The following is a 64,698-nucleotide window of genomic DNA, read 5'->3' as shown; positions in this document are numbered from 1 at the left end:
GGGGGCGGAGGCGGACTCCCATTGGCCAATGTGACGCGGCGAGGGCGCCCGCCCTGACCCGACGACCTGTCGGCGCACAGGGAGGGGTGCCGGTCCGCCCCGCATGGCTCTCAGCCAGAAAGTGACCACCAAGCAATCACCCACGTTCTGGAATGCCCGGGGCGGAGACGGCTGGCGCAGGAGTTGCTGGCGCAACCAACTCCAATGCGACTTTGTCCCTAAGAAGGGTGAGCCCGCCCCTTCCAGGTCCTGGAATGGACCCTGCCCATTCCCCAGCCCGCCCACTCATTCCCCAGCCCCGCCCACTCCCCCCCCATTCTCCCCAGGTTCCGCCCACTTCCCCCCCGTCATCCTTCCAGGCCTCGCCCCCTCCCCAAGTCCCGCCTACTACCCCGTTATCTCCCTAGGCTCCGCCCACCTCCCCAGCCATTACCCCTTCCAGGTCTTGCCCCTTCTCCCAGTCCCGCCTACTTCCCAGACATCCCCCTTTTGGGCCTTGCCCATTCCCCAAGTCCCACCCACTACCCTGTCATCTCCCTAGGCTCCGCCTACTTCTCCAGTCATCAGCCTCCCAATCCCACCCATTTCTCTGTAATCCTCTAGATTGGGCCCGGTTCCCAGCCATCAGCCTTCCAATCAGCCTTCCAATCCCGCCCACTTCGCCGTCATCCTCAGACCCCGCCCACTTGCCGGCTCTCAGACTCCCAGGTCCTGCCCGCCCTCAGTCCCGCCCACTTCCCTGTCATTCTCTTTAGCTTCGGCGCATTCCCCTCCCCCCTCAGCCTCCCAGGCAGGCCCTGCCCACTCTGCTGCTCCGCCTACTTTTTTACCTCTCCGTCCAGCACCACCTTCTTCCCAGGCTCCGCCCTTTTATTTCCTATCTAAAAATCCTCTCGCATTTCCTGGGTTCCACTTTCAAGAACCCTGCGCCTCCTTCCCAGGCTAAGCCTTTGAACCATCCCCATCCCTAGTCTAACTGCCCTGCCCACAGGGGTCTTCACTGCCCAGGCCCCATCCAGCTCACGAACTCTAACCCCAGGCCGGGTGGGTGCGCCTACCCTGTCGCCCCCACAGTCGATAAATTCACCCCATGCAATCCTGGCCTTGCCCCAGCTGGTGATCTGGGGGCCAGGGCCTGTGGCCTAGGGACCTGCTCAGGACACTCCTGCTCCACCTGGGCCGCACACCTGGACGGCCATGTTGTTGGTGGCTTTGGAATGTTGTGTCTGCTGCTGGGGGAGCCCCTCCCCACCAGCCTTGAGGGCCCCCAGTGCCAACACCCAAAAGTCTGTAGAGGGTGTTCTCTCTGCCTGTCTTTATCCAAGGGTCTCTAGATTGGGGGCTGGCTGCCCGTGTGTGTGTGTGTGTGTGTGTACACAATCATACACACACACACACACACACACACACACACACACGGGTCACGTAACTTCACATCCCTGGGCTCATCTGTGTATTTCCGGGATATCTGGGTCAGTGTGAGTGTGAATCGGGAAGAAAGGGTCTCTCTCCCAAGACTTTGGGAGTTTTCCTGTCTTCCTGGGTCTGTGTTCCCAGAAGATCATCTGGCTGTGTGTCTTTTTCCTTTTTGTCTGTCTTGCATGTGATTTTATTTTCTCCCTTCAACCATTTTTTTTTCAGTCTTTCATATGATTTTGTTTGCTGTATGTCTTTTTTGAGTGGTATCTCTGAGTCTGTCTGTGTGTCTGGAGGGGGGCTGTCTGTATTGTGTACCTCTGTGTGTGTTTGTGTGTCCATTGTATGTGAGGCTCTGGGTCTCTCTGTGTGTCTAAGGTTGGCCTGTGTTGTGTTTATATGCACGTGAGTGTAGGATTCCATGTACGCGTGCTCGGGCGTGCATGTCACACGCACGTGTGCCTCGGGTCTCTTTCCACATCAGGCTCTGTCTGTACTGAGGTCTGAGTGCAAGAGCTTATCTGTGTGTATCAGACATGGTGGTGTGTAGTATGTCTCTGGGCCTCTGTGTTGTGGGTTATGTTATTGTGTTCATGCCATGTGTTGTATTGGCTTGGAGAGGTGTGTTCAGTGTGGGTGACCCCTATAATTGCACTTGGCTTATAGGCGCAGGCGCCTGACTGTGTAACTGGGTTGGGGTAGATCTGATGGCATTCATGTAGCCTGGTGCATGTCTGGGTCTCTATGGGCCTACGGGTGTTGTGGGTATATTGTTGCATTGTGTGCCTGTGTGTGTATGCCTGAATCTGTGAGGAGGTCAGACTGGGTGGTTGTATTGTGCCACTGCGGACGTCAGACTCTGTGCATGGCTGTCTCTCTACAGCGGGAGCTTGCCTGGGGTCTAGACGTGTGGCTGGCATCTCCCCAGTGGCCAGCGCTGGTGACCAGAGCCCCCTCACTGGGAAGGGGAGGGCAGGCTGGGACACGAGATTTGCCAGGAAGGGAGTTGAGGGGCGCTGTGGGAAGCTGGATTCCAACTCCCTAGTCCCACCAGACTCAGTGGGCAGGAGGATGACAGGGTAGCAGGCCTGGGGGCGGGTCTTCTGACAGCCTCGGACAGCACCCCCTGCCCTCCCTGGCGCGCGTCAGACCCTGCGCACACAGCGTTCACACCGGCATCTCCCAGCTCAGCTACAGAGCCGCAGATACAGGCACGAACACACACACGCACTTCCGCGAACACACAGGACAGACTGGCCAGAAGGCCTAAGGGGAGTCGGCCTCGGGTCTACCCGCTTAACCTCCCTCTCCACGGTAAGGGGCTGGCCGCCTTCGCCCCGTGCAGGGGTGGCGGGTCCTGGGCAAACGGTACCCCTTCTTCTGGCAAAGTGTGGGCCAGAGCCGGGAGGAGGCACCCACTCTTCCTAATACAATGGAAAGCCTCGCTGCTCCATGGCGTAGCACTTTCCTCGAGGAAAGGGACAGGCCCGCCCTTTGTTGACCCAGAAGAGCGGGAAGGCCTGCCTCTGGGGGCACACAGGAAGCTCAGCCCCTCCCCCGCCCCCAGGCAGGGAAGCCCACCCCTCACATTAGCAAAGCAGGATGTCGTTCTGCTCCCTTTCCTGGGGAGTCGGGGGTGAAGGGGGAAGCCCCGCCATTTTCAGGCCTGTGGGAGGAAGTCAGCCGTTTCCGGTGTAGCCGGAAGTCCCGCCCCTTTACATACGGGACTCCTGCCCGTGTCCGACGTAAAACAGGGGGATGTCCCACCCTTTTCCTTGGTGAAGTGGGAAGCCATGCCCTCCCGCCTGGTGTAGTGGGAAACCAGCCCCTCCTTTCCACATGAAGTGGGACATCCAGTCCGTCTGCGACAACGGGTTGGGGCTTCTTCCCACGCTGGTGGCACCCGTGCCCCATGGTGCTGAGCCGTCCCCACTCCGGTGTGGCTCACAGGTCCTCCTGGGAGAGATGCTCTGGGTCCAGGACCTGCATCTGAGCTCACCATCCGTGGTCCCCAGGCACCTGGGCAACTTCATATCTGGTGGCCCATGGGTCACTTAAGGCTCCACTTCCCGCCCGACCCCGCTTCCTTCGACCAGAAAAGGAGCTACCTTACCAGTGACGCCTGCACCTGCACCCGAAGGCAAGTGGGTGGGCAATGAGGGGAACCCAGGAGGCCGCCCCACCACACCCCAGCCCCATCTGAGCTCAGCCACTGTCAGCCCTCCCCACCCACCTCCCAGAAAGTCCTTCCATTCTGAGCACGCCTCCGTGGGGATGGTCTCCACCGTGGATCTGGTGGCGAGTGTTAGCGGGAGGCGAGCCGCACACCAGCCAAGGCCAGAGAATGTTCCGTTGTCCTCCTCCCCCTCCCCACACACGCTTGGTGCCGGCAGCGCCAGGCACGGCCTCCACAGAGCTTGTGCGTGCCGCTGGCGTTGGGCGGGCAAGAATGGGGAGGGCCCAGCTCCTCTTAAGGCTCATTCAGCATCCCTGTCCTAGAACAGCAACTTCCAGAACTCCCTGTCTCCCCCTCTCTGCAGCTGGAGAGGGCCTGTGCCAGGCTGGGTTTTCATGCCCAGGGATGGGCTCTGCCAGGGGCAGGGGGAAGGGAAAATCAGACCCGGTGGAGGTGGAGGTCTAAGGTCTGGGCAGTGAAGCGCAGGAGTAGTGAGGGGGGGGAGGTGCTGGGGGAAGGGAGCCTCTGGAAAGGAGTCAAGGACTCACAGAGCCAGAGGACAAAGCAAGCACAGACTCGAGTGGTGCCATCAGACTGCACACATCGGAGTCAGCCCCGAGCATCTGGGCAACGTGGTGGGCAGACACAATGGCACAGACAGAGGCCAGGCCAAGGAGCACGTCACAGTCACAAGGCTCCTACCAGCTACTGGTCACGCCAGCAACATTTTCCTCCTGAAGGATAGCCCATACAACGACAAGCCCTGTTCCCTTTTTCTTTTTTTAAAGACCAAGCAACAAAGTAACTACGCCTGCCGAAGTGATAAATGATCAGGGGCTTTGGAGCTGGAATGTATGGACTTTATTTCCAGCCTCCACTGTGTATGAGATAGTAAACCCCCTAAGGCCTCCATTTCCGCATCTGTAAAATGGGCTTGCAGACAGCACCTGCCTGCCAGGGCTGTGGTTTCATGGGCTCAGACTTGAACGAGCTGACATACTCAAAGCACTTCGAACAGGATCTGGCTTAAACATCACTCTTATCATTACTAATAGACAAAACAGACTGCATCCCTGAGGTGGATCGGGGGTTGAGGTGCATGTCGGCAATGTCTCGAGGCTCACGGATGGGGTGGCAATGTGGCCCCCACATGGTGGACGGGTCACACAGAACTAGAAGGCGGGCCTTCCCTGGTTTTGCAGACCTCAGAAAGGGTGGTCACTTTAGTGCGCAGAATGTTCTAGATCTCTGGGAATTCTCCACGTCGTGAGGATTCCCCAAGTGCTGATGCCGGATTTCTCCCTGAAATGCTCAACAGCCACGTCCCTATTCCTCCTGCTCATTCCAAGGAAGTAAAGTAACCTGGCTTTTTAAAATGGGACTTCTTTTGTTTTCTGTTTTCCATTTCAAAATCGGGAGCCCAATGCCTGCTCTTGAAAGGCTCCCTGATGAGACCGGCTCGTTCAGTTGGAGATGTGACACGGACCAGAGGCGGGAGTACCGGGCCACAGTATGAACCTCCCCGTAGGGTCTCACCTGACTGTGCAGGAAACACTCGGTTCAGCATCCTCCGTTTCTCCCAGCGCTAGCGTGTCATTACTAGCATAGCTCTCCCACAGTGATGGTTTCAGGGGCCAGAGCCAATAGCCTCTTTGGATGCAGAAATCCATTTCCATACAAAACTGGCAAAATAGAACCCCCTACCTCACACCATGGCTGCCCAGGCAGGCAGGTGGGTGCAAAAATGCAGCCGCAGGGTGGAGTCCCTGTCCACAGCCACTCCTGGGGCTTCGAGATGCTGCCCACCTGCCCCCCAGCTCTGTGGGCAGGCTGGCACCTGGAGACAGAAAACCCAGTTTTTAACAACCCGCCATCCAGCCCCTTTTCTTGCCCCTGGCTCTGTTCACTGGCTACATCCAGATCTTGGGACTCCTGGCATCACTTGTATAATCTGGTCTCCGGATTCCCGCAGGGAGTCCTGATGGCTTTCTGGGTGGCAGGTGATACCATGTACCGGGGAGGGTATGTTTGCCTGGAGGCCATGGTACACCTGGCACTTTTTAGCTCCCGGGAAGGGAGCATGGGAGAGGTCAGACCTAGGAGCTGCAGCCATGGGGGACAGACAGATGACATCAGCCCACCCCAACCCCCTTGCCCCCTCCTCCCGGCAGGCTCTCTCCATCTCTGGCATTGGCAGGTCCCAGCAGCTCCTTGCTCTCCTTTCTCTCCCTCCCTTACCCTCCCTCTGCTGTTCCAAAGATCACCAGGGAACCCAAGGGATGCCCTGATGCAGAGAGAGGTCAAGGGCACCGCAGGGCCATACTCTCTGGAAACTGTCCCTTTCCAGGTGGGCTAATCCAGGAAACCCTGCTCTCTGGGGTTCAGTCTATAACCCAGATCAATCCCGCCTTGGTGGGGTGACACAGGAAACCCCATTTTTCTGGGGCTGACCCCCAATTCAGGCCCTCCCAGCCGAGCCATTTCCATTTGTATTTTTTCTTTTTTTAGGACTCTTGGTATGTTAAAAAAAAATTAAAAAATGCCAACATGGAGTTTATGAACTTTGGATCCATATTAACTTGGGCCAGTGAACCTCCATGTCTCCGGGATCAACTGTTAACAACCCAATGGGTCATGACCTCAAAGGTCTAAATCAGGGTTTCTCTACTCTGGCCTTATTGACATTTAGGGTTTCGATACTGCTTTGCATTAGGGTGTTGAGCAGCAAGCGACCCCCTGGGTTACAGAATCCCACCGATCCCTCCCCCCCACCAAGAGACACTGCCTTCATGACCTCCTGACCTCCTGAGGCCCTAGGCTGTGGCAGGCATTTAAGTACACATCTGAGTGGGGCAGTTAGAGGAAGTGACTCACAGACCCAGGGCGGAGGGGTCCCCCCTAGTCTATACCATGTAACAGCTGTCTAACCCACCAGAAATCTATTCTGAGGTCTAGAGTGAGCTAGGGGGTCTCAGTTTTTTCCCACTTGGCAACACAAGGTTCCCCAGAACTCAACACTTCTGCCATTGGGTGCCAGATCATTCTTGGGGCCCCGGAGGGATGGTACAGTCCTGGGCACTGTAGAATGTCTTGGCGACATTCACCCACTAGATGCCAGTAGCGCACATACACACCCCAGCCAGGCGTGACATTGCCAAGTGTCCCCTGGGAGGGCAGAATCACCCCCTGTTGAAAACCAAGGGGGGTGGTGTCAAAACCAAAAGCCACGGGCAAATGTGAGGCCCTAGGCACACTGCCAACCCGGCTGACCTCACCCCCACCCCGCAGTAGCTGAAAACCACAGGGCACGAGGAGGAGGTGAGGAGGAGGCTTCCTGGGAAAGGCAGAGCCAGAGGTCAGGAGAAAGTGGCCCCAAGAGGTCTGGCCTTCCCTTGAGGGTCAGCACAGGAAGTCTCTCCCAGCCCCTGATCATGACTGTAACACTAATAGCTACAATTTCTTGTTTACGCAGAAAAAAATGGAGCCGGCTTGTTGTTAACTGGGACCTCTCATGGGACCCTCCCAGTGGCCCTACAGGCGGGCATTCCTGACTGCCCCATCTTGCAGATAAGGAAATGCAGCCAAAGACAAAGTGGCCCGTGCAAGGTCATACAGCTAACAAGAGATGCGAACGTAGGGCAGGCCTTGTGATGAATAACAATACCGGAGCAGAGAGGGGTCTGGGGGGGGAGCAAGGGAGCCCCCGGGGGGGGGGGGGGGGGCTCATCATCCACCCCGTGTATAGTCCATCTAGAAGTCTCACTCCTAGATGTTCAACCCCAGGCAAGGCTGGGGCTGGCCCCACCTGCCACGGACCCAAAGCCCAACGGGGGCGGGGGGTGGGGGGGGGGACGGGACAGTGTTCCCTACAACCTCCATCACCTTCCAGAAGCATCCCCAGCCAAACGTGGAAGAAAAATCGTGTTACTTACTAAGCAGCTTCAAGACAAGTCCTCTGGGGACTGACCGCCCCCCTCCCAAAACACACCGCAACTCCGGAACCCCCAGCTCGGCCCCACTCGGAGTCCTCTCAGTTGACGCCAGGGTTCTGGCAAATAAGACCTAAATGGAATGAGAAGGCAGGCCACGGATGAGAAACTGAGGCAGGGCCGCCCGGGGGCGGGGGGGGGGGGGGGAAGGCCGGTCATCTCGGGTGCTTGTTTAGCCGGATCTCCGCAGGAGCCGGGTCGCCAGGCCGGGCTTGGGAGCCGGCGGGTGGGAGGAGGAGATGGTCCGGTGGAGTTTGGGGGGCTTCATCCCACGGCCCGCGGTGGGGGAGCATGCGGCCCTGGAGTGGCCCAGCCCGTGCCCCCGGAGGTCTCCAGGCGCTGGGCGTTGGGGCGGGGGGGATCCCTCCACCCTCTCACCCTCCGGCCCGGGGCGGGACCAGGGGGCGGAGCGGGCCGGTGACCCGCCGTGACGCGAGCCCCGCCCGCTCATATAGAGGCGCCCCGGGGGCGCAGGGACCCTGCTTCGCCGCCACCGCCGCCGCAGCGTCTGCCTCGCGTCCCGCCGCCGCAGCTCCCCCGTCAGCGCCGCCGCCGCGTCCACCATCAGCGCCACCGCCATGCGGGAGATCGTGCACCTGCAGGCCGGCCAGTGCGGCAACCAGATCGGGGCCAAGGTGCGCGGGGGATGGGGCGCCGGAGGCCGCCGGGAGGAGCGGAGCGGGTCCGCGAGCTCTGCAGAGCCCCTACCTTGGGCCCTTCGGAGGGATGGGGTCCCCAGGAGGCCAGCACCCCAGGGACGACTGGGGGAGGGGGGGGGGGCAGAGCCAGGCCGGGAACAAAGAGGGCGATGGGGGTGGGGCCGAGCCCTCTGTCCGCTGGCCACAGCTGGCTTCACAGCTGGCCTACTGTCCTCTTCACATGCACAAAGAGACCCTGCCCCTCCCCGCGGCTGCAGCCTAGGCGAGCTGACGCCCGCAGGATAGGCCGAGGTGATGACTCTGCCCCACCCCGCCCCCACCTCTCCCTTCTTGCTGCCTCATCCCTGCCTCCCCACCATGCCTCCAGGTCCCCCATTCACCTTGCTGGGGTACAGGTTGGCAGCTAGGGAGGTCGCTGGAGGTCGTGGACCCAGAGAGGCAGGGACAGGCCTGGCCTCCTGTTTCCCGTCCCTCTGCCCTTAACACCACCATCCCTCTAGTTTTGGGAGGTGATCAGTGATGAGCACGGCATCGACCCCACCGGCACATACCACGGGGACAGTGATCTGCAGCTGGAGAGAATCAACGTGTACTACAATGAGGCCACAGGTAGGGCTCAGGGGCACCTGCCAGAGTGGGGGCCGGGAGGCCGAGAGGGGACAGGATGCTGGTTCCTGCACCCCAGCTGCCCTCCATCTGCTTCCCTGCAGGAGGAAATTACGTTCCCAGAGCCGTGCTGGTGGACCTGGAGCCTGGCACCATGGACTCTGTCCGCTCTGGCCCGTTTGGCCAGATCTTCCGGCCTGACAACTTTGTGTTTGGTGAGTTTTAGGCACGAGAAGCCCCCTCCTTGTTCCTTTTACTTCCAAATGCTCGGTGAAAATTCTCCACATGGCATGGGAGACTCCGTGGTAATCGCAGGGACCCACCGCCCAGTGGGGGAGGTGGCAGGGCGGTCAGGGCTGTGACGCGGGACACACAGGCCACTGTGGGAGTCCAGGACAGGCATGTGATATGGGGGAGGGTGCAGAGAAGACTGCCTGGAGGAGGTGGCATTTGAATTTAACAGTATGGACCTGAGCCAGACTGTGTGGAAATGCCAGCTCTGCCATTTCATGCATTCCACAAATAATTTATCGAGCACCTACCACATACCAGAAGCGGTACCCCCCAGATGGACAAAGCCGATGAAACTCTCTACCCTACGAGACCCAACCTCCTGATGGAGGGAGACAGGCAACAGAGAAGATAAATAAGTACAAGTCAGCCCCGGATTGAGTCAGCTGGGGGACTTCCGCTGGGCTCTTTGATCTCTCTGTGTCCCAGTCTCCACATCTTTAAAACAAGGGTTATAAAAAGACCTACTCATCGAGATCTCAGGATGGCCAGGCTTAAAGCCACTGATATGTGTAAAGCACTTACAACAATGCCCAGCAGAGAGCAAAAGGTAAATAAACAAGTGTTGTTTTCACCGTCATCATCAGTTTCTGCAGTCTAAACCAGGAGCAATGCCAAGAAGCACTGAAGGGAGGAAAGGTGTACAAGACAGAGGGAACAGCACGTGAAAACAACAAGACACATTTGCAGCACTCGGGTTCAAGGAGCAAGCACACTCCGTGAACAACTTTCTCTGAAACCCTTCCCAGCGCCTCCTAGGTCAGGCTGGCTGCATAACGCCCCGCTTGGCCTCAGACCCCAAGCTCCACCCTCTCCCCCAGCACCCCAGGGAACCTCTCTTCTTCAGAGCCGATTTATAGAGTCTGAAGTCTAGGCATTGACAGAACAAGCTGTGTGACTTTGGACAAGCGGCTCCCCCTCTCTGGGTGATGATTCAGCAATCATATCAATAATGATATGTATCAATATCACAATATGATACGATCAATATGATCAGTATCAATAAGGATACTGCGTGGGTATGGCGTGGGTATGGCGCACACGTCCTGAGGATCTAGCTGTGGAAGGACTAAATAATGTTGGCCAGAGGGTGTGAGGGATTCTAGGATGACCATGGTTGGCTCCATCGGGGCTAAGAGATTCTATGGCCTCTGGGAGAGAGGGTAGCAAACAGTGGAGCCAGCCTGCCTGGCAATCCTGTTTTCTCTAAGGCAGTGACATGGCACAGAGACCTGAAGGAAGAGTCAACCATGTGAATACCTGGGGGGGAGGGCATCCCAGACAGCAGAACAGCAGGGGCAAAGGTCCTGGGGCGGCATAAGGCCTGGTGTGCTGGAGAAACAGCAAGGAGGCCTGTGTGGCCAGAGCAGAGTGAGCAAGGGGGAGAGAGGGAGGAGGTGAGAGCAGGGAGGTGACAGGGTAGGGGCAGGTTATTCAGAGCCCTGTGGGCTGCAGGGAGGACTTTGCTTGCATCTTGAGGGGGTGGGAGCCCTGGAGGTTTGTGGGTAGAGGGGGGTAGGACCTGACTCGGGTGATCACAGGCACCCTCTGGCGGCTTGGAGGAGAACAGACTTTATGGGAATAAGAGATGGCGATGAGGGTGGGAACCAGTCCAGGGCAGGGTTGATGAGGTCACACCAGTGTGGAGTCAGAGGAGGGATGAGAAGAAATGTTACCTTTTTGTGAAAATACCAGCACGAATTCTAATACTAATCCTTGTCCTCCTGGAGCTCACAGTTCCCTGTGAGATTACAGACAATAAACATGATTAATAGGACAGCACAGGTTTGTCAGTGTTTGGGGGGAAAATAAGAAGCAGGCAAGAGGGATAAAAAATGGGAAAGGGTCCAGTTGTTTATGGAGTGATCAGGGAGAGCCTCACTGAGGGTGATAAGGTCCTGAAGGAGGTGAGAGAGCCACATGGGTATCTGCTGGAAGAGCATTTCAGGCAGAGGGAATGCATGTGCAAAGGCCCTGGGGCAAGACCGTGCCTGGTGTATTGGAGGAACAGCAAGGAAGACCCTGTGGCTGGAGCAGAGTGATGGGGGGAGGGAAAGAGGTGGGGGGCAGTGAGGAAGTGGCCCGTCCTGCAGGGCCTTGCAGGCTGAGGGGGAAGACCTGGGTTTTTACTAAAAAACAGAGCTGGTTTTTGAGCTGAAGTGGGGTGGCTTTGAGCCAAAGCGGGGCATGAATCGATTCAGGTTTTACCCAAATCCCTCTGGCTGCTGGATGAAGAGAGGCAAGGAGGGAAGCAGAGAGAAGGACTAACAATCATACTAACGAAATAACGACCTCGTTATCCAACTGCTAGCATGGCCGGGGGTGTCAAGGAGGGCGAGCTCTCCCCATAACCCCCGGGGCATGCCCCCTCCCCTCCGCAGGCCAATCGGGAGCCGGCAACAACTGGGCCAAGGGCCACTACACGGAGGGCGCCGAGCTGGTGGACGCCGTCCTGGACGTGGTCCGGAAGGAGGCCGAGAGCTGCGACTGCCTGCAGGGCTTCCAGCTGACGCACTCGCTGGGCGGCGGCACGGGGTCCGGGATGGGCACGCTGCTCATCAGCAAGATCCGCGAGGAGTTCCCGGACCGCATCATGAACACCTTCAGCGTGGTGCCGTCGCCCAAGGTGTCGGACACGGTGGTGGAGCCCTACAACGCCACGCTGTCGGTGCACCAGCTGGTGGAGAACACGGATGAGACCTACTGCATCGACAACGAGGCCCTGTACGACATCTGCTTCCGCACCCTGAAGCTGACCACGCCCACCTACGGCGACCTCAACCACCTGGTGTCGGCCACCATGAGCGGCGTCACCACCTGCCTGCGCTTCCCGGGCCAGCTGAACGCCGACCTGCGCAAGCTGGCCGTGAACATGGTGCCCTTCCCGCGCCTGCACTTCTTCATGCCGGGCTTCGCCCCCCTGACCAGCCGGGGCAGCCAGCAGTACCGCGCGCTCACGGTGCCCGAGCTCACGCAGCAGATGTTCGACGCCAAGAACATGATGGCCGCCTGCGACCCGCGCCACGGCCGCTACCTGACCGTGGCCGCCGTCTTCCGCGGCCGCATGTCCATGAAGGAGGTGGACGAGCAGATGCTGAGCGTGCAGAGCAAGAACAGCAGCTACTTCGTCGAGTGGATCCCCAACAACGTGAAGACGGCCGTGTGCGACATCCCACCGCGGGGGCTCAAGATGGCCGCCACCTTCATCGGCAACAGCACGGCCATCCAGGAGCTCTTCAAGCGCATCTCCGAGCAGTTCACCGCCATGTTCCGGCGCAAGGCCTTCCTGCACTGGTACACGGGCGAGGGCATGGACGAGATGGAGTTCACCGAGGCCGAGAGCAACATGAACGACCTGGTGTCCGAGTACCAGCAGTACCAGGATGCCACGGCCGAGGAGGGCGAGTTCGAGGAGGAGGCCGAGGAGGAGGTGGCCTAGGGTCGCCCGCCCTCCCGGGGAGCCCAGGAACCCGGAACCTCGCGGCTGCTGCTTCCGCTTCCGCTCTGCTTGCTTCCGCTTCCGCTCGGGCCCTAGCTGACCTTTGACCCGTGAGCCTTCCCTCCCCGCCCCCACCCGCGCCCCTTCCCCTTGACCTCCCCCAAGAACCCCAGTGGTGCGCCCAGACCTAGGAGCCCCAGCTGACTGTCGTCGACCCCTCCTGCTGAGCTCCCCCTCACCCCTGATCTCGGGCTCCCCGAGCGCCCCTCCCCTCCCCTCCAGCTCTCGCCAACCTCGGTTTCCCCCGCAGGGGCGGTGGAGGGCGGCCGCTGCTGCAGCCTGCGAGCGTGCGTGCCAACGGCGTGTGCCCTCGACCCTCCCGCCTCCCTTCGCCTCTGCTTAATAAACGTGTCCTGCCCTGTTTCTGTCCTGTGCATTTTTCATCGTCCTGCGCCATCGCCTTTTGGGATGGAAGGGGGTGGGGACGGGGCCTCTGACCTGGGGGTGCTGGGGAGCAGGACGGAGATTTCGGCGTCCCATCCCTGGAGAGCAGGGTAACGGAGTAGAGCAAGCCACTTGCCGTCTCCCAGCTTCGATTTGTTCAGAAGGGGTGGGAGGAGGGCATCACTACCCCTCTGTAGTCTGCTGGGGCTGGGGGGTCCTCACAGCACGGTGACTGGTCCCCGCGCCCAGCAACCATCGCAGGAGAGCAAGGCAGAATACACTGCATTTGCTCGACCTACCTTCCGAAGTCAGAGAGTGTCCTCCGGACTCCTAACCAACGGGCTCACGAAGGCCTACCCAGGTTCCAGAGTTTGGGATGCAGACCGGAGGCAAGATCCCAGATGGGCATGTGGGATGGGAGACGTGGCTATGCCCATCTTTGGAAATCGCAGTGTGCCGCAAGGAGTCTCCTGTCCGAAGTCCCACAGCCATGAAGCGGTGAGCAGGAGTTCAAGCGCTGACCCCGTGAAGCCTCAAACCCTGGTTCCCCTTTATCAGCCAGAGCTCAGTGCAAGGACTGTGGTAAGCATTTGGAGCAGAAAAGGATTTAATGCAAGGATTGGGGCTTGTAACATTGTTGGAGGGACTGAAAGTGGGTTGTAGGCCCGTATTTCTTAAACTTTGATGTGCAAAAGAATCACCAAGAAGGGGACGGCTGGCTGTCTCAGTGGGTCGAACATTCTCGTGCTCTCGGGGTCATCAGTTCAAGCCCCAAGTTGGGTGTAGAGCTTAACATTTTTAAAAAGAAAATGTAAAAAAAAAAAAAATCAACAGGAAAACTTGGCTAGAGCATGGCTTCCTGGGTTCTACATAGAGTTCCTGGTGTAGTAGGTTGGGGGAGTAGGGCCCAAGACTGCATTTTTTTAAAAGATATTATTTTTATGTAATCTCCCTTACCCAACGCAGGGCTCACACCCACATCCCGAGATCAAGACTTGCGCGCTCCGCTGACTGAACCATCCAGGCACCCCCAGACTTTGCATTTTTAACAAGCTCCCAGCCAATAGGGTTGGTGCTGCTCATGAGAGCACACTTTTTTAGTAGCCCTGGAATCAGCTGGAACATCACAGAGCTCGGCCATCAGGGAGCTGCTTCCTCTGCTCAGTGAGAAAGGTAGAGACTCAAGAGGCTGCCCCCAGAATTCCTGAATCCAAGCACATTCTCCCAACACCCACAAAGCTGGAAATAGGTACACACACACACAGAGTTCTGCCTCTCTGCCTTCCAAATTTTATGAGCATTTTTCGTTGGTGGAGACTCATCTGCAACCAGAACTGGAGCTGGGAAGAGGTCTAGGAAGCGTTTTGTTTTGTTTTGTTTTGAATTTTCTCACTTCTGCAATACCAAAGGCAGGCAAACCAGGAGGAAGAGAAGAAAGGAGGAGAGACGCTGAGAACCAGTCAGCTCTTTCCACCACACTCTATGATCGCCCACCACACCCAGACTGGCCTTCCAGCCCCCTGGCTGGGTCCCACCGCAGCCAGGAGGAAGTGTAGGGACAACAGCCTGGATACCCCGCCCCCACCAACCCACAGCTCAGCAGGCACAGCACAGTGAGGGGTCGTGGAGCAGAAAGACAATGGATGAGGCAGTGAACTTGGCTCTCTTTGTCATCTAAAACCTAACGTGGCCCCAAAAGAACTCCCTCTTCTATTCCCAAAACATCCCCTTCTCCAGTGAATGGCACCATCCAGTTGCTCAAACCTCAAAGCTAGCAGTCAGCCTTGATTCCTCGTTTCCTACGCCCCACACGGGCTTCCTGTCTTTTGCTGAGGCTCACTGTCTGTGTGTCCAAAATGTATCGCAAATTTGACCCCTTCTCCCCGCTTGTCTATACCCTGGTCTAAGCCACCGTTTTCCACATTCAGAAACCTCCCTGCAATCGCTTTCCTGGACACCCTTCTGCCAGCCCAGTCACCCTGAAGTGAGTCCTCCTTCCAAAGCAGCCAGAGAAGAGCCTTAATATGTAAATAAAAGACTGTCCCTCCACAGCTCAAACCTTCCCACTACTCTCTTCACACTCAAGCTGAAACCCAAACTCTCACCTTGGTCTCTACCCGCTGCTGACTCCATCCCTATCACCCTCCCCCACACTCATTAAGCTGGAGCTGCAGTGACCTTTTTGTGCTCAATCCAATCAAGCTTGATTCAACCTCAGGGCCTTTGTGCCATTCTGCTACCAGAGGTGCTCACGAGCGGCCACTTCTGGTCTACAGCTTTCCATTCAAATGTCACTTCCTTGGAGCAGCCTGCCCTTGGCAAACAGAAATTAGCACCCAGCCCCTCTCCATCTGCTATCTTGTTTCATCTCACTGATGGCGCCTATTGCTAACTCACAAATTATCTTGTCTATTTACACACTTGTTTCTTTTGTCTGTCCTCTTGCCTCTCCACTGAAATGTAAGCTCCATAAGGATAAGAATCTTGTCTACCTTGGTCACCACGTGCCTAGAACAGCCTGATGTAACACAGGCCCTCGGTAATTCTTTGCTGCATGAATGAGCAAGTGCACTGTAGATGTCCTGATTTCCTCCTTCTGCAGAGAGAAGAATGAAGGACAGAGTACAGAAGGCAGCTTCTCAGACTAACCCCCCAAGAGGCTCATCTCCCCTACTCATGCCCTTGGGTGATCCCCTCCCATTGAGTGTGGGGCTGGACCTGGTGATGGCTTCTGACCAACAGGGTACATCAGAGGTATCAGGATACCACTTCCAAGATCAGGTTACAAAAGACTGGGACTTCCACCTTGATGAGCTTGCAGTAGTGAAGCGAGCAGCATGTTGGGAAGGTCCACATGGCAAAGAACCGAGGGTATCCTCCAGCCAGCAGGCAGTGAGGGCCTGAGACGCTCGGTCCAACAATCCACAATGAACCCAGTCCTGCCAACAACTAAATAGCGAGCTTCAAAGCAGACCCTTCCCCAGCTGGTCCTACGGATGAGACCACAGCCCCTTAGGCTCCTTACTACAGCTAAGAGACCCTGCAATAGAAGATTCTGATAAGCTGTGCCCTGAGTCCTGGCCCCCAAGGAAACCTTCAGATGACAAATGTATGTTCTCTTATGCCACTGACTCTAGGGTGATTTGTTACACAGCAATAGGTAATTAATACAGAGAAGTCAAATGACTTGCCCAAGGTCATTAAAGAAGGGAGACATTAAAGAATGGAGTCAGGTCTTTGAACTCAGGTCTCTCTGACTCCAAAATCATTTTCTTAACCATTCAGCTGACCTTTCTCCCACAATAACAGATAGCACATATCAAAAGCTTGATTCAGGCCTCATAGTAAACATTTTACATGAATTCTCTCACTGAGACATCACAGGATCTGTGAGACAGGCACCATACCCATTTACGTTCCAGATACAGCTCTGAGCTGCCCAGAGAATCCCACTCTGAGTTCACATGTCAGGGGTGTAAACACAGTCACAACAGACACGCACAGAATCACCTGTATCTTTACACAGTCTGATGGAGGAGACACAGACCCCACAGCCACACAGAGGCCCACCTCCAGACTCCCAAGGACATGCCAGGCATGTGGACTCTCGCCTGTGCACACCTATATCCATACAGACTTTCTCAGTGCCTTTCAGGAGGCCAAGGAATCTCTCAGGGTCTGCCTTTGTGCCTGCAAGTATGTCCTTGTGCTTCCCTAGGACAGGGTGGCCGTCTACCCACTTGCATTCTGTCTCTTTCCGGATCTGCAGCTCTGCTTGGGGGTGTCTGGATGGGTCTCTCTCCATGTGGGTGACTATATCTGGCTGTGACTCTGGCTCGGGGCGGGGTCCTGACCATGTCTGTCCCTCTGTTACTGTTCTATCTGTATCTGCGCTCTATGCGCTTCTGCCTCTTGTCCAGATCTGTATTTCCATCGTCCTGTCTGTCCCCCCAGCTGTGGTCTATAGTCTTTGTCTGGAACCAGCTGCTGTTGCACCTGTGTGTCACCTCTGCATCTCTCACATGGCTGGGCAAGGACTTCTCCGGATGTGTGCTGGCCCTCTGCACTCCTGGGTTTGTGTCCCTGAGGACGCTGGGTCTGCCGGACTCCACCTCCCTGGCTCCCCTGTGTCCACTCTCCAGCCTGGCTCCCTCTGGCGGTCCTACAGGGAATGGCCGGTGCTGACGGGCCAAAGGAAGGAAGAGTTGAGGAAAGAGGAAGCATTTCAGGCAAATTGTGAATCTCTGGCTGCCCCAGAGAGAGGAAGGCTTGGGTGTGATGTCAGGGACCAGAGGTGCCTTGGCCTGGCAGAGCGGTGCTGGGGGCCTAGCCTCTGAGCCCGCCACCCATGCGCACCCTACCCTCAGAAGGCTAGGGGGCAGGATGCCTGGATCTCTCAAAGTGGGTGGGGGCGGGGGCCTCCCTCCGGGACGTCACCCCGTCAAACTTCCTCTCCCGGCCACACAGGAAGTTGAGCGGGCTCAGGGCCCAGCCCTGCGCAAGCACAGGCCCCCAGGACCCCTGGGGCAAGGGCCCCCGCTGCTGGAGGTGGCCCTGCAGGGACCATGGGATCCAAGGCAGAGTAAGAGCTGTGCCCTTCCCCTCTCTCTGGACCACGATTCCCAGAGCAGGCCTGGGCTGGGGCCAAGAGGCGCTGAACTGGGGCAGGCCCGGGAGGGGCTGTGAGCCACAGCGGCAGGTGGCTGGGACTGGGGCAGGTCTCTCAGCGGGCCTGCAGTGTGAACTTGACTCTCAGGCACTCTCAGGCCACTCTCAGCCCCTCTTCCCTCCCTCCCTCTCTCTCTTTCGCCTTCCGGCTCTGCGTGACTAAGTCTGTAACTCTGAGCAGGCACCTCTTGGTGTATCAGAGAGATGGGGAACATGGCTTCAGGGGGCCGGCAGGGGACGGAGAGGTGAGACGAGATGGTGTGGGTCCTTGTGCCCAGGTGCTTGTGTGGGATCGCGTGGGCAGGAGGGTGAAGAGCTCGGGGTGTCCGTGGCGGGGTGTCAGAGGCTGTGTGTGTCTGCAGCCAGACCCCATCCATCTGCTGTCTCTCTTCAGGTCTCGCTGTCGCTCCCCGAGAGCCCAAGTCCCAGCATCCTCTGTGGGGTGGGCAGAGCGGGGGGGGGGGACAAGGGAGCATGGCAGAGAGGGCACGGTTCAGCCCAGGGCTTGTGGCCCTCCTTGCTCTGATGAGAAGTCTGGGGTCAGCCCCTGGGGCACCATGAAGTCTCCCACACTGAGAAACATGGGCGACCCCAGGCAGGCACACATACACTGACCCAGCCACACGCACAGCCACGCAAGAAATTGTGCATGTTATTTGTCCTTGCACTGGCTAGATCACACACACTTGCACTCCCACCTGACACCTGCTGGACAGCCGGGCAGACACAGGATAGAATCACACACACACACACACACACACACAGTCACACTCTCATTCTGCTCCACGCTTCTCAGTCACACACACACAATCAACACTACTGTTCACACAGCAGCGCACGACCTGTACACACCGCCACAAATCACTGAGGGCACACACACACACACACACACAGTTGCACCTGTCACGCGTACACCCATGTGGCGTTGCAGGCACATGTACGCACGACCGCACACACAGAAACAAGCCCCTGGACTCACTGAGCCCATGTCCCACGTGTCCTGTCCCACAGAGGGGACCCACCTGCCATGTTCGATTGGTTCTTTGAAGCAGCCTGTCCCGCCTCCCTGCAAGAGGGTGAGTTGGGGGCCTCAGGTGGGAGTGGGGACCTGGGGGATGGGCCTGGGGCCCTGAACTTAGAAGCCTGCTCTCCCACAGACCCCCCCATCCTGCGGCAGTTCCCCCCAGACTTCAGGGACCAGGTATGTGGGCTGGCTCTTTGCTCCCCTTGGGCCCGGGCCAGTCCACCCAAGGCAGGAGACTGTCTTGGCCAGGGGTCGGCTGTCAAGTGGCATGTGCTTCTCTCCTCCCCCAGGAGGCTATGCAGATGGTGCCTAAGTTCTGCTTCCCTTTTGATGTGGAAAGGTACGGATAGAAGCGGACACTCAGGGACCCGAGAACTCAGACCTCTCAGAGACCCCCAGGATTCAAACACCCAGGGACCCAGGAACTCAGACTGGTGGACACAGTACTGGCTGGGGGAGGGGGGACGGATCAGGGAGCTGGGACCCTCAGGGCTCTGAGAGCCTTTCCCACCTGCAGGGAACCCCCGAGTCCGGCTGTGCAGCATTTCACCTTCGCCCTCACCGACCTGAGCGGCACCCGCCGATATGGTTTCTGCCACCTACGGGCTGGTGCCCACAGTTGTCTCTGCATCCTCAGGTGTGGGGTATGGGCTCTGGGGTGGGGGTGGGAAGGGCCCCGGCCTAGGGGTAGTTCATAGAACCTGTCTTCTCCCTATAGTCACCTGCCTTGGTTTGAGGTGTTCTACAAGCTGCTGAACACAGTGGGCGATCTCCTGGCCCAGGACCAAGTGAGACCAGCGCCCCCTTCTTAATCCTGTGCAAGTCCCAGCCCTCCCCTCCCAAGCCCCCAGCCAGGCTCAGAACCCCCAGGCCTGACCTAAGACCCTCGGCTCCTCCCAGACCACTCAAGCCCCAGTCAAGGTCCTCAGAATCCCCAACCCACGTCCTGGCTCAGACACCCCGCTCCCACCCAGGTCTCTGAGGTTGAGGAACTTCTCCTAAACCTGCTGCAGCAGCCCCCGCCTGCGACTCAGGCGTCAGTCGAGCTGGTGAGTAGCCCCTAGCCTCTGGGGGATCCCCTTGGGTGGATGGGGAAGCTGCATCCCAGCCCTGAGGACCACACAGCCACACCTCTCTCCCAGGGTCGCGGGGTGACTGTCTCCAGTGCGCAAAGCATCCCGCCCCCTGCCCCCGGGAACAGAGGGCCGGTGAGCAGAACTGGGGACCCTGTTGGGTTGGGCACCCAGGCGAGGCCGACCCCTGACTGATCGGTGCCCCCCGCCCATCGCCCCCCACCAGCTTTCCTGCTTCGTAGCCCCCGACTCCGGCCGCCTGCCATCCATTCCTGAGAACGTGAGTTCGGTCCTGGGGGCGGGGAGTCCGGGGGGCGAGGAGTCCCGAAACCCACCCAGAGGGGGCGGTCGGATCCCGCGGTCCCCTGCGCCCAACGCTCCTCTCCGATCCTCAGAGGAACCTAACGGAGCTGGTGGTGGCGGTGACCGACGAGAACATCGTGGGGCTGTTCGCCGCGCTCCTGGCGGAGAGAAGGGTCCTACTCATCGCCAGCAAGCTGAGCACGGTGAGGCTGGGCCAGCGGGGCCGCGGGTGGGGCCCAGGCCTGGCTTGGTCCCTGGGGACGGGACGGCGGGGCGGATTCCGGGTTCTAATTCCACAGCGGGAGAGTCGAGGCAAAGTCCTGGCTCTGCCCGTTTGTAAGTCAGGGTTGAGCTGGATCCTGGATCCGCCCTTCTGGGGGGAATCGGAGTGGGCTGCGCTGTAGTGCCCCCTCTTTGGGAGAGCTTAGTCCAGACCCCACCCACTAGGGGCCGAAACAAGGCTGGCTCCGCCCCTCGGGGGGGTGCACCCAGAGAGCGCTAAATTGTAGTTTCGTCCCAAAGAGGAGGACGGAGGTCTCGAATGCAGGACAAGCGCGAGCTCCATCCCCAGGGACCGAGGGAGGCTGAACTCTAGCTCCGCCTCTTAGGGGTGGAGTTACTGGGCTGTTCTACCACTGAGGGGAGAGATCCGGAGGGTTGCATATTAGCTCCGCCCCCTAAAGGGAACGACCGGGACCTGCTGAGTAGTGGCCCCGCCAGCTCCAAACACTGGAATTTGCCGAATTCTTGGGCTCCTAAAGGGATTTGAATTTCCACCTCTTACCCAGTAGTGCGTGGGGAAGGGGCGAGGAGGGGGAGATAGGGATAGAAGCCTGGGGACGTGGGAAATGGAGCCAGGAGAGCCACCATCCCAAAGAGGATCCCTGAAGCTTGGGGAGGGGGCTTTGTCCAGTCCTTTGTCTACGACCCCCTACGTATCCACAGCTGACATCGTGCGTCCACGCGTCCTGCGCCCTCCTGTACCCCATGCGCTGGGAGCACGTGCTGATCCCCACGCTGCCGCCGCACCTGCTAGACTACTGCTGGTGAGGGGCGGAGACTGGGAGCGGCGTGGCTTGGGGAAGAGCCCAGGGGTCCCGGAGACTGTGGGACGGCGCTTGCATGACCTGTCCCCTCGGTTGTCTGCAGTGCGCCCATGCCCTACCTCATCGGAGTGCACTCCAGTCTCGCCGAGGTGAGTGGGGGCGGACCCGGACCGCAGCGGCCGACGGGATTCCCCTCCTCCTGCATTCCCCCAAAGAACCGCCCGGGCCAGAGATCCTCGGGCTCTGAGCGGCCGTCCCCACCCCACCCCCCAACGCAGAGAGTGCGGGAGAAAGCTCTGGAGGAGGTCGTGGTGATGAACGTGGACTCCAATACCTTGGAGACGCCCTTCGACGACGTGCAAGCGTTGCCCCCAGACGTGGTCAGTGTCACCCCTTTCTGTGCTCCTGCCGCGTCGCGAGGCCCCACACCCGCCCGCTCACAGCCTCCCAATGTCCCGCAGGTGTCCCTGCTGAGGCTGCGGCTAAGGAAGGTTGCGCTGGCGCCCGGGGAAGGGGTCTCCCGTCTTTTCCTCAAAGCGCAGGCCCTGCTCTTCGGGGGCTACCGCGACGCGCTCATCTGCAGCCCGGTGAGCGGTGGAGAGGCTAAGGGAGAGGCCTGTTGGGTACTTGAAGGAATAACAATAACAACAACAACAACAATAATAATAATACCTAGCCTTTATGGAATGCTAACTCTGTGCCTCTGTTCATCTGTCAAATGGAATTCCACGAGGACCCGCACAAAAGGGTCATGGGAGTCAGTGAAGGGGCATAATATTTGGATAGTGCCCAGCACATCGCGAGCTCTCGCCGAATGCTAGGTTTCACCGTCACCATATCTCATTTAAAGCTCACAACCGTATGATGAGATAGATACCATTCTGGTCCCATTTTGAGTTTGCTGCATGGACACACGATAGAGTAAGGGAGACAGCTGGGGTCCAGGAGAGCCGCGGAAGTTCAGATCGCGGGTATTTCTTCTAGGGCCAGCCTGTGACCTTCAGCGAAGAAGCCTTCTTGGCCCAGAAGCCCGGGGCGCCCCTGCAGGCCTTCCATCGGCGGGCTGTGCACCTGCAGCTCTTCAAACAGGTGCGCGCGAACCCTGAGGGCGGTGCCGGGGGGCGGGGCGAGGGCGGGGCGAGGGCGGGGCCAGAGCGGGAAATCCTGCGTCCCTGGGGGGCGAGCTAGAGCTAGAGGGACCGACGCCTGAGTATTATAGGGGAGACTAGAGGCGGCCCGGCGGAGTCCCACCCTTCAGGGTCCCAGGGGCGGGGAGGCATGACGGAACTACCATTTCCCGAAAGTTGGGAGCCTCTGACTCCTGGGGATAAGGTCTACTCCCAGGTTCCTGGAGAGATTGAGGTGGGATTAAATCCCTGGGTCCCTAAGGGTAGAGCATCCGGGGCGGGAGTGGGACTCCGGGGTTGTACCGTACGTGCGGGACTCTGAAAGGGGCGGGTCGCGAGTGCGCCCTCCCCTTGCTGGGGAGGAGCCGGGCGGGGACTCCGGGGTTGCAGGGACGTGGGGGAGAAGTGGAGCCGGATTCCTGGCTTCTTCGGAGGTGGACTGGACTCTAGGGTCCATCTGTGTTGGGATGGGTTCTCGGGTCCCTGAAGATGAGGTCGACTTCTTCCAGGATCACCAAAAGGGGTGGGGGTGGGGGCGGTCAGGAGTGTCAAAGTCCGACTTCCGGGTCCCAGGAGGGGCGGGGTCTGGTCCCTGAAGGATTCAGACAGGGGGAGCCAGGAGAGGGTTGGGCTTCAGGCATCCTGAGGAGGCTCCAGACTCCTGAGTCCTAGGGGGTGAGTCCCTGGAGGGGCCAGGGATGGCTTCTGCGTGGGTAGAATCCTGAGTCCGCGAATTCGGATGCGTCGGTGGCAGCCCAATCTGACCCTTCCCCTCCCGCAGTTCATTGAAGGCCGACTGGAGAAGCTGAACACAGGAGAGGGCTTCTCAGATCTCTTTGAGCAGGAGATCACCTGCAGCGAGGGCTCCTCAGGTGAGCCCTGTGCCTAGCCCAGAGCCCCCGCCCCACCAGCACGCCAGCCTCGGCGCACCAGCCATGACCACGTCTCCTCATTGCAGGCGCTGTTCGCTCCTACCAGCTCTGGGCAGACAACCTAAAGGTAGTAACACCGAACACGTGTTTAGCGTTTATTTTGGGCTAACTTAGCTCCGTAACAGTCCCCAGGGAGGGTCATCACTATGCTCATTTATAGACAGAAGTGAAGACACTGAGACTCGCCTAGGGAGAGGGCCTTGTACAGCATCACACAGCTGTGGTGGGGAGGTGGAGTCATGGGTAACCCCAGGGTACCGAGTCTCTCTCCCTTGCCCTGCTCTCTCCCCAGAAAGGCGGTGGTGCCCTCCTGCATTCTGTCAAGGCCAAGACCCAACCAGCTGTCAAAAACATGTACCGCTCGGTGAGGCTACAGTAGACAGGCCACTTACTGGGGTGACAAAGACAAGGGGACAAGGCACATGTCAACCCCTCATGGGGGCAGGACATTTTACCCCCCGATTTAAAGTGCAAACATTTTGATCAGAACCGAACCAGCAGTTAAGCCATTAACAAGTGTTCCTGCTTTTATTCTCCATTTGCCTACTTTTGTCAGGATCGTTTCTTCCCTATTTGAAATTGACAACCCAGCTTCGTTGGTGAACATCTTCCGTCCGCAGATGCTACAGTCCCTGCCTCTGCCCTTAAGTTTCCTTGTCTCCCAAGCCCCGAAGTGTCCTGTGGCCAATGTCTGCAGCTCCAAATTGTCCCTTGGGTTTTATTCACTTGCCTGGTTTTTGAACGCCGGTGCATTTTTACAATGTTCCATTTTCGCCACTCCCCATTTCATTCAGTGGTTATGTCCCCTGGGAACACTTGGGTTGACTTCTTAGGTGGTGCATGGAGAATTGTGACTGTCTGTGAGGCACAAATGTGAACAGATGGCAAGGCAGTTGTCCTACGGGGTGGAGAGCTGAGTTCTCAAAATGCTCGGGGTCAAATCACCGAGGAGGTTAATTCTCTTTTGGCTCCTTCTCAGGCCAAGAGCGGCTTGAAGGGTGTGCAGAGCCTTCTGATGTACAAGGTAAGGCCAGTGACCAATGGCTGGGGCAGTAGAAGAAGGGGCTCCTGGCTCACCCACCCTCTTCCTAGGATGGGGACTCTGGCCTGCAAAGGGGGGGTTCCCTGAGAGCCCTGTCCCTCACCAGCCGCTCAGATCGTCTGCAGCAGCGCCTGCCTATCACCCAGCACTTTGGAAAGGTACCTGTGTCCTCCCCCTACCCCACCCCTCACTGCAAAGGCTCACACCTGGAATTACCACCTAGTCCTTCTCCCATTCTGTCTCCACCCAGACGTCTCACTCACCTACCCCAATATCCGGAGCCCACTTAACACTCACCCTCCTCCAGAAACCTGATTCTGTAGTTCCTGAGGCCCCGCCCTCCAAATCTGTCCTTTGCAGAACCGGCCCCTGCGCCCTAGCAGGAGAAGGGGGCTGGAGAGCCCTTCTGAGTCCCTGGAGGAGGGGTAAGGCTCAAAGGCCGGGAGTGGGGAGGGGGCAAATTTGGAAGTGGGAGGCCAGGACCCATGGGGAGGATGGTGCCTAAACTCAAGAACCCCCAGAGGAGTCCAATCAGGACTGGGGTCTTGGGCAGACATCTGAGGCTGCCCATCCTTACCCAGGACACCTGCTCTGAGCCCTGAGGATGTCCAGGACCCATGGGCAGAGGAAGCTCTGGACAGCAGTTTCCTGGGGTCCGGAGAAGAGCTGGATTTGCTGAGCGAGATTCTGGACAGTCTAAGCATGGGAGCCAGCAGGACGGGGGGCCTACGGCCCAGCCAGAGCTTGGACTGCTGCCACAGAAGGGACCCAGACAGCTGCTTCAGCTTGGTGAGAGGCCCCCAGTCCTCCCCCTCTGTTGCATCTTTCTTCCCAGCCCCTCCAGCTTCTGAAGGCCAGCAACTTGCCCATCTCCCCACCCCTACCCAGCCCCACATCCCAGGAACATCAAGATGGCAACCGGAAGAGCAAAAACCACCAGAGCCTCAGCCCCTGTCCCTACCTGCTGCCCTGCCGTCTCTGCAAAACCTCCAGCCTTCGGATGCCATGACCTCCTCCAAGGACCCTACTTCTCAGCCGCCCTTGGAGGCCAGCCAAGAAATCATCTTTTCATCCCAGTCCTCATCGGCTTCTGCGGCTCCAAGCAGCCAAGGAGACCCTGAGCCCCATCTTCTAATCCTACATCTCTCCCCTTCCCCCAAGGCAGCCAAAGATCCCAGAGCCCAGGAGAGCCCCTGCGCCCAGCTCTCCACAGCACCCACCCACTCCAGCCCTCTGGAAAGTCCCCAACTTCTGGTCCCCACAAAGCCCAACTCGGGTATTACCTGGACATCCCAACCCCTTGATTTTTCCTCAGATCCTGGTTTCCCAGGGAACCCCAGATCCCAGCCCTCTGAGGTCCCGCAGGCAGAGCACGCTCACCTCCAGCTCCCAGAGGGGCCAGGAGCCCTCAGATCCCCTGCTGCACCTGCCAACAACTGGCAGGAACCCCAGGCTTGGAGCCGGCCCAGAGTCGCTGAGCTTAAAAAGTGTTTTGAAGGTTAGGAATCAGGGACCTGGAAGAGACCCCAGTCCTTCAATAAAGCCACAAGAACCCAAAGCTGGTTTTCCTGGTGAGTTTATCCGGGGGCTCTTTCTCTGCTCAGAAATGTACCCCATCCACTTCCTTCCTCCTGGGGCAGCCTCCAGCTGGTTCTGACGTGTAGCTGAAAGCCCCTCCCTTCCAGGAAGCCTCTTAGCCCTAGGATCCTTGCAACCTTACGATTCATCTCTCAACAGCCTATGAGCCCTGAGTTTGTTCCCTCCATCTAGACTAACTCCTGCCCCCATCAGCTCAAAGAGAAAAAGGTTTTACTATATCTCACTACCAAATGTATGTGTGTATGTATGTATATAAAATGTGAGCAGTACACTCTCCCTTGCCCTCAGGGACAGAGTCTTTAAAGCACCTTCTTCCCTGCTATTCTTAAGCACTGGGTAGGTCTGATTGCGCAGAGAGGGCTCTGCCTTCCCCCAAGGTCACACAGCAAGGAAGACGGATAGAAAAGGAGACCTAGATGGGCAGGCAGCCCCGCACTGTCTCCTTGGAGTCCTGGGGAGCCCGGGCCTCGGCTGCATGGTTGAACTGAAAGGAAAGGAGAGGATTTGTCGGGCCCGTGTGGCCGCAGGACAGAAGGCCGAGTGAAGACGGTGCAGCAAGCGCGGAGGCGGGCCCCCAGCCCCGGCATCCCCAACTGCAGGCAGAGTCAAGCAGAGGTAGCATGCTTCACCGAGCCCGCCAGGCAGGTGCCCCGTGGCCCCCCAAGTCCTCCTGAACCATCAGAGGCTGTTGTCTTGGCGGCAGCTGCTGGGTGTGAGCGAGCACCGGGCGGTCCTGGCCAGTGGTGGTGGCGGCAGCGGGCCCCAGCATTCAGATGAGCCGCTCCTCGGGCGGCAGCTTGAGGTTGGGGGGCGGCGGCACGCGGGCACCCACCTGCTCCTCGCTGCTGGGCCGGTAGGTGCCCTCTGTCTGCCGCTTTTCACGCAGTTTTCGCACCAGCAACACGAGCCCCACGGCCAGAAGCAGGGCAGCCAGGAGGGAGAAGACCACAATGATGGCAGTGATGGCCTCCCGAGGCTGCAGGAGAGGGGACAGATTGACTGTCCACCCTCGTTGGAGATGCACCCAGGGCTCCTAATGTCCCACCGCCGCCGCCCACCCCAGGCCTGGGATTCCCCCTCCCAAGCACCTGCCACCTCTGGGAGTCTGGGCCCCTTCACCTGCTACACGTGGGATGCCTCAGTCACTTCCCTGCCGCCCTCCTCCTAAAACCCCAACTCACCAGGGCCCCATCGGAGCCAGAGCCTGGCTCAGCAGGTGTAACGGTGCCGTTCTCATTTATGCGGAGCTCCAGCACTGTGGGGAGGGGGTAGGTAAAAAGTACAGATTGATCCTTATCTATCCTTCCCATCTTGGCACCTTCCTTGGGCATCCCTAGGCTAGAGCTCTGCCTTTCTGAGTCTTCTGTTCTGATAGAGACCCCTGCATGCAGGGGCTGGCCCAGTCTTTTCTGCCCCTCTAGCCACCCCCAAACCAGCAAAGCCCAGAGTGAGCAATCAGCCCACAGGAGTCCGCTGTTTGGGCTGAGTTGGGGTCTGCTATAACAGATGATGTCTGGAAGCCAGACCCTGCCCTCCCCTCACCACCTCTCCGGCCCTCCCTTGGCCCTTAAGGATCTGGGTGGATCCTGCGTTTCCCTGGAGTGTCTGACTCACACCTCCCCCCCGGGCTCCTGAAACTGAAATACAAGCACTGAACGGCTGGGTCCACACCTATGGTCAGTCTGGTCAACCTGGGATCAGAGGCCCAGGCAGGCCTCCTCCTGGCTCCCAGTCGGCAGGAAACACTTCAGCCACACCGAGACTCAGGTACACAGGCTCCTCTCCCCAGCCTGCAGTACTGCCTTCCTCGGGAACTCGGGAATTTCTACACCAACACCAATCGTCCAAAGAAGGCCCTACCCTGATCGACCCTGTAGACTCCTCTCAAGGTATCCCATGACCGCTCTGCCGTTCTTGACCTCTCCAGGCCCCAGGTAACCCGCGCTTCCAAGCCCCGCCCCGCGCGCCCTCCACGGGTACCTACTTTGCCCCGGGGCCCGGCCCCAGCTGGCAGGCAGCAGCGGCAGGCCGAGCGCCAGAAGCAGCCCCAGTCCGGGGCTCGCCATGGGCCGGGCGACAGGCTGGTGGCACCGGGGACCGGGCTTCTCGCGCGTGCTGCTTCTACCGCATCTCAGGCCGGGGGTACCTCCGACCCGGCACCTGGGGCGGGAGAAAGAGAAAGGCATGGGGGATGGGGCTAGACCCGGGCGCAGGCCCAGGGGAGGGATGACCCGCCCAGGGCACCCCAGATCCCGCCCCGCCCCCGCCGCCAGAGGTCAGAGATTAAAGATTAACTCGGGGCGGCGCGTTCCCAGGCTGGGGAAAGGAAAGGGGAAGGGGGGAAGGGGTGGCAGGCCGAGCCGCGCGTCCTACCTCCCTACCTGGCCCAGGCGTCCTCGACCTTGCTCAGGTTCCCTGTCCGGGTCCCCGGCTCGAACCCTCGGTGCGTCCGTCGGTAACTCGCACTCCTCCAGCTCCGCCCGCTCACGTGACCCGGAAAGTTTAGTCACTCACCTGGGAGGGAAGCGCACTTCCGGCTTGTGCACCTGAGCCTAAGCGAGAGGGCGGAGCCAAACGGGGGTGGGACCGCGCCAGGAACGCACCTGTAACGGGAACCCTATTCTGTAACACCGAAGAGTAAAAACGGGCGAAAGCGCGCAGGGGTAAGAGAGACCTCCCACCTGCATCGCGGTCGCATCTGTAGGATCGCACAAGGGTGGAGATAAACCCGGCGTGGAGACACGGGGGCATGGGGCTTGCCTGCCTGTCTGCGGCGGATCCGAATGAGTGGCCCCTAACAAAAACACACCTGTGCGGTGCACACCTGCCTGGGAACCAACCTGCATAGAGGACACGTGCGTGGATTTGAAAGAAGAACCCCTATGGGAGACATCTGCCCTGGATCGCCTCTATATGGCATATAGCTGAATGCAAGCACACCTGCGCGGAAAACAGCTGTAGAGAACACACCTGCATTATAAGAAACACCTGATGGGGCACTCTGGTGTAGGATACCTTTGTTTTGCAAACGCATCTGCGTGGCTCGCATATGGACAACATTTGTATGAGAAAGTCCTGTGTGGAAATGTATTGGAAAGACCCGTAGGAGACACACCAACATTTTAGAACATCTTATAGGACCCAGGGTTATGGAAACATACCCATACGGGTGTACAATTCATGCGACATACCTATGTGGGGAGGGGGCGGGGACAGGCGGAGGTGAGCTGTATAATGCCTTCCTGGGTGGATTTCTCTTGAGAAACCTACCTGTGAGATGAAGGATATAGCCTCGTTTAAAGAACATCTGCAGGGAATTTAGATTAAATAATAAAAAAAAAGAACAGAGAACGTCTGCATGAGGCACATTCATATTGCAGCCCATGGGAGCTTTGCGGGGTGGGGGGCAGCAGGACAGAGGCTCATGTGTGTGGAGGCCCACCTCTCAGGGACGTGTCTGTGAGAAAACATCTGTTTGGGGCATTTCTCTGGGGAAACATCTGTATTCCCCATGTTGTGGACGGCTGCAAGGACCTCCTATGAAGAAAACATCTGTGAGGGGACCTCTAAGAGGCCACTTGGACCTTTGGCCATCAGGCCCTCTCTAAGAGGCCGTTGGTCTGGGACTCGCAGGTGTGTTTGAGCACACCTGTCTGGGCAAAAGTAAACTTGCCCTCATGGCTGTGCTTTTCGATAAAGGACTGTGATAGTAAGACCTCCACCCCCGGGAACTCTAGAGTGAAGAGCAATGGTTAAAGGGAAATGAATCACTTTTAGAGGATAGCGCGATGGGTCTGGTTAATTCCAGGTCTGTTTAAATCCCCGCTTTGCAGCTCACGGGGCATGTGGCCTGGGTAGAACCCTTTAACCTTCTGTTTCCTCTTCTGTGAAGTGGGAAAGCCAGTCCCACCCACCTTATAAGGTTTTGGCGAGGATGACGCGAGGCGTGAGTAAAAGGCCTGGCCTGTGCAACGCCGTGAATCAATGTTAGTTATTATTGTTTTCCGCCAAGTGGTCTGGCCGCCCCTCCCCCTAATGGTGACTGGAGAAACTGCGCCCGAAAGCAGTGGGAGGGACTTTCGGCAGGTGCAGCGAGCGCGGCAGGCCGGTGCCCCGCCTCCAGCGCTCGGCTTCCCGGTCCTCATCCGCACTCGCGCCTGGGACACTGAGATGCATGGGACCCTGAGATCCCCAGGTTGGTCTGGAAAGAGCAGTCAGCACGGCGACCGAATCCGGCCGCGGCCTCTTTAAGACTGCCCACCCCTCCCGAAGCTGCCGGGACCCGAGCCAGCAGGGGATCGAAGCGAAAGCCCCGCCCACGTGGGGCGGGCGGGCGCAGCTTGGGCAGCTCTGGCCAATAGAAAACCGACTTTGCAGCCTCGCCGCATGTTGATCTTGCGTTTCCCTGTCTGAGTGCAACCGAAAAGGAAGGCTCGCGGGCGGGATGTTTCAGGGTGCAAGCAGCGCTTCTTGATTTTCTGTTTCTGTGGCCGAGTGGGGAATGTGAAAAGAGCGCGCGGGCGGATGGAGGACTGGGTGGCGTAGGGTTGGTTCTTGAGTATGTCTGGGGAAAAAGAGAACCTTCGTGCCTAAAGAGAAATAGTAGGGGAGGGAGGTGAAATGGAAACGGATTACGAAACCAAATCTGATATCGCTCGACTGCGTCCCCTTGGACAAAGGGTAAACTGAGGCACGCAAGGCGCAACTCTGAGAGCAGAATTGAGACCACTGATCTCTCTAGCCCCTCTCCCCAGAATGAACCCTGGTGCTTCCGGTGCACTACCAGAGCATCACCCGGCATTCAGCCCCACCGCCGCAGCTCCGCCTCCGGCCCCCTCCACCCGAGCGGATCGGGGGAGGAGACGCAAGTTCTGGCTCGGGCGGCAACGGCTACCAGTCGCCGCCTCCTGCAAGTGCCAGAGCCGGGCGGGCGGCGCGGAGGCTGCGGTGGCCGTGGCCGCGGAGCCGGCCCTGCGGGGCCCCGGGGGGGAGGGGGAGCCGCGAAGCCCCCGCCGAGGCCGCCACCGCCGGGCCTCCCCTCCCCCCCCCGGGCGGGCGCCATGCGGGGGGGCCCGAGCGATGCGGAGCGGCGGCAGCGCTGGGGTCGCCTCTTCGAGGAGCTGGACAGTAACAAGGATGGCCGCGTGGACGTGCGCGAGTTGCGCCAGGGACTGGCCCGGCTGGGCGGGGGCGACCCGGACCGCGACACCCAACAGGTACCCCCGCCGGGACCCCAGCCAGGCGCGCGGCGCTCCGGCCCCGCCAGCGCCGGTAACCCGAGCCCCTGAATGGAGCGCCGCAACGGCCAGCGACTGCCGGTGGCTGCGCTCCAGTGCGGGTGCCCGGCCTGGGCATCCCTTTCCCCTTCCCCCTGCCCTGCGTGTCTGGGCCTAACGGGCTCGCCCAAGACAGAGCCACGGAGGCCCCAGGCCTGCAGCTGAGCTGCCAACACCCGGTCCCCACCCCCTTCGCCGGTGCCTCGAGGGTGGGGGATGTCTTGCCGGCGAAAAGGAGCGGGTCCGCTCTCCTGCCCACTGCCCGGGACACACCCTCCTCTGAACTCTTTGCCCATCCAAGACATACCCTGCTCCCCGCCTCAGGGGAGCACCCTTTCCCATCCTCCCTCCGCTCCTCTGGGCACCCACTGCCCTCCCAGCCAGCAGCCCGGCCTCTCCGTGTTTACATATCCCAGGCGGCCCTTTCCCCGGCCTGGCTTAATACCTCAGCCCAGAGCCCTATCCCGTCCGAGGCCACCCTCAGCAGGGGATGGAGCAAAGCAGGAACCCGCCCCTAGGCCTGTGCTGGTGTCTCTTACACCTCTAGCCCCAGATGCCAGTGGAGTGTCTCTGCAGCACCCTGAGACCTCCAGGACAACTTCCCACTTTCCAGGTGGGAAACCAGAGGCCCGGTGGGTGCTTAGCTTGGAACTCTCATTGACCCCATGTGGCCCAGAGCTGTCTCTAACAGGAGCTCCTGAAACTGTGGGTGGGTGTGGGTTTTGTTTTGTTTTTTTAAGAGGCAGCTGGGAGGACAGGCTTTCAGAGACAAGAGCCCAAGGCTACCTACCACTTCCCAGTTCTGTAACCTTGAAAAAGTTACTCGACCTTGGAGAGCCTCAGTTTGCTTGCCAGAAAAACTGGACGACTGCTTTCCACCTCACAGACCTACTGTGGCCTTGGGCATTTTGCTGAGAAGTGAGCTGGCAGATGGAGGGGTGACTTCCCCTGCTCCTGTCCTTTAGGTGCTGGGGGCTCTGAGTCCCTGGACCCTAAGCCTGTCCTGCCCCCTGCAGATGGGGAGCGGCCTCCAGGAGCTCCTTGTCCCTTCCCCCCTGCCAGGGCATCTCCCCCGAGGGTGACGCTGACCCAGGTGGTGGGCTGGACCTGGAGGAGTTTTCCCGCTACCTCCAGGAGCGGGAACAGCGTCTGCTGCTTCTCTTCCACAGTCTGGACCGGAATCAGGATGGTAAGGCCCAGGGAGAGGCTGCGGGGGCCCTGGAGACACCAGTGGGGTTAGAACTGGCAGCGCTAGGAGGAGGGGGGAGGGCCACTTCTCCCTGATGACTCACAGGCTATTTTGGGAGCTCTCCTCACCCCCCAGCTAGGTGGTTGGGCCCGTGGGCCTATCCCACCTACTTTTCCCTTCTGGGATGCGACTCCTATCATTAGCCTGAAGTTTTCAAGGGACAGAGATGCCCCATATTGTTTCTGGATTCCCTATGAGGCATAGACACTCCCCCATAGCCTCTTCTGGGTCCCTAATATTGCCTCTCAATCCCCTATGGCATCAAGATCCCCATAATTAGCCCTGGATTCATTTTTTCATTCATTCACGGAACAGAGGACCTCCCCCCCCACATTGCCCAGTCCCACCTCTCTGATGCCACTGGGTCAGTGACACACCCCCACACCCACTGCCAACCCAGCTGCAAATCTCATCCTGGGTTCCTGGATCCCCTGGTCTTCCTAGCCCATCCCCGTTCTGAGCTGTACTGCACCTGGGCTCCGGGGTCCCCCCACACACACCCTTTTCTGGCCCCCTCCCCAGGTCATATTGATGTGTCTGAGATCCAGCAGAGTTTCCGGGCCCTGGGCATTTCCATCTCCCTGGAGCAAGCCAAGAAAATTCTGCACAGGTGAATAGGTGGGGGTCTTGAATCCCAGGTAACTTGGGTCCCTGGGACCCCTTGGCCACCTTGAGTCTCTAGGCCCCAGACCCAACCCCAGGGCAGGTGGAGCTGAGAGGTGGGCTTGGAAGTCGGGCAAATCCTGGGCCGGATGCTTCACTTCTCGGAGCCTCGGTTTTCCCCTTTGTAAAATGGTGCGCTCTCAGCACACAGGACGTCAGTCTCCCCCAGACCAACTGAACCTCATTCCAGCACCCACCACCCAGCCCCAGCACTGATTCTGTCTCCACCTTGCCCTACCCTCCCCCAGCATGGACCGTGACGGCACGATGACCATCGACTGGCAGGAATGGCGCGACCACTTCCTGTTGCATTCGCTGGAGAATGTGGAGGATGTGGTCTATTTCTGGAAGCATTCTACGGTGAGGCAGGGGCTGCTTTCCTAGCGTGGTGTCTGGGCCCTGCTCTGGTTTCCCCTGGGCATGGAGGGGGCTGGGTCAGGAGTCTTGAGAACGAAGAGCCACTGGGAACAGCCAAGGGAGGAGACGGTAGTCCTTTCTTCCTCTGATTGGGGCTCAGGGCACTGAGGACCCACAGGGGGAGGTCTGCGATCTGGCTGGAGCCCTTCAGCCCTGACTTCGGGGTGCCAGGGGCAGACTTGGGAGGTGGGAGCACGGGGAAGGAGGAGCTCACCAGATGGGGCACCCAGCCTCCAGCCTCCGCCCACGGCTCCCCTTCTGCCGGCTTCTTTTTGCCTTGGTAAGTGGTCTGCTGCCGAAGGGACTCATTAGAAATCCACCTTCTTTGGAAGATCCACTGAGATCCACTGGAAGTTGGGGGAGAAGGTGCTCGAAGTCCCCCGCTTCTGGGTGGGGATTTCTGAATGATGCTTCCAGTGGGATCTGATGGCATCCGGAAGGGAATCCACCTGTGGGATCTCCCGAGATCCTCCTGGGAGATCCAGACATTCCCACCCTGGGGATCCGTGAGGGACTTGGTTGGGAAGTCTATAGGTAGATTCTAGGGGAGGGATGATCCCTGGGACAGCTTCCCTGTGGGATCTGCAGAGGCCCTGGGAGGGATCCACTGGCCTCCTTATATGGCAGGTCCCTGGTAGGATCTTGTGTGACCCTGGAAGAATCTTCTGGAATCCTTCTGCAGGAGATCCTTGGGTACAATCCTTCAAAGGGATCTGATCGGCTCTGGAAGGGACCTTTATATGGTAGATGCTTGAGTAGGCTTCTTTGGGATTTGGCAGAGGTGCCCAGGGGGGATACTGGGATCCTACATGGGAGTCAGGTTGGCTGTTTTGCTGGGTCCTGGTGCGGTCCCAAGAGGGATCTCCTGGGCTCTCCAAGTGAGACTGATGGGTGGACGCTCTGGGTGTCCTGGGATTCATGAGGGAGACACTCTCGTGTAGGGCTGAAGCCCATCTCCCTGCCCCTATGATGGTGTGACACCCCAGTCCCTGCATCCTCAGGTCTTGGACATTGGCGAGTGCCTGACTGTCCCTGATGAGTTTTCAGAGCAGGAGAAGCTGACCGGCATGTGGTGGAAGCAGCTGGTGGCGGGTGCGGTGGCGGGGGCTGTGTCGCGGACAGGCACGGCCCCTCTGGATCGCCTCAAGGTCTTCATGCAGGTGAGGGGCCCTGGAAAGATCCACCCCCTGTCCCAGGCCTGGGCCCCGGAAGGGGACCCCCAAAGCCACCTCATCTTCCCCATGCAGGTCCACGCCTCCAAGACCAACAAGTTAAACATCCTGGGGGGCCTCAAAAGCATGATCCAAGAGGGGGGCATGCGTTCCCTGTGGCGTGGCAACGGGATTAACGTGCTCAAGATTGCACCTGAGTCAGCGATCAAGTTTATGGCCTATGAGCAGGTGGGGGCAGGTGTGGGAGATGTGAGCTGGCCGTGAGGGCTGGTAGGATTGGCTTGGGGGTGCGGGGGGGGGTTGTCTGCAGGACCCCAGGAGTGGGCATCTGCTCCCCTGGGTGGTGTCCCCAGCAGGGGGACCTGAGGTCCTGCGCACCTCTGTGTCACCCACTTTCAGATCAAGCGGGCCATTCGGGGGCAGCAGGAGACACTGCACGTGCAGGAGCGCTTTGTGGCTGGCTCCCTGGCTGGCGCCACGGCCCAAACCATCATTTACCCCATGGAGGTGAGAAGGGGGGGACTCTGGCCGGGGCCACATTGCAGGGAGGGGGGCTTGCGATAACCACGTCACTCCATGCTGCGATGGGTATTGGGATTGTAACTTTGCCTCTCCCTGACTTGGACTGTGGCTCCTTCGAGAAATGCTGTTTCATGTGTAGTCTCTGTGGGCATTGCAATTTGAAATGTGACTTCTGGGGACGGCGGTACTGATCCTAACGATTTAGGCAGCAGCAGTGGGGGCCAGCTGTTTACAGACATGCCTCTTCTAAGGATATGGATTTCCAGGCTGTTTGTTCCCAGGGGAGTCATTTCAGGTTTCAGGTTGTGCAGTATGTCAGGATTCTTTTTTTTTTTTTTTTTAATATTTTATTTATTTGACAGAGAGAAATCACAACTAGGCAGAGAGGCAGGCAGAGAGTGAGGAGGAAGCAGGCTCCATGCGGAGCAGAGAGCCCAATGCGGGGCTTGATCCCAGGACCCTGGGATCATCACCTGCGCCGAAGGCAGAGGCTTTAACCCACTGAGCCACCCAGGCGCCCCAGTATGTCAGGATTCTGATGGAAAACTCAAATCACAGAGATCAAGTCTGAGTTAAGCAGTTCAGGGCCTGTATGGTGGTTTCCAAGTGTTAGAGACCAAGGTTCCTGCCCTCTATCTTGTTCTAGCACCTCAGAATATAGCACCCACCTCATGGACCAAAGTGGCTGTGTGTGCTCCAGTCATCTCATCCCTATTCCAGTCAATAAGGAAGAATAGACGAAGGAAGGAACACCTCCCTGCCTTTAAAGATACTTTCTGAGAGTCACACATACCTATTCTCCTGCTGTTTCATTGGCCAAAACTTAGTCAGCTGGTCATTTATCTAGGGAAAATGAGAAATGTAGTCTTTATTTTGAGGGGCTGTGTCCTTGCTGAAAATTACAGTTTCTATCATTAAGGGGTGGAAGGGAACAAGATATTAAGAGACAGCGGTGGCCACCATATGCAACTCTGAGAGATGTAACCATTTCTAGGTATACAGATTTGGGGATAGCCGAAGATTCTAGAGAAAGTGGTATGTTAAATTCAGTTGCTGTCAGGGTAGAGCTTCCTAGGAGCAGCTGTTCCAAGGTGTCTTTCACTCCTGGGCGTGGTGTTTCTGGAAGCACTTTACCCAGGGATAACCGGGCTCCTCCCCAGGTGCTGAAGACACGGCTGACTTTGCGCCGGACGGGCCAGTACAAGGGGCTGCTGGACTGTGCGAGGCAGATCATGGAGCAGGAGGGGCCCCGCGCCCTGTACCGCGGCTACCTGCCCAACGTGCTCGGCATCATCCCCTACGCGGGCATCGACCTGGCCGTCTATGAGGTCTGTGGTGGCCCACGCCTCCCTCCTTTTCTCTCCCCTCTGGGATTTGCCCACAGGACGCCCCTTTCCCCTAGGGCTGACTCAGTGAATGGCCATAGCTGGGGTGGAGAAGCACCACGGGCCTTGGGATCCTGGGGAACCCTCCGGCTCTCCGACTCCCCGACTCTTTTACTGTGGCGCGAATTCTTCCCACTTCTGTGGGCAGTTCAGCCTTGCTGGGCCTCGGGCCCCGGGAAAGTCAGGGCCTACCATAGCTCACACAATCGTGGGAGAAAGTGAACGTGAGCTTCAGAAATGCGTGTCTCCCCAGAGCACGTACTGGACCCAGCCGATGTCTTCTTCAGGGACTGTCCCTTTCATAGAAACCACACTCCATGGCCACCATCTCTGATCAAGAGAGGCAGGAGTGGGGGCTGGGACCGGGGTTGGGGGGGGGGCGTGATGTCTCTTCCATGGGTCTTGACTCTTCTCTTCCCCTGGTGGGATCACCAGGTTCTTCCAAGTAGCACAGCCCCCCATGTCGCCAGGCATCCCCCGAAGTCTCTGTGTCCAGGAGAGAACCAGCTTCGCAGGCCAGGGGCCAGTACAGTTGCCAAGGGCCCCGTCCTCAGAGGGCCCGGCTCTTGGTTTGATGCCCTGCTGTTGCGATCTTGAAATCCCTAATCATCTTTGGACAGGGACCCTACACATTTTTATCTCACGCCGGGCCTCGCCTCCAACACTGCACACCTGCCATCCGTCCCTGACTTGCCCATCTCCCAGCACCCGGGCAGCCCCACGAGACAAGGTCACCACTCATTCGTTCACTTGCTCACTCGGCAAAAATGTCCTGAACATCCCAAGGTACTGGGAAGCATTATGTAAAAACGCAGTCCTCGCTTTCCTGGGGCACCCGCTCCAATGAGCAAGGAATTCAGTCCCCGGGCCAACAAGGAGTTTCAGATCCTGCTAAGTTCTCAGAAGAGGATAAAACAGGATGTGTAATTGAAAGTAACAGTGGGCAGGAGGGCGTCGAGGCAGGCCTCTGAGAGGCAGTGAGCGAGGGCGTGTGAACCAGGCAGAGGGGGCCTGGGAGCACAGGAACCGGAGTCAGCAGGAAGTTGGTGATGCTGCTGGTTTTTCCTGGGCACAAGACGCAGCCACTGGGGAGCTGTGCGCAGAAATTAGACATAACTTTGATCTGTTCTTCACCCAAGAAGGGAGCTGGGAGGTCTGTGTGGTTTGAGATACCCTGTGCCCTCTTGGAGTTTCAAAATCTGTGTTAGTCCCTTAAGGGCTCTGAGAAGTCTGCGGAAAAGTAATTTCACTGGCTTTTTTGTTTTTGTTTTTGAGGGGGTTTGTCGCGTTTTGTTTTTTGGCCCAGTGTTGGCCGTACTTACGCACTCGTTAGAACTTCTTTTCAACAACTCTTGAACACTCGCTCAACACCTCTTTGGCAAATCCTGCCCCAAAGAAGATTAAAATCACAAAGGCAGTAACAGCCAATGCTTGCTTCCCAGGCACCCACTCCTTGGCCAGCTCGGACTTTGCTTATCTATCCCAGCCCTGAGTCCCTCTCCACACACTCCCGGGCAGCGGCTACCAAGGGGTTAGAAGTGACACAGGACATGAAACCTCAGAGCCATCCCAGCCCCAGAGCAAGAAAGAAGGTCCTCCCCGAGAGGCTTCATAAGGGGCTGGCTGCCCGAAAAACCAAACACGCCACTCCAGGCTTGGTGTTAGGACTCCATCGTATCTTTTGCGGGGATGCCGTCCTCGAACCCTTCAGGGTGTGTTATCAAGCAAGTTAACATGTGGGCAGGTGGAGATCAATCCTGCTCCCAGTGGGGGGCGCTCACACGCTCTGGAGGAAGCCGAGAACACGCCCCACCAGAGACGCAAGAGAGTGGGGGCATTGATACACCAAGTCAGTTGTCCGATCCTTGCTGCTGGGGACAGGGGGGTGCTCGTTTCCCAGCACTTCCTGCCCATTCCTGGGTGCTCAGAGCAGCGTCACCCGGGTCCAGCAGGAGTCCTGGGGCAGAACTGTCGCAGCTGGCAGCTGGGAGTCCGCCGATGGGAGTGGAATGGGATGCAGATGGCGCGTCCACGTTGGAGAGCATGTTAGCTTCCTACGGCTGCTATAATGAACGGCCGCAACCTTAGGGGTTTAAAACAGCCCACATTCACTATCACATAGTGTTCAAAGCCAGAGGTCCGAGATGGGGCTCACCAGGCTACGATGAAGATGTTGGCAGGGTTGCCTTTCTTCCGGAGGCTGCAGGGCAGACGCTGTTGCCTCGTCTCTCCCCTTCTCTAGCAGCTGCCCATTCTCCTTGGCCGGTGGGCCCATTGTCCATCTTCAGAGCCAACTCCGCAGTGTCTTCCCACCTGTCCCCCACCTCTGCTGCTACTATCCCCTCCCCTGTCTTACAAGGAGGCTTGTGATGACACTGGACCTACCTGGATATTCTAGGATTGTGCCCCATCTCAAGGTCCTTAACATAATCGCATCGGCAAAGTCCTTTTTGCTACGTGAGGTACCATATTCCAGCTTCCAGGGACAAGGGCATGGACAGTGGGGGATGGGGGGCGTCATCACACATACCATAGAAGGTCGAAGTGGGGCCCGAGGGACGGGACACAGGGACCGTGTCATGGGGCACTCAGCACATCCCGGCCATCGGGGGAGGCAGAGGCCAGTGAGCAGGGCCTCCAAAGCCAGGGTCGCGCGTGGTGTTACCCAATTCCAATCCAACCCACACTCTACTCCCTTCTCGCCCCCACCAGACCCTGAAGAACCAGTGGCTCCAGCAGTATAGCCGCGACTCGGCCGACCCGGGCATCCTCGTGCTCCTGGCCTGCGGCACCGTCTCCAGCACCTGTGGCCAGATAGCCAGCTACCCCCTGGCCCTGGTCCGGACCCGCATGCAGGCCCAAGGTGAGGCCTGGGCGCGGGGCTGGGGCAGGGAAGCGCATCACCTCTCGGGCCCCAGCTCCTCCTCCTGGCTAGGGAGCGTCCCCGGCTGGGATCCTCCTGGATTTGGATGGCCTTCACTAAAGTCCCTATCTTTCTCTGGGCCTCGGTGTACCCATCTGTGACCCTGGAACAGGAGCCCTTTCCCTGCGCTGAGCGAGGAGAACAGGTGCAGCGAGTACTGGGAGAGAGCCCTGAGCAAGCTTAGCTGGGAGGGCGGCTAACGAACTACTACGTTTGCAAGGCTGGGTTACACGGATGGAAGGGGAGGGAGGATCCGGGTCAGAAGGGGCGGGACCAGGCTAGCTATGGGTTTCTTGTCTTCCTCTGTAGGTTTCTTTTACGGGTTCTTCTCCCCACCCCCCCCACACACACTCCTGAATCTGTTTCTGGAGTTTCCTTGGGAATTTTAGCATTTGTGTTCCGTGATTTTCTCCAGGGCTGTATTAGTGCATAAACCTGGGTTCTCGCCCTCCAAGAGCTTACAGGCTGGAGAGGAAGCAAGGTGCTGAATAAATCATTCCACGATTCAGTACGGATTTAGGGTCGAATGAAGGAGAAGAGGAAGAGCCAGACTTAGACTGGGGTACCAGGAGGGCCCCTCAAAGAGCTTGATTTGGCATGAAGGTTGGAAGGCAGAGAAGAAATAGTTGGGAGAAGAGGCTGGGAAATGGGTTCCAGGCAGAGGAAATGTCTGTCCCCTCTCCCACCGCACACATACAGGCACCTTCTCTGTTTCTAATCATCCCCAGACTTGGGCCCTCGGAACCGGGGTGAAAAGGTGAGCAGCCCTTTCCAGAGCCAGGAGAACTCCTGACTCTGAGTAGGTCCTGCTATTGAGCTAATCCTCCTCTCTCGTGCTGTAATGGCCACAGGCCCAGCCCTGGGGAGTCAGAGGGGGAAGTGAGAGGGGCCGCTTGGCCTCACCTGGCCTCCCCACCCCCCCAGCCTCCATCGAGGGCGCCCCCCAGCTCTCCATGCTGGGTCTGCTCCGTCACATCCTGTCCCAGGAGGGCGTGTGGGGCCTCTACCGGGGCATTGCCCCCAACTTCATGAAGGTTATCCCGGCTGTGAGCATCTCCTATGTGGTCTACGAGAACATGAAGCAGGCCCTGGGGGTCACGTCCAGGTGAGGGAACCAGAGCCTGACCTACCCCAGATCCCTCACCTCAATCATGACATCCCCCACACCCCAGGCGCTGGAGACCGATGGCCTGGCCAGTGGATCCCAGGGCTCCCCACACTAAATCACAGGATCCCCCACTTTATCCACTGGGTCCTGCACCCCTGTATCGCAGCTACTGACCCCCCACACACGGGGTCCTGGACCTCCATGACTTAACCACGGGATCCCCCACAACCCGACTAATGGACCCTGACAGCCCAACTACAGAAGCGCACATCACCATACCCAAACAGCCAGCCCTGAGCCCCCGCAGGCCCCAGATCCAGCACTGGGTCCCAGATCCCCAAACCCACTGGCGGATCCCAGATCCCCATGCTTCCAGCCCTGGATCTCCAAGCTCGGCCACTGGATTCTGGATATCAAGAAGCCTCAGCCTCGGGATCCTGACAATGCAATGCCTAGATCCCGGGGCCCCAGCCACTGGATCCCAGATCCCCTGACCCCAACTACTGGATTCCTGAATTCCTTTACCTTGACACTGAGTCCCGGATCCCTCTGCTTGACTACTGGATTCCCTACATTTCAACCACTACACCCTCAACCCCCAACCACCGGATCTCGGATTCCCAAGCCCTGGCCAGCTGGATCCTGGCTCCTAAATCCACAATGTGAGCCCAACGGCTGAGCGAGTGGGTCCTGGTGACTGTGGCTGTTGGACCCCCAAACCCCTTCATCACAGGCACTGGATGCTGAAACCTCACCCATAGGAGGTAGACCCCCCTCCACACCCTTCCAAGCACTGGATCCCAGACCCTAAACCCCCGGATTCTGACCAGAATCCTCCCAGGCACTGGATCCTGAATGCTCAGACTCCAAGTCTGGATAGATCCCAATAAGCCAATGACAGATTCCTGGATCCCCCGTGCCCCTGTCCCAGACACACCCCAGAGCCCAGGGTCTCATTCCACCAAGCCCAGGGTCTAAGGGGCCTGTTGGAAGCCTAGGTCCTGGCCTCCTCCTTCCAGAAAACCCATGGGACTTGTCCAAAGTCCTGACATGGCTAGAAGCCAGCAGCGGGGGAAGGGGATGCCCCTCCCACGTCCCAGGCAGAGGCTGGACATGCCTGCCACCCTCCCCGCATGGCTGTACCTCTGGTCCCTGTGGCAAAACTGCCCCCCCACCCCCCACAATGCACTGCGGTGTCTTCCTTTCCCTTCCCACCTTTAGGCTGAGGATAACCTCCCGTCGCTTTCTCTTGGGGGCTGTCAAGGGGACAATCTGACGCCAGGGACACATTACGGGGACTCCCCCAAACACATCCCAGACTGCCAGCCTCTACCCGGGCTTCAGGGTTGGGAGGCGGGAGCAAGTCTACACAGACTAGCCTTCCAGGGAGCCAAGCATCCAGTTATGCAAAGCAAACAAACCAAATCCCCCAAACTCACTCCAGGTCTATTTTTCTACCAGAGAGGAGCAGACATTCCTCCCCCTCAGATAACTCAAGCCCCCCGCACCCCCCAGGACCCTGTACATTCTGCACTTTATAGTTGGGTTCTGAGCTTAGCATAATTGGGGAACCCCTCCTGTCCCTCCTTCCCAAGTCCTTGGGGAACCCCAGGAAAGGACTACAAAAGAGCAGCTGGGTTTGGGGGTGCTGGAGGACCCCCCTTATGGCTTCCACCCCCCACCACCACCTACACCGTGTCCCACCTCCCTGCCTGCGTGTGTTATTTCAAAGGAAAAGAACAAAAGGAATACACTTTCTAAGCTCTTTCCTTGTGGTTTTTCCTGAAAGGGGGTGGGTCAACGTGGGACCACCTCAAACTACCCCCCAGGGAAGGGGCATGGGCCAGCCTCTGTCGCACACAGCTCCAGGAGAACAGGAAGTGACTCCTCAGTGTCCATAGCTGTGAACGGGGGGGGGGGGGGGGGGGGGGGCAGGGAAAAGCCCACATTCATGCACCCTCTTTGTTTCCCAGGGCCGCTGTAACAAATTACCACAAACTGGGGGCTGAAAATGGCAGTTTTTAGATTGATATCTTTTTTTATTGTGGTAAACCAGACAGGACGTAAAATACGCCATCTTAACCATCTCTAAGCAGCATGAAGCACAATCACATTGTCTTGGAACCACCCCTGCCCTCCATTCTCCAGAACTTTCCATCTCCCCAAACGGAGACTCTAGGCACGAAGCACAATCACATTGTCTTGGAACCACCCCCGCCCACCGTCTCCAGAACTTTCCATCTCCCCAAACGGAGACTCTGTCCCCACAAAGCCTGGACTCCCCACCCCCTGTTCCAGCCCTGGCTCCCACCGTCTCCTCTCTGTCTGTGTGGATGGGACTCTCCTAGGAGTGGGGTCCTGTGGGATGGGTCCTTCTGGGTCTGGCTCCTCTCGCTAGACCTAATGTCCCCGGGGGTCCCTCCATGTTGTGGCAGGTATCAGGATGTCCTCCCTTTTTAAGGCTGAATAATATTCCAGGGTGTGGATGGACTGTATTTTGTTTATTCATTTACCCATGGAGGGACACTTGGCTTGCTTCCACCTTTGCCTATGGTGAATAAAAAACAACAGGAATTTATTGTCTGCCAGTTCCGAAAGCTAGAAGTCTGAAATCAAACTGTCAGTGGGGCTATGGTCCCTCTGAAGATTCGAGGGAAGGATATTTCCTGCCTCTTTTGGCTTCTAGTAGTCACCGGCACTCAGCAATCAGCCTGTAGACCCAATCGGTCCGATTTCTGCCTGTCTTCAAATGACCAAACCTTCTCCTTTTACCATCCTGTATGTGTTTTAAGCTGCTACATTTGGCGTAATTTGTTACACAGCAAGAGCTAACTGATAGGCGCACAGAGATATGATTTTCCACCCACTCGAAGGTGGACTCAAGCCTGGCTAACTATCTTGTATTTTTACCTCCTTTAAATTACGTCCTGAGGGTCGTTTTCCCAGAAGCGGGATTGCTGGGTCAAAGGGTATGACGATTTCAGCGTCCTGCCACCAGAGAAATCATCTCTGATACGCTGCCAACGAGGAATTAGCATTCCTATTTTTACTATGGTCATACCAGCATGGAGTGTTACCACTTTGATTTTATTTAATCAGGCCAGTCAACAACTATTTTCCCGTCCACCTTCTTACATCCCGTTCCACCGTTGGGGCCTTGGGAACTGACATGAGCTGTAATACCACACAGACCACTTTTCTCTTTTGGAGTCTCCCCACCCACAAAATAGGGGACATTAGCACTGACATCTTTAAAGGGAGAAGAACACATTTATTGAGCAAGTACTCAATACACTGACTCTGTGCTGAGCCCTTTGCCGTGTTATCTCCTTCCCTTACTCATCTATTTACCAGACCCCTGCTTTGTGCCAGACCCGGTTTTGTGCGACACACAACAATCACTGCCCTCAAAGACCCCACATTCCAGTGCGGAGAGACAAACAATGAATAACACACGTGAGTGAATGTGTAGCCGGGTAGGAAGCAAAGGCGCTCTGAATAAAAATAAAGTGGGGAAGCAGATTTTACATCTTAAATAGAGTGGTCAGAGGAAGCATCGGGGAGAGGGGGATAGTTGCATGATGGTGATGTCCAGGAAAACAGCATTCTAGGCAGAGGGAACAGCCAGTGCAAAGGTTCTGGGGCAGCACTGTGCCTGGTGTGTTGGAGGAACAGGGAGGGGGCCTGTGTGGCTGGAGCAGAATGGGCAGGGAGGAGGGAAGGGCAGGAAGGGGACCGGGCAGGTCATGCAGGGTCTTGTGGGCAAAAGGGAGGACTTGTGCTTCTAACCCAGGGAGATGGGAGCCCTGGAGGGCTGTGGGCAGAGGAGGGCAGGACAGGACTGAGGTGCTCACGGGTGCCCTCTGGTGGTTATTGTGGGGAGCACAGACCAGGGGCAAGAGTGGGCAGACCCAGAGTGGAGGCCGCTGCACTGGTCGGGATAATCCATCATGGGGCTGGACCAGGCTGGAGGCCATGGACAGGGTGAGCAGCAGCCAGATTCCGGGTATATGTTAAAAGTTAAGCCAGGATTTGATAACAGAATGTGGGCATGAGAGAAAGAGAAGAATCATTGATGACATCAAGATTTTTGGACAAAACCACATAGAGGACAGGCACGCTCTCCGTGAAGACTCATCACAACCTCTTGACATGATGTGGTACAGTTTATCATCACTTCCAATTAACACATGGGGAAACTGAAGCTCAGAGAGGTAGAGCGATTACCCCAAGGTCACACAGCCGGAGTTGTCCTAGATGGGATTCAAACCCAGGTTGCCTCCAAAGCTATGCTTTTCTCACCTCGGGGACCAACTGTGTCTCTCCCTCCCAGAGCTCCAGAACCTTCCCATTCCCCCTCACTTCTATCTCCCATTGCCACGACAATGACACACAGTGCATTCGTTTCCTATGGCTGCTGTAACAATCGACCACAAACATGGTGGCTTCAAACAACACAGATGTACTATTCCAGAGGTCAGAAGCCTGACATGGATCTCACTGGGCTAAAGTCATCGCCTTCTGGAGGCTCCAGGGGAGAACCTGCTTCCTGGCCTTTTCCAGCCTCGAGGGTCTGCCTGCCTGCGTTCCACGGCTCGTGGTTCCCTCCTCCACCTGCAAAGCCAGCAATGGTCGGTCGAGTCTTTCTCACATTGAATCCTTTTGACGCTGACAGTCCTGCTTCCCTCTTCACCGTTTAAGGACTCATGAGGTTAGACTGGGCCCACGCAATGAGTCCAGAATAATCTCCTCATCTCCCACCAGCTGGTTAGTGACCTTAAATCCTTGGGCAAATTTACTTTCCCCTTTGCCATGTAACATGGCCAGTCCACAGTTTTAGAGGGATCTGGATATGGACATTTTGTAGGGGACACTCTTGTTCTGCCCACCACATCCAGTGAGGTCACAAGGGCCTCTGTGACGTCATTGTGCCCCGGTACCCAAATTTACAAGCTGGCCCTCCCACATGGTTGCTGGATGGGCAAACCTGTCACCAGGGATTTGAACTGGGTGTCCTGACCCTCTGGCTGCCATGGGAGATCAGCCTGAGGAAGCTCAGAAGCCTTGCTTAAATGTCCAGACCCTGTTTAAGAGGGTCAAGGCCTTGCTCACCAAAGCCCCACCTCCGACCCTGCCCCCACCCCCCTCCCGGAATCCGGGCTGTACACATGTGTATGGGTACGTGTTTGGGCACGTGCGTGAAAATGACCTGGAGCATCTCCCATCACAGCAGGTGAGTCTGAGAACGGCAGGTCGGCCGGCACCTCCGGCCCCCTCTGCATGACCCACTCCCCTCCAAGCAGACCTGGATTTCCACCTTGAAGCAGTGGAGGCCAGGGTGTGCCTTCACCAGGAGGGGCTTCTGGAAGTTCAGGGAAGGAGCTCCAGCCTGGCTGAGTACGGGTGGGCGCTGGGTCTGCCTTGCAGGTGCTGGACACAGGAGAGCAGCTGATGGTTCCCGTGGATGTCCTCCAAGTGGATAACGAGGTGGCCCTGTGGAAGTTTCTGCTCTCGGGGGCCATGGCTGGGGCGGTATCCCGCACGGGCACGGCCCCTCTGGACCGAGCCAAGGTGTATATGCAGGTGCGCGGGAACCCAGCCTTTGCGGTGGGGCTGGACAGAGGCAGAGCTGATGGGGTTCAAGATGGGGGGGGGGGAGGGGGGGGCTGGGATGTGGGTTGGAGTCAGGAGGAGGCTGAATGGAGACAAGGGTGGGGGCTGGAGTTGAGGATGACGCTGGAGCCAATGGGGTTGAAGGTGGAGGAGCCCAGAGAACGGCCGGAGGGACAGGGTGGGGCTCGGGATAAGGGAATTGATGGTGTCTTTTGATGGCTTTGAAGGCAAACTAGAACAGGGAAGAAGAAGACAGGACGGAGATGGGCACGTGGGGCTGCGTGGGTTACAGCGCTGTGAGGCCAGCTGGGGAGGAAGCAGGAGGAGGAATGGGCTTGGGTGGCTAGGGACAGGACGCGGTTGAGCTCCAGGCTGGGATGGGAGGCTCCTCACAGGGCCAGCGGCCTCCATATCCCCAGGTCTACTCCTCCAAGACTAACTTCATGAACCTGCTGGGGGGGCTCCGAAGCATGGTCCAGGAAGGGGGCTTCCGCTCCCTGTGGCGAGGCAATGGCATCAACGTCCTCAAGATCGCCCCTGAATACGCCATCAAGTTCTCCGTCTTTGAACAGGTGGTCGGGGGGGGGGGGCGGCCCACTTTGCCCAGCTCCCACCCTTCAACCCAAACCCCTCCTACACCCCCTCGCAAGCCCAGATCCTTACCCGAGACACGCTTTCACGCCCTGGCCCCAGACCCAGGATGGGTTTCGTCTAGGAAGGTCAGCAGTTCGCTCTGGTCCTCTGTCCTGTTGCAGTGTAAGAATTACTTCTGCGGAGTGCACGGGTCCCCGCCTTTTCAGGAACGTCTCCTTGCTGGCTCCCTAGCTGTGGCCACCTCCCAGACGCTCATCAACCCCATGGAGGTAAGAGAACACCTGCCCCATGGAAGATGAGAATTAGCTACCTGCTTCCGCTTCCTCCTCCTCGTCTTCCCCCTCCCTCCTTCCCCTCCTGTCCTCCTTCTCGTGAGGTGTGTGTCCTCCTTGTATTCCAGATGGCTCCCAGGTTATCTCAACACCTATGTATTGGATGGGTCCTGTCCTGTTCAATGAGCCAAGATGCAACCGGTGTAATTTGCTAAATTCCTGTGCATACTTGAGAGTATTTTTGGCCTTTTTCTTCTTACTCTGCTGTGTCTGTCCAAGCACTAGCGTCTCTCCCCCCTCTTTCCTTGCAGGGACAATTAGACTTTTTGTACAGCAGTTTTAGATTGACAGAAAAGCTGAGCAGGAAGTACGGGAGTTCTCATACACCTGTCCCCACATATACAGTTTCTGCCATTAACGTCTTGCATGGGGGAGGGGGCGTTTGTTGCAACCGATGAGCCAATATGGATACATTATTATTAAAGCCCGTAGTTGCCATTCTTGGATTTGTACAGATGTATGCGGACGTGAACTTACCATTAGGTGTCATACAGAGTAGTTTCACTGCCCTAAAAATCTTGTGTTCCGCCTACTCACCTTTTTTTTTTTTTAACGATTTTATTTATTTATTTGACACAGAGAGAGAGAGAGAGATCACAAGTAGGCAGAAAGGCAGGCAGAGAGAGATGAGGAAGCAGGCTCCCTGCGGAGCAGAGAGCTGGATGCAGGGCTCGATCCCAGGACACTGGGATCATGACCTGAGCCAAAGGCAGAGGCTTTAACCCACTGAGCCACCCAGGTGCCCCCCTACTCACCCCTTCTTGCTTCTCCTGAGTCCCTGACAACCCCAGATCGTTTCATTGTTTATACAGTTTTTTATTTTATTTTATTTTAAAGTGATCTCTACATCCAACACAGGGCTGGAACTCATGACCCTGTGAGCTAGAGTCAGAAGCTCTTCTGACTGAGCCAGCTGGGCGCCCCTATAGTTTTATCGTCTTTAATTTTTCAGGCTTGATCTTACGCTTTCTCATCCCCCATCCCTGCTTTTTATCGGTTTTCCGGGTTACTCCCCCTGTGGTTTCCCATATAAACTTTGGAAGTAACTTGTCTAGTTCAGAAAACAAAGTCACCTATTGGTTTTTTTGTTTTTTTTTTTACTGGGATGGTATTCAATTTATAAAGAAGATTAGAGATACCTGCCATCTATATGAGGCTGAATCTGGTGTCCAAGATCATTTCCATGGGTTTGAGTCTCCTTTTATGGACTTTAATGGTCTTTTTAAAGTTGTTGTTTTTTTTCATATAATTCTTGGCCTTGACTAGTTAAATTTTGTCTTTAGTGTATTTGTTCTATTGCTGTGTAACAAATTGCCAGACTCCATAGCTTAAAATGACACAGATTTATTATCTCCTTTGTCTGTGGGTCATGCCTGGGCACTGGCTAGTCAGGTCCTCTGCTCAGGGTTTCATCAGGCCAAAATCAAGGTGTCGGCTGGGCTACAGTGAACCTACCTGAGGCCTGGGTCCTCTGCCAAGTTCCTTGGTTGCTGGCAGGATTCGGTTTCTTCTGGTTGTAGAACTGAGGTTCTCAGCTCCTAGAGGCCATGTACTGTCTCTGCCGGGTGGTCCTCTCCACAACAGTCTGCTCATTTAAGACCAACTGAAGGGTGTCCTGGATGCTCCCCCTCACTCTGATTTCTTCTGTCTCTGGCAACAGACTCATTTAAAAGGGTCACCTGATTTGGTCAGGCCCACCTAGGACAATCAGTCTTGCTTCACTTAAAATCAAACGCTTCAGGACCTCCAATACATCTGCACAATCCCTTCACCTTCGTCATGTAACTTGACGAGGGGAGTGACAACCCCATCATAGTCACAGGCCTAGCACACTCTCAAGGTCAGGGGGCGGGCATTATGTGAAGCATACATATCAGGGGTGGGAAACTTGGGGACCACCTCAGAATTCTGCCTATCACACTTGGCGTTTGGTCTTACGGGCAACTGTAGAGCTGCCAATATTTTGATGTTGGGGGCATTTCATACAAATTATGTCTGGCTTCTCTTGGAAAATTGGCAAACCTGGCCACCTAGGGTCTGCACCCCCCGTGGCATTACATCTGGTGCCCGCCGCGTATAGGCTGTGACTCCGCTCAGTCCACGCCTTATCCTCTTGCCTCTGTCAGGACCCGGGCTTCTGAACCCTGGGTGGAGGGCACACACAGGCCAAGGGACCCCATGGTTCTGGGTTCGAAACTCCGCTCTCTGGACTCCTCAGCTTCTGCTTCCTCAGCTGGAGGACAGAGACGCCAGCTGCCACTGAGGGCCGATGAGAGCTTTCCATCGGATGAGCTCCCTCCCTCTTCGCCCTCTCCAGGTGCTGAAGACGCGGCTGACCTTGCGCCGGACGGGCCAGTACAAGGGGCTGCTGGACTGTGCGAGGCAGATCCTGAAGCAGGAGGGCACCCGCGCCCTGTACCGCGGCTACCTGCCCAACATGCTCGGCATCATCCCCTACGCCTGCATGGACCTGGCCGTCTATGAGGTGTGGGTCCCCCAGAGGGGTGCCGGGGCTGGTGTGGACATAGGCCTGCAGTGAGTGTCCTCCTGACCCCCTTCTCTTGCAGACACTCAGGTGTTTCTGGTTGAAGTCAGGCAGGGACATGGAGGATCCCAGAGGCCTGGTCAGTTTGTCATCGGTGACATTGTCCACGACCTGTGGCCAAATGGCCAGTTACCCCCTGACGCTGGTGCGCACCCGGATGCAGGCCCAAGGTCAGAAGAGCCCCAGTGGCCACCGCGCGTGTCCCTCCCCTCAGCCTTGACTGTGAACTTTCTCATCCCCCAAAACTGACTCCCAAACTCTCCATATCTGATCCTGGCCACCTGTGCTGAGCTCTGAACTCACCAAGACTCACCCCCAAATATGACCCAGCCCCCAAATTAACCCTACGAACCAGTGAAATGAACGTCTCCCAACTGACCCCCATAAACGCCCCCCAAATGCGACTCAGGCCCCCACACCATACTTCAAGACACAGATTCCCCAAATGCTCTCCCTACTTCTCCAAAACAGACCCGCCCTGTATTCCTAAAATTCCTAAATTCTCTAAAACCAACAATTAGGCCCCCTCGTGTCATGAACATTCCCCCCACTAAGTTGGGTACTCCCCAAATGGACTCTCAGCCTCTAAACCAATCCACAAACACCCAAACAAGTCCTTTGCCCACTACCCGAATCTTGAAGATATCCCCAAACCACCCCTTAGCACACTCCCCAAATCTCTGGCAGATCTTCAAAGTTCCCTCCCAAATAAGTATGAATGCTTTCTAAAATGTTCACGAAAACAAATCCTGAAAACTCTTGCCTGGGTTGATCTCACTCTCCCCCAGACTGACCAATTTCCTCTAAAAGTCTTCCAAACTCCTTCCCAACTGACCCCCAGACTCCGGCCCCTGGCTTCACCCAACCCCCCAACATTCCAGCCCTCCCCCCCAGGTGGCCAGATCATCTCTGTCAGAAGCCCTGAGCTTGCCCCTGTTCCCACAGACACTGTGGAGGGCTCGAACCCCACCATGCGCGGAGTCTTTCAGCGGATCCTGGCCCAGCAGGGTTGGCCAGGGCTGTACCGAGGCATGACTCCCACTTTACTGAAGGTGTTGCCAGCAGGTGGCATCAGCTCCGTGGTGTATGAAGCCATGAAGAAAACCCTGGGTGTGTAGGCGATGGCGAGTTACACACTCTGGGCAGAAATGGACAGGAGGATCCAGGGTCTCCTGGCCCAAAGAGCCCTCCAGGCTCAGGCCCAGGGGGCAGTTTGTCCGGAGCAGCAGTCTGAGGGCCTGGCCGGAAGATCCCTGGGGATCCTTCCCAAGGGTTCGGCCAGGGACAGGTCTGGACTCCAGGTTGGCTCGTTGTGGCTTGTCCTGGCTTCAGGGTGAAACGGTGGACATGGAGACAATCGGAAATAAAGAGACAGTTTCCACTGGGTATGTCTGGGGTACCTGCGTCCAGGAAGGGAGCTGGGTATCTGGTATCTCTGGGTCTAGACTAGGAATCCTTGGTTTCAGGAGGTGAGCTGAGGACTCGGAACACCCTGGGTCCAAGAGGGAGCTGGGCACTTTGGATATCTGGGTCCCAGGAGTGGAAGCTGGGTACCTGGGAGCCCTGGGTCTCGGAAAGAGGCCTGGATATCTTGGGCCCCTTGGACCTGAGTAGGAATTGTAAACCCGCCTAACGCCTGGGTTCAGGAAAGAAACCGGGGGCCTAGAATCAGAGCTTGGAGCTTCTATCTCCAGACCTTATGTGGAGAGGGCGTGGGGTGTTATTAGGGTCCTAGGAGAGAACCCGTGGCCCTAGACCCTTGAATTCTGGAGGGGAACTGGTTCCATGAGGCCTGGAAGAGAAGCGGGGGCTCTAGAACCCTGGGTGGAGAAGACAGGCGGTACACGGGATCTCTGGGTTCCCTCCTGCTCTTGGGCCACCCCCTCCCGGAAGCACCCGATCTGCAAGGCCTCGAGCAGGCCATGTGTTCGGCCTACCCAACCAGGCTCCTGGGGCGCTAACCCAAACGTCAGGCCCGAATTCCCCGCAGCCGGTCGGCACTGCCCACGTCGACTGCCATTCACTCTCGCCACGGCTAATCCCCACTCGCGTTTGGCGGCCGGCTCCGCCCCAATGCAGCTCCTCTTCCACTGGCTCCCACCAAAACTGGGCACCTTCATTTCCTTCCCTGCCATTCGTCCAGAGCGGTGTCCGTCACCTTGCACCCGCCCCCACCGCCCAGCCATTGGCTTAGCGACCAAGGCTAGAAAAGGATTCTGGTTAACAGGGAAAGCCATCCAGTCCAAGCGTAAGCGCGTCACCCAGAATTCGTCAGGGGTTGGGTTGAATTAACTGCCAATCTTCGCAAGAACCGCCTTCTGCGTGTACTCATTGGCTTGCGTGCACGATTATCTCACCTGGCGCCCGCCCAGCCTGGTCAAAGGGGCCTTTCGCCAGGCCCCTCCTTCCTGTCCACTTGACTCTCCGGAGTCGTCAATCCGGTTCTGAAGTCGCCCCGTAGTTCTGGAACTCCCGCTTCATTGGGCCTCCTGCCTTCTCGGATCGCCTCGATTTGCCCGCCCAGCACCGGCAGCCCGCAGCCCACTGCCTCCGAGACCTGTCGGTCACGCGGCGCCTCCCGCCCACTGCCTTTCGCGGCACTCCGATTGGCCGCTCGCCTCCAGAGCCCGCGATTGGTGTCCCAGGAGCGGCGGCCGCCTCCCATTGGCCTGGCGGCGCCGTCCGTCACGCCGGCGGCGGGAGGGGGCGTCCCTCTCCCCCCTCGTCGTCTTCCCAGCCGCTGGGTTCCCAGAGTGCTCCGCGGCCGTGTGGAGCGAGGCCTTGTTCCCGCGTTGAGCCGCCGCCGCCGCCGCCGCCGCCTCCTCCTCAGCTTCAGCCTCCGCGCCAGGCCCGGCCCCGCCGCGCCATGTCGGACTACAGCACGGGAGGACCCCCGCCCGGGCCGCCGCCGCCCGCTGGCGGCGGCGGGGGAGCCGGGGGAGCCGGGGGCGCCGGGGGAGGCCCTCCGCCGGGCCCGCCGGGCGCGGGGGACCGGGGCGGCGGCGGCCCCGGCGGCGGCGGCCCGGGCGGGGGGTCGGCCGGGGGTCCCTCCCAGCCGCCCGGCGGGGGAGGCCCAGGGATCCGCAAGGACGCTTTCGCCGACGCCGTGCAGCGGGCCCGCCAGGTGAGGAGGCCGCGGGCCAGAGGGGCGCGCGCGCGCGGGGGAGGGGGCGGGGTCACGCGCGCGCGCGCGCGGGGTCGCGGGGGGGGGGCCCTCGAGGCCGCCGCGGGGTCACGTGGGGCTGTAGGCGGGGGCCTGGGCCGCCCAGGATGTCTCCAGTGGGCCCCCCGCGGGTGACCCCCCTGCAGGGGAAAGGGGTGTCCGGGGGGTCGCCATGAACGGCCCCTGGATGTTTAGGGGCCCCGGAGGGCTGGGACTGACTTTGGGGAACCCCCCCCTTAGGACACCCGAGGGCATGCTCCGCTCTCTAGGAAGCAAAGTGTCCCCCTTCCCCGGAGCGAGGGAGGGTCTTGCTTTGCCCTCAGCTCCCCATCAGGGCAGAGAGCTGTTTGCCCCGACCCAGTCTCCTTTTTTGCCCGCTTGTCGGGAAGAAGGAACTGTGGGAGGAAAACAGCCCTTCCTCTTGAGCCTGCAAAGGGGGGACCCTTGCTGCCAGAGTGGCCGAGCACTTAGGGGAAATGAGGAGGGTGGGCACAGGGGCTGGCTCTTTTTGATGCTTCCGGTGGCTTGAAAGCCTGGTCTGTCTCTCTTTGGGAAAGCGGGGAGGGTCCCACCACTATGTCTTGAGGCATGACGATAACATGAAGGTGTCACATGCCCGTGTGACTGACCTCCTCGGCTCCTTTTGCGGCCTCCCCACGTCCTGGAGAGCAGGGGGCCTGTAGAATGGGAGAAGTTTGCTGCCCTCCCAGGAAGCCAGCAGGCTGGGGGCCGGCGGAGGGCCTTTGCTGTTGAGTGCTTTCCCGGGGTTGTTCCCGTGCCTCCAGGGCAGAGTGGGAGGTCCCGTTAGGTGAACGCCCTGTTCCCGCCCAGTGTGGTCTGTGGCTTTCTCACCTAAGGAGCAGGGTAGGGTTCCAACCTGCCCTTCATCCCGGTGCCCACCAAACTGCCTGGACAGAGAAGCAGTTGTAACGAGGCGAGTTGATGCTGTTGGCTGGGGTGGGAGTAAGTCTCACCCCAGGAGCTCTGGCTCCCGGCGCTAAAAGAAGGAAATTGGGGGAGGTGGAAAGATAGATCCTTAGTTCCTGGTTTGTGTGTCTTTGGAAAACTTGTAATGGACCCACAAACGGACTCTGGTTTTAAATTTGTGGGATTGGGGTTACCTGAAGTTGCTCTTCACATGTCTGACATGTAACCTGTGTTCTCAGAAAGGGTCTTTTGTCTTGGTGGAGTGAAGATTTTGGATGCCTTTAAGGAAAAAGTTTCCCAAAATTTGTCCAACAAATGTCAAGCTTTCGAGAAAGGAAAGCTGTGCTCTTCACCATCCCAGAAGAGCCGGGCTACAATCACTCCTTCTGCCTCCCTCGTGGAGGCAACGCAGGGACCCTCCTGAGAGCAGATCTGTCTCACAGATTGTGTGGATTGTGGTCCTTTTGCGAACAAACGTAAGCACAGATCCCATCTAGAATGGGATTTGAAATTCCTGGGTGTCTCTTGAACACCGACCGAGGTCCTCGAGTAGGTTCTGAGAAGTTCATCTGAACACCAGGGAGGATTGGTTGTGGTGGTAACCTGTGCTTACGATTTTGTTTCTAGATCGCAGCCAAAATTGGAGGCGACGCTGCTACCACAGTGAACAACAGCACTCCTGATTTTGGTTTTGGGGGCCAGAAGAGGCAGTTAGAAGACGGAGGTAACTACTTGCTGGGGAGAAGGCCTGGGGGTAGAGTAAAGGTCTTTGTTTGTACAGGGTTCAGCGTCAGGGGGAAGCTCACTGCCATTTGGTTTTTTAAAACCCCAGCAATCCCAGCTTTGTTCATTCTCTTTGTTTGGGCTGCCATCCTGGGGTATCAGGTGGCTGAGAGGAGCAGATTGATTGTGACTAGGTCCAAGTTGTAAGTTCTCGAGATCGGTCCTCCCTTTCTGGTAGGCCTGGGAAATGCTCGCGGTTGGGTCAGCGCCCCACGCAAGTGCAGTTTGGCTGGCCCAGGGCGTCCAGCGCTGCCCACGGTGGCCAGTGTAGTCAGTGTGGGGATCCACCAAAACGGGCCTTACACCTGGGCCCTCCCTGACCCTGACCCCGGACTCAAATGCCGCCATCATCGCTCCTGTTACAAGGGACTTTTTTTACCGTTCAGTGCTGGTGGTGGGACCTATGGAAGTCTGCACCCCACCCCACCCCCCCCGAAGTTGGTCCCTGCTACTCTCCTGTCGTGGCTCTGATATTGGGGGTGGGGGGGGGGGGCTGTTTGCCAGGCCGCGTGGCACCAGCATTAGATTAGAGGCAGCTGTGGGTGGGTGGGTGCAGCATCTGACATCCTCTCTCTTTCGCAGACCAACCGGAGAGCAAGAAACTGGCTTCCCAGGGAGACTGTAAGTCCATTGGATGATGCAGGCAGAGGGCAGCTTCAGGGTCTTAAGAGGTTTTTAGAATTTGGGAGCTAGAAGCTCTGAGCAGATGGCACCTGTTCTTCGTGGAGGCTCTGGTGCTTAGCATCTGGAGTCCATGAGCTTTAGGGATCCCAGAGCCCCTGGAGACGGAGGCAGAGCCGGTCAGATGGGCGGTGGGTCCGCCGCACTCAAGCGCTCAGGCAGAAGCACTGTAGGAAGTGCCGGCCGCTCCCTGCGCAGGCGGGCTGCCCGGGGCCAGCGGTGTGCAGGGTCCCAGAGAGGAGCCAGGCCAATCTTGGCTTTGAATTTTCTCTCCGCAGCCATCAGTTCTCAACTTGGACCCATCCATCCTCCCCCCAGGTAAGTTGTGATTTGGAGAACACTTGCTTTCTTGTCTGTCGGCTGTCTCTGGCTTTTCTTGCTAAGCTGGGGGCGAGCTGTGTCTGGGCGCTGCGCCGCTTCGGGCCTTGTCCCCACCGCTCGCTCGCTCGCTCGGTGACAGAGAAGCCCAGGAGGCAGAAGAGGTGCCTTTGCTCCTGTTGCTGCCTGTGCTGTGGTGGGACACTTAGCGGTAGACAGCCGCCTTTCTAGAAGGGCTGGGGGCTGGCCATGGGTTTCTCGTCTGCCTTCCGCAAATGCTTGATCCCCAAGAACTGGTGGGGCCCGGGGTCCTTTCCTACCTTTTTGCCGCGTGCCCCCCCCCCCCCCCCCCCCCGACTTCAGTGGATCTGATGTAGAAGTCTTCGGGAAGGACCACATTGTTTCTTTTTTTTGCTTATATGAAATGCAGTAAAATTCGCTTCTTAGGGAGGTGACATGGAAAAGATACAAACTTTTTTTTTCTTTTTTAAGTCAAGAGATCTGAAATGATTATCGGAATTCCGTAGACGTGGCCAAGCGTTTGCTCTTGCCCCGGGTTGGTGGGAGCAGCACTAGTTCAGGGGCCACGTTGACCCCAGCCAAGCCTCTTGTGGCCTGAATGGGGCACCTGAGGCCTCGAGAGTTGAGGGGCTTTGCTGTGGGGGAGGGGAACCCTGTGCTCTTGTCACGCTCTGCTTAGGCCTGTGGGGTCTTGGTCCAGATGTGGTGGGAAGCATGGGCAGAGGCCAGTAGGCCACGGGCCCCGCAGGTCCGGGGCTTTGGCTTTGAGGGGCCTTTTCTCCTGGAGACCCCCGTCTGTCTACTGCTTCTCTCTCGAGACTGACTTCCGTCGTCTGCTCTTGCAGGGCTTCGACAACAGAAGAGTACAGGGTCCCAGACGGCATGGTGGGACTGAGTGAGTGTGCGCCGCGGGGGGGTGCCCGTGTTCTCTGCCTCTCGGGGATGTGTCCTGGGAGCCCCTGCTGGCCCAGGAGCTTCTGGTGTGAGAAGGCCTACTGTCTTCTGCTCTCACCTGTCCTCTCTGGGTGGGGGGCCAGGAAGCCCTGCCACACAGTGTTTTGAGCGCTGGGGTGCCCTCGTCAACCTCTGCATTTCCCCTTTTCCCCACCTAGTCATCGGCAGAGGAGGCGAACAGATCAACAAGATCCAGCAGGACTCAGGCTGCAAAGTCCAGATCTCTCCAGGTACAGGAGCCCAACGCGGTCAGAACGGGCAAGGGGCTGGGCACAGGGCTGGCTGGTCTCCTTGTATGTTCACGATCCCCCGACTGGACAGAAGCGAGAGAGGTTGGTATTTACTGAGCGCTCCCTCTGTGCCAGGCGCAGGGCAGGGTCTCAGCCAGTACAGCCCCGCGCCCTGCAGCGTAGTTGCAACTTCCCTTCCTTTCGCTCTGCAGTTGGGGGAAGGCTGAGGTGGGAGATGGGAGATTGAATAGAGGAAGTTTTGTTCTAGATCTTGCTCTAAACTGTTAGTTAAGTCACCACCTGAAGTGAACCGCCAGCAGGAAACCAGGGGGCATGTGTGAGGCAGGGAGATGCACTGGAAAGAATGGCTCTGAGGCCGGCCCGGATCTGGATCTCAGTCTGGCTGCCCGGCTGGCAGGGGTTCCTGAGGACCGGCTCTGCCGCAGCGGGGTTTGTAGACGGGCGGTGGCAGGAGTGGCCCAGGGTTAGGACCACCTTCTACCTCATCCTTCTCCCCTAAGTGGTCTAGCGCCTTGACTGGACTTCAGGCTTCCCGGCCGTGATCTTGCATGGAGCAGCTCCTGGGAGTCTGACAAGGCATCGCTTGGTCAGGCTGCTGCGGGCAGAAGCAGCCGTTGTTTGCTGCGCAAGTTTCCCCGTCTCGGTGGAAAGCCTTTCTCTAGTGTCAGTGGACCCGGGCGGCTCTGACCCTCTCTCTCCTCTGCAGACAGTGGCGGCCTACCCGAGCGCAGCGTGTCCTTGACAGGAGCCCCAGAATCTGTCCAGTAAGTCCCTTGGCGGGGCCTGTCATTGTGATGAGGGGAGCAAGCAGAAGCTCTCTCCGTTCTCCGGAAAGTTGGGGGTGACTCCGCCCAGTCCCTCAACCGTTGGCCTCGCCAGGGGCCTGTACTGATGGTTTGATTGCCCCCCGACTTCGAAGAGCTGAGAAAACCACCTGAATAGCTCCAGCCCCGGGGACGGACCCTCTTCCTCGTCATCTGTCAGACACACGTGTGGAGTCCCCTCCTCCCCTTTGAGCCGGACGGGACTGTCAGACCTGTGCGCTCCCGGTGTCTGAACCCCGCTCTTCCCTTCCCAGGAAAGCAAAGATGATGCTGGATGACATTGTCTCTCGGGGTCGTGGGGGGCCCCCAGGACAGTTCCACGACAGTGCCAATGGGGGCCAGAACGGCACCGTGCAGGAGATCATGATCCCCGCGGGGAAGGCCGGCCTGGTCATCGGCAAAGGCGGGGAGACAATTAAGCAGCTGCAGGTGAGGGATGGGATGGAGGCCAGAAGCTCCTGTCCCAGGAAGGTCTCCTTCTGCGTCTGCGTGTGCACACCCCACCGACTGCTTTGCCAGAGCCTCCTACCCGTAGGGTCACACCTGCCCCCTGCGCGCACTAGCCCCAGAAGGTCATTTGAAAGCCTGGCACTCACTGTCCGCGTTGGTTGTAAAGGAGCGAGCTGGAGTGAAGATGATTTTGATTCAAGACGGCTCCCAGAACACGAACGTGGACAAGCCTCTCCGCATCATTGGGGACCCTTACAAAGTGCAGGTGAGAACCCTGGCGGTGACGGGCTGTCGGCGAAGTGAGTGACAGGTAGGGCTGGAGATTAGAGTGAAGCGGGAGAGATTTTCAAGTGCGTTCTCTTGAAGTCAGCCCAGGACTCGCACTCTCACGCTGAGTTCTCCCTCCCAGCGCTGGACATGAGCAGGGGGCCTAAACCCTGATCATTCAGTTTCTTACCTGGAGGATGGGGGTGGCTGGGCATCCCTCCCTCTCAGGATGGCAGGTCAGGAGCTCAGCAGGGCTCTGCGGGGGGCTCAGCTTAGGTCCCTGAGCCCTTGGATCGTGGGAGGCTGGGGGAACAGCGCTGGGGGGCTTGCCCTGCGCACTCCCTGCCCTGTGTGTTTGCAGCAAGCCTGCGAGATGGTGATGGACATCCTCCGGGAGCGTGACCAGGGTGGCTTTGGGGACCGGAACGAGTACGGATCCCGGATTGGCGGGGGCATCGATGTGAGTGCAGGCCTCGCGTATAGTGGAAGGCCACGGGGTGGGTGTGACTCAGTTCTGGTGGGCAGAGGGCACCAGAGCTGCAGGGACAAGACTTAAGCTGACCCTTCCGCGGCCCTCTCTCCTCAGGTGCCGGTGCCCAGGCATTCTGTCGGGGTGGTCATTGGCCGGAGTGGAGAAATGATCAAGAAGATCCAGAACGATGCTGGCGTGCGGATACAGTTTAAGCAAGGTCAGGGGCCTCGCTGCAAAGATAAGCGGAGTCGGGGGTGGCTGTGTCTTCTGGTTCTGTCCTCGGGATCGCTGTGAGGCTCCGCTGCAGAGGGCCGGCCACCAGGGAGCCCACCGAGCCTCTGCGGTGCCTCGTCGCTCCCAGCCAGCAGAACGTGCTTTGTGTCTCTCCTTTGTGGGAGAGCTGTGTGAGAGCTCGCGAGGGGCAGGCTTTCTAAGTCCAAATGGAATGTCTTCCCTTCATCACATCTCCCCTTTCCTCTTCCCCACCGAATGGCCCATCCTGACAGGGCGGCTGGGGTTGGATTAGATCACTTTGTCCCAACTCTGGGCTACGGCCAAGCCTCAGTGAGAGTCTCCCAAGTGGCAGGCCCATGGGGAGGAGGAACTTCTCTGTTGCTTTTCTGAGGTCTATTATCCTTCTCAGTTTCATAAAATGCATCTGTTCTGGGGGTGCCGTGTGCCGGAAGAAGCCTCAGCTGCCGCCCTGCCCTAGTTGGTCGGTTTTCTTCTCTGGAAACCCGGCCCAACCGCATTTTCCCCCCGCGCCTCAGTCCATGGCGTGTGATGAGCGGCACTTGGAGCCTGAGATATTTCTGACACCTGGCTTGGCACAGTGTCTACCTCGCAGAGGCGGTGTTATGGGGGTTTGGTGTTGTGCTTTTCTGTAAAATCCGTCTCCCTGTTCTGTGGATGCTGGCTTCAGATGACGGGACAGGTCCTGAGAAGATCGCTCACATCATGGGGCCCCCAGACCGGTGCGAGCACGCGGCGCGGATCATCAATGATCTCCTCCAGAGCCTCAGGGTAGGTGGCGTCGGCCTGGGCTGCCCACGGCCGGTGAGGTCCGAGGGGACGTGCCCGGCCCTGCGGGAGAAGTCCAAGCGCCAGGCTAGTTTTCTGCGCTCACTGTCCGGCTCCTGTCTTGCAGAGTGGTCCCCCCGGCCCGCCAGGGGGTCCTGGCATGCCCCCAGGGGGCCGGGGACGAGGAAGGGGCCAAGGCAACTGGGGCCCTCCTGGCGGAGAGATGACCTTCTCCATCCCCACTCACAAGTGTGGGCTGGTCATCGGCAGGGGTGAGTCGGCCGTCTGCATCCTGTCTCTCCGCCCCCTTCCTCTGCTCAGCCTTCCCTTCACTGCCTGTGGCTCCCCGCAGGCGGGGAGAACGTGAAAGCCATAAACCAGCAGACGGGCGCCTTCGTGGAGATCTCCCGGCAGCTGCCGCCCAATGGGGACCCCAACTTCAAGTTGTTTATCATCCGGGGCTCACCCCAGCAGATCGACCATGCCAAGCAGCTCATTGAGGAGAAGATTGAGGTGGGCTCAGAGAGGGGCTCTTGGGACCCGGACCCAACTCCAGTCTCTTTCCCTCCCAACTGACTTCGCTTCTCCTTCCTCCAGGGTCCCCTCTGCCCCGTTGGACCAGGCCCAGGGGGACCAGGCCCTGCAGGCCCCATGGGGCCCTTCAACCCTGGGCCTTTCAATCAGGGGCCACCTGGGGCTCCCCCGCAGTGAGTAATTCTCTCAGCTTCCTGGGATTTGGGACATGGGGGCTGCTGTGCTGGCAGGAAGAACAGCAAACCCCATTTTCACTTGCCCCCAAAAAGGAGTTTTGATGTCACCCATTCAAGACGTGCTCCAGCCCAGCGTCCTGCATTTATAGACTCCGTTTTTGTTATTATCATTTTTCAAGATTGCATATGTTATTTGATAGCGAGAGAGGGAACATAAGCACGGGGAGTGGGAGAGAGAGAAGTCCAGGAGCCCAGTGTGGGGCTCGATCCCAGGAGCGTGGGATCATGACCTGAGCTGAAGGCAGATGCTTGATGACTGAGCCACCCCGGCGCCCGCATAGATGCCGTTTTTACAAGCGGTCACAGACGTTGACCCTCGTCTCCCGCCTAACAGGCAGACCCGTGTATGTTGAATTTGGGGGACTCGGACATCTTCAAGCCAACGGAGTGTGTGTGCTTGGCATCATTCATCACACGTTTCCTTGGGCAAGGGCCTGGGACCGAGTATACACAGTGGGCTCGGCCTGGGTCTCCTCCCTGCCGGCCGGCCTTGCCCCCGTGGAGGAGTGGCCCCAGCTCACTTGTCCTGTCTTTCTTGTCCCACAGTGCGGGGGGTCCCCCTCCTCACCAGTACCCACCCCAGGGCTGGGGCAATACCTACCCCCAGTGGCAACCACCTGCTCCTCATGACCCGAGTAAGTGCAGCTGCCCGGGGGAGGGGCAGGATGGGGGGGGGGTGCCGGCGGGGAGGGCGGGGCTGGCTTCCCGTCCTGCCCTTCAGCCCGCTGCCCTCCTACAGATAAAGCTGCAGCCGCCGCAGACCCCAACGCCGCCTGGGCCGCCTACTACTCACACTACTACCAGCAGCCCCCAGGCCCTGTGCCCGGCCCTGCACCGGCCCCCGCGGCCCCCCCTGCCCAGGGCGAGCCCCCTCAGCCCCCACCCGCCGGCCAGTCAGACTACACTAAGGCCTGGGAAGAGTATTACAAGAAGATCGGTGAGTGCGTGGGCCAGCGCGGGGGAGCTCAAGCAAGCCCGAGGCTGGCGAGGGGCAGGCACGTCCCCGTGCCGTGCTCTGAGTTCTCGAGGCCTTCCTCCTGCAGGCCAGCAGCCGCAGCAGCCCGGAGCGCCCCCGCAGCAGGACTACACGAAGGCCTGGGAGGAGTACTACAAGAAGCAGGGTGAGCTGCCGGGGCTGCAGGGCAGGGGCAGGGCCTGGCCCTCCAGCCCCCGGCCGCACTCCTCACCGTGACTCCGCTTGCCTGCAGCTCAAGTGGCCACCGGAGGGGGACCGGGAGCACCCCCAGGCTCCCAGCCAGACTACAGTGCCGCCTGGGCCGAATATTACAGACAGCAAGCCGCTTACTACGGACAGACTCCAGGTCCTGGCGGCCCCCAGCCTCCACCCACACAGCAGGGACAGCAGCAGGCAAGTGGGAATTGCCACCCTCCTCCTCCTCCTTTTTCCTTCCAACCCCCGGCCACCGTCCATCCTGCCTTAGTGGGTAGCGCCGGAAATCCCTTCCCCTGCGGGGTGTGTCCTTGATGCCTGCAGCGGGGGCCGTGTGGCCAGAGGTCTCCGGGAGTCCCCACGAGCTGGGGAAGTGTGCGCTGGGTCCAGAGGTTAAACGAAGAGGCCTCCCTGCGCCGGCCCGCTTGTTCCTGTGTCACGCTGCTGCGATGCTGGGGGAAGCGCGAAACCAATACAAGGTCGAACTGTTGAACTGGTGGGTAGTCCTGGGGGTGGGGGGCAGGCCAGCAGCACAGACGTTGGTCGCCATCCTGGCCGCTAACTCGCTCACTCAAAATCTGGCCACTTGGGAAGAAAACGGATGTGTTTTCCCCTCTCTGCATTACTTTTTTGGGTTTTGTTCTTTGCATTCTTTTATTTTTAACCCCACGATCTTTTCCCTGTGTCCAAGTGACTGTGTTGCAGGCGGCCCCAGCGTGGGTCAGCCCTGGCTCTGGTGGGACTCGGGGAGCTTGCCAAGGGGACCGGCCCCCCAGGGCCCCTCCCGCCCCGCCTGGGCTCCGCCTCCTCTGCTCTCGCGCCTGCCTCTGTGTCCCGGTTTTGTCTGTGAAGTGGGCATGACGATCGTCGCCACCTTCCAACCTACCTCACAGGGGTGTTGTGGGGACACCGTGATCTCTGAGATTGTCATGTTGTGATGCGCCAGAGCACCTGCCTTCCAGAAGACAGAGGGCACCCCTCCTCCCCCCCAAACCCTGAGCGCGCTTCTCTCCCTCTCTCCCTGCTCTCTGCCTCTGCGGCCCCCGCTTCTCTCCTCCTGGTCTCCATGTCACTCTCTCTCCTCCTCCTCCATCAAGGAGCCGGTCTGACTTCAGCCGAGTCCCTGGAGCACTTGACTAGACAGTTACAAACACATGGTTCCAGCCTGAGCTCACCACAGGCTCGGGAGCGGGGCTTCCTGGCCCCCTCCTTGCCGCCATCCCCCTCGTCTCCCGCCCCCCCTCCCCTCCCCAGAGTGACCAATTCCTATCTCTTCCCTCTCCGCAGGCTCAATGACTCGAATGAATGTGAACTTCTTCATCTGTGAAAATCTTTTATTTTTTTTTTCCATTTTGTTCTGTTTGGGGGCTTTTTTTGGTTCTTTTTTTTTTTTTTTTTTTTTCCCTCGTTTGTGGCGAGAGAGCGATGGCTGCCGTGAGGGGTGGGGGGGGAGCCCTTGTGAGTGGCTTGTTGGTCATGGCCTTGGGCGATGCTGGGCTCTCACTCTCTCGCTTATTCTGTGTGTCTCATGCTTTTTTTCTTTCAAAATTGGGATCCTTCATGTTGAGCCAGCCATAGAAGATAGAATTAAATCTCTGCCAAAAAAAAAAAAAAAAATTTTTTTAAATATAAAAAACACAAAAAGCAAACAAAACCTATAAAATTATATATATATATATAAAAATCTCTATCCCTTCCTGAAACTGCCTCTTTCAGGGGAAAGCAAGTCATTTTCTTCCTTCCACCCTTGGCCCTCTTCATGTTTTTAAAATAAACTTTTAAAAAGGAAAAAAAGTCACTCTTGCTATTTCTTTTTTTTAGTTAGAGTTGGAACATTCCTTGGACCAGGTGTTGCTGTCGCAGGCCCCCTCCCTTCCCCCAGTCGAGCCCCTCGGCCTCTGCTCCTCCTCTCTCCTCCTCCCCCCTGCCTCGCTCGGCTCCCCTGCAGCCCCTCCCGCCCCCCATCCCGGGACTGGTCTTGGGCTTCAACTGTTCAAGGGGACATTGAAACTGAAAACAAATTGAGAACAAAACAAAAAATTGTATGGCAGTTTTTACTTTTTATCGCTCGTTTTTAACTTCACAAATAAATGATAACAAAACCTCCCCGTGTCTGCTGGGTGCCGTCTCTCTCTTTCTCTCTCTTTCTCTCTCTCTCTCTCTCTCTCTCACTCTCTTACTTCCCTCCTCTCTCCCCTGCCCCCTGTAGAGTTTTGAAGCAGATGTTTGTTTGTTCTTTATAGATGTTGTAAAAGCCTGATAATGGTGATTGGAAATTACAAGCTTTGTGTTGTGTTTTTTCTTTCCTTCCTTCTTTTTTTTTTTTTTTAAGAAAAAGAATTATAAGAAAAAATAGTTTTCTGCAGGCGCATTGTGCTTTCCTAACTCCCCCGACCCTTTTTTTTTTTTTTTTTTTTTGTTAAATAAAGTGCTTTTTGTCTAAAAACTGCGTGCTGGCCGCAGTTGTGTTTGTAGAGGAAACAAGTTGAAGAGGAACGGCTTGGCCGATCGGAGTGGGGTCTGGGCACCCCCAAAGTCTGCTCTGGCGTTGCCCGGCAGAGGGACTAGCAGGCCAAGCCCAGTGGAGGCTTCTCTCATCCCATTTCCCCCTGGGAGCGTGGGGAGCGAGACACCCAGGAGAATCTCTGGGGACAGGTGTTTCCATGGATGCAGCCTGTCACCGCAGCACCCTCGGGCCGTGCACGCCTCCTGGGAGCCACGCTGGCCTTGATAACGCACCTGGCTGGGGCCTAGTCTGTCACCGGGCCCCAAGGTGGAAACCAGGCCTGCTAAAAAATGGCACCAGTTCCAGTGCTTGGTGGGAGGCTGTGGCCTCCGAAGGGTGAGGACGGGAGACGGGACAGTGAACTGAGGGGCCCTCTGAGCTGTCTGGCCCAGGGCGAATCATCTCGAGGCCTACTATATGGTCAGAATGTTCTTTTAGGGCTCGTCGTTGAACACCAACACAGATCAGTTTTCACCTTCATAAGCCT

At 58.0% G+C, this 64,698-nt stretch overlaps 6 protein-coding genes and 1 long non-coding RNA gene across 15 annotated transcripts; 5 read left to right on the top strand and 2 right to left on the bottom strand.

The window, feature by feature from the left end:
* The first annotated feature begins 8,056 nt into the window (after positions 1 to 8,056).
* On the top strand, positions 8,057 to 12,999 carry TUBB4A (tubulin beta 4A class IVa). 2 transcript variants are annotated; one of them, XM_045992373.1, is made up of 5 exons: positions 8,069 to 8,087; positions 8,126 to 8,216; positions 8,741 to 8,849; positions 8,951 to 9,061; positions 11,519 to 12,999. In XM_045992373.1, the coding sequence occupies exons 2-5, from the start codon at positions 8,160 to 8,162 to the stop codon at positions 12,574 to 12,576; spliced, it is 1,335 nt and encodes a 444-aa protein (XP_045848329.1). In that variant the 5' UTR covers positions 8,069 to 8,087; positions 8,126 to 8,159; the 3' UTR covers positions 12,577 to 12,999. The 2 variants fall into 2 exon arrangements, with proteins under 2 accessions (XP_045848328.1, XP_045848329.1); XM_045992372.1 differs by having other exon boundaries at positions 8,057 to 8,216.
* Positions 13,000 to 17,460: 4,461 nt separating this feature from the next.
* Positions 17,461 to 25,738, top strand: DENND1C (DENN domain containing 1C). 4 transcript variants are annotated; one of them, XM_045992368.1, is made up of 23 exons: positions 17,477 to 17,602; positions 18,700 to 18,764; positions 18,846 to 18,889; positions 19,003 to 19,052; positions 19,230 to 19,349; positions 19,431 to 19,500; positions 19,687 to 19,761; positions 19,855 to 19,920; positions 20,012 to 20,065; positions 20,181 to 20,291; positions 21,034 to 21,134; positions 21,238 to 21,283; positions 21,413 to 21,514; positions 21,596 to 21,721; positions 22,119 to 22,223; positions 23,043 to 23,133; positions 23,220 to 23,260; positions 23,486 to 23,557; positions 24,173 to 24,217; positions 24,286 to 24,393; positions 24,596 to 24,660; positions 24,817 to 25,024; positions 25,124 to 25,738. In XM_045992368.1, exons 1-23 carry the CDS (start codon positions 17,586 to 17,588, stop codon positions 25,736 to 25,738), a joined length of 2,397 nt encoding a protein of 798 aa, XP_045848324.1. In that variant the 5' UTR covers positions 17,477 to 17,585. The 4 variants fall into 4 exon arrangements, with proteins under 4 accessions (XP_045848326.1, XP_045848324.1, XP_045848325.1 ...); XM_045992370.1 differs by lacking the exon at positions 18,846 to 18,889 and having other exon boundaries at positions 17,461 to 17,602; XM_045992369.1 differs by lacking the exon at positions 19,003 to 19,052 and having other exon boundaries at positions 19,230 to 19,351.
* A 57-nt stretch (positions 25,739 to 25,795) lies between these two features.
* Positions 25,796 to 28,376, bottom strand: CRB3 (crumbs cell polarity complex component 3). 2 transcript variants are annotated; one of them, XM_045992374.1, is made up of 5 exons: positions 28,216 to 28,376; positions 27,819 to 27,994; positions 27,016 to 27,089; positions 26,667 to 26,810; positions 25,796 to 26,318 (listed from the first exon to the last, which is right to left on the bottom strand). In XM_045992374.1, exons 2-5 carry the CDS (start codon positions 27,898 to 27,900, stop codon positions 26,247 to 26,249), a joined length of 372 nt encoding a protein of 123 aa, XP_045848330.1. In that variant the 5' UTR covers positions 27,901 to 27,994; positions 28,216 to 28,376; the 3' UTR covers positions 25,796 to 26,246. The 2 variants fall into 2 exon arrangements, with proteins under 2 accessions (XP_045848330.1, XP_045848331.1); XM_045992375.1 differs by having other exon boundaries at positions 28,208 to 28,346.
* A 2,355-nt stretch (positions 28,377 to 30,731) lies between these two features.
* Positions 30,732 to 42,316, top strand: SLC25A23 (solute carrier family 25 member 23). 3 transcript variants are annotated; one of them, XR_006816517.1, is made up of 10 exons: positions 30,734 to 31,050; positions 32,173 to 32,299; positions 32,882 to 32,969; positions 33,271 to 33,382; positions 34,441 to 34,599; positions 34,687 to 34,839; positions 35,011 to 35,118; positions 36,294 to 36,461; positions 37,139 to 37,304; positions 39,231 to 39,364. XR_006816517.1 is itself a non-coding variant. In XM_045992075.1 (10 exons), exons 1-10 carry the CDS (start codon positions 30,895 to 30,897, stop codon positions 40,548 to 40,550), a joined length of 1,407 nt encoding a protein of 468 aa, XP_045848031.1. In that variant the 5' UTR covers positions 30,739 to 30,894; the 3' UTR covers positions 40,551 to 42,316. The 3 variants fall into 3 exon arrangements, 2 of the variants coding, with proteins under 2 accessions (XP_045848032.1, XP_045848031.1); XM_045992075.1 differs by lacking the exon at positions 37,139 to 37,304 and adding an exon at positions 40,366 to 42,316 and having other exon boundaries at positions 30,739 to 31,050; positions 39,231 to 39,381; XM_045992076.1 differs by lacking the exons at positions 35,011 to 35,118; positions 37,139 to 37,304 and adding an exon at positions 40,366 to 42,316 and having other exon boundaries at positions 30,732 to 31,050; positions 39,231 to 39,381.
* A 2,839-nt stretch (positions 42,317 to 45,155) lies between these two features.
* Positions 45,156 to 52,269, top strand: SLC25A41 (solute carrier family 25 member 41). Its single transcript, XM_045992073.1, has 7 exons — positions 45,156 to 45,782; positions 45,977 to 46,132; positions 46,582 to 46,734; positions 46,918 to 47,025; positions 49,406 to 49,573; positions 49,656 to 49,803; positions 50,579 to 52,269. The coding sequence occupies exons 1-7, from the start codon at positions 45,582 to 45,584 to the stop codon at positions 50,749 to 50,751; spliced, it is 1,107 nt and encodes a 368-aa protein (XP_045848029.1). The 5' UTR covers positions 45,156 to 45,581; the 3' UTR covers positions 50,752 to 52,269.
* On the bottom strand, positions 46,518 to 49,408 carry LOC123933120. Its single transcript, XR_006816516.1, has 3 exons — positions 48,544 to 49,408; positions 46,826 to 47,037; positions 46,518 to 46,659 (listed from the first exon to the last, which is right to left on the bottom strand). It is a non-coding gene; the product is annotated as an uncharacterized LOC123933120 (long non-coding RNA).
* Positions 52,270 to 52,405: 136 nt separating the features above from the next.
* Positions 52,406 to 63,499, top strand: LOC123933118 (KH-type splicing regulatory protein). Of its 2 annotated transcripts, none has more exons than XM_045992071.1 (19): positions 52,406 to 52,757; positions 54,351 to 54,447; positions 55,089 to 55,127; positions 55,466 to 55,505; positions 56,372 to 56,421; positions 56,639 to 56,710; positions 57,438 to 57,495; positions 57,810 to 57,984; positions 58,172 to 58,270; positions 58,634 to 58,732; positions 58,859 to 58,961; positions 59,667 to 59,767; positions 59,892 to 60,036; positions 60,117 to 60,277; positions 60,362 to 60,471; positions 61,081 to 61,169; positions 61,256 to 61,471; positions 61,578 to 61,655; positions 61,743 to 63,499. In XM_045992071.1, exons 1-19 carry the CDS (start codon positions 52,500 to 52,502, stop codon positions 62,018 to 62,020), a joined length of 2,268 nt encoding a protein of 755 aa, XP_045848027.1. In that variant the 5' UTR covers positions 52,406 to 52,499; the 3' UTR covers positions 62,021 to 63,499. The 2 variants fall into 2 exon arrangements, with proteins under 2 accessions (XP_045848027.1, XP_045848028.1); XM_045992072.1 differs by having other exon boundaries at positions 52,409 to 52,757; positions 61,274 to 61,471.
* Positions 63,500 to 64,698: the final 1,199 nt, after the last annotated feature.

Source organism: Meles meles, chromosome 20 (assembly GCF_922984935.1).
Source record: "Meles meles chromosome 20, mMelMel3.1 paternal haplotype, whole genome shotgun sequence".
NCBI classification, from domain to species: Eukaryota; Metazoa; Chordata; class Mammalia; order Carnivora; family Mustelidae; genus Meles; species Meles meles.
Note: the sequence above shows the minus strand (reverse complement) of the source record. Positions and strands in the feature narration are given on the sequence as shown.

Excerpts from the sequence above, each read along its gene's own strand:
- TUBB4A (XM_045992372.1), top strand. The coding sequence starts at position 8,160 with ATGCGGGAGATCGTGCACCTGCAGGCCGGCCAGTGCGGCAACCAGATC. Across the intron at positions 8,217-8,740 it reads GCAACCAGATCGGGGCCAAG|TTTTGGGAGGTGATCAGTGA; the intron begins GTGCGCGGGGGA and ends CCATCCCTCTAG. Across the intron at positions 9,062-11,518 it reads GCCTGACAACTTTGTGTTTG|GCCAATCGGGAGCCGGCAAC; the intron begins GTGAGTTTTAGG and ends TCCCCTCCGCAG.
- DENND1C (XM_045992367.1), top strand. Across the intron at positions 19,921-20,011 it reads CCCCCGGGAACAGAGGGCCG|CTTTCCTGCTTCGTAGCCCC; the intron begins GTGAGCAGAACT and ends GCCCCCCACCAG. Across the intron at positions 24,661-24,816 it reads TCTGAGTCCCTGGAGGAGGG|GACACCTGCTCTGAGCCCTG; the intron begins GTAAGGCTCAAA and ends ATCCTTACCCAG.
- CRB3 (XM_045992374.1), bottom strand. The coding sequence starts at position 27,900 with ATGGCGAGCCCCGGACTGGGGCTGCTTCTGGCGCTCGGCCTGCCGCTG. Across the intron at positions 26,811-27,015 it reads CTGGCTCCGATGGGGCCCTG|CCTCGGGAGGCCATCACTGC; the intron begins GTGAGTTGGGGT and ends CCTCTCCTGCAG. Across the intron at positions 26,319-26,666 it reads GGCCCAGCAGCGAGGAGCAG|TTCAACCATGCAGCCGAGGC; the intron begins GTGGGTGCCCGC and ends CTTTCCTTTCAG.
- SLC25A23 (XM_045992075.1), top strand. The coding sequence starts at position 30,895 with ATGCGGGGGGGCCCGAGCGATGCGGAGCGGCGGCAGCGCTGGGGTCGC. Across the intron at positions 33,383-34,440 it reads ATTTCTGGAAGCATTCTACG|GTCTTGGACATTGGCGAGTG; the intron begins GTGAGGCAGGGG and ends CTGCATCCTCAG. Across the intron at positions 36,462-39,230 it reads TCGACCTGGCCGTCTATGAG|ACCCTGAAGAACCAGTGGCT; the intron begins GTCTGTGGTGGC and ends CGCCCCCACCAG.
- SLC25A41 (XM_045992073.1), top strand. The coding sequence starts at position 45,582 with ATGGGAGATCAGCCTGAGGAAGCTCAGAAGCCTTGCTTAAATGTCCAG. Across the intron at positions 45,783-45,976 it reads AGCATCTCCCATCACAGCAG|GTGCTGGACACAGGAGAGCA; the intron begins GTGAGTCTGAGA and ends TCTGCCTTGCAG. Across the intron at positions 46,735-46,917 it reads AGTTCTCCGTCTTTGAACAG|TGTAAGAATTACTTCTGCGG; the intron begins GTGGTCGGGGGG and ends GTCCTGTTGCAG.
- LOC123933118 (XM_045992071.1), top strand. The coding sequence starts at position 52,500 with ATGTCGGACTACAGCACGGGAGGACCCCCGCCCGGGCCGCCGCCGCCC. Across the intron at positions 55,128-55,465 it reads ACTGGCTTCCCAGGGAGACT|CCATCAGTTCTCAACTTGGA; the intron begins GTAAGTCCATTG and ends TTCTCTCCGCAG. Across the intron at positions 60,037-60,116 it reads TGGGCTGGTCATCGGCAGGG|GCGGGGAGAACGTGAAAGCC; the intron begins GTGAGTCGGCCG and ends GGCTCCCCGCAG.